The sequence below is a fragment of the Bos indicus x Bos taurus genome, chromosome 26 (genome assembly GCF_003369695.1).
Source record: "Bos indicus x Bos taurus breed Angus x Brahman F1 hybrid chromosome 26, Bos_hybrid_MaternalHap_v2.0, whole genome shotgun sequence".
NCBI lineage: Eukaryota > Metazoa > Chordata > Mammalia > Artiodactyla > Bovidae > Bos > Bos indicus x Bos taurus.
In genome coordinates, this window is record NC_040101.1 from 48,823,745 (window position 1) to 48,895,833 (window position 72,089).

Sequence of the window (72,089 nt, forward strand, 5' to 3'; positions counted from 1 at the left end):
TAGATCCAAATCCTCTGGGGCCCCTAGCTTGAGAAGACAAGGTTCTTCTTGTCTGATAATAAGGTTAAAGCAAAAGCTGTGTTATTCTTTGACCTTTATTAATTTGCACAGTTTTGGCAGGCAATGAGATCAAAACTTTAATTTCCCCAGTATAATCAGAATCTATTACACCAGACACCACCAAAAATCCTTGAAGGGAAAGCAAGCTACGCCCCAGCACAAGTCCTATAATGCCCTCAGGTAGGGGGCCAGCCATGCCCTTTGGAATCGGAGTAACTGGTAAGTCAGGGCTTAATATTATTGCGGTGGTGGAACTGAGGTCCAGTCCTGTGCTACCTGGGGTTGCTCTGAGGAGTTCTGAGATGGAACAAAGGGAATAAAGGGTTTCAACGTGATTGCCCCTATTGTTGTCTGGGGCCAGGGCTGCCCTTGCTGCCCATTTCCCTGAAACTGGGAAAAATTACTTCCTTGTACTTGGGGGGTTAGCGTAGTCCCATCCTTATGGAATTTAGATCTACAGTCTTTTGACCAAAGATACCCCTTCTGGCATGGGGAGCAAGGTGTCTTTGGAGGGTTAGTTTTAGTCTGTATTGGCACGGCTTGTTGTCCCTGCTTGGCAGGACATTGCTGGCAAAAATGCCCCATTTGGCCACACGAGAAACAGTTTTTATTTGTAGAATCGTTTCCATTAGGATTAATCTTTTTTCTCATTCCCTGAATAACTTGGGCAGCAGTTTCTCCCCTCAAAGCTGCAGCTAAGGCAATCCCCTACATAAAGGAAGTTCCTACTTCCTGGCAGGTTTGTACCTAAGTCCAAGGACTTCCTTTACTTCTAACAGGTCTAAGCAATGCCTGACAGGTAGCATTGGCATTCTCATAAGCCAATTGTTTAAGAACTGTCTCTGCTGGCTCAGTACTCTTAATAGTTCTTTCTATAGCAGTTTTCAATCTGGCCACAAAGTCTTCATATCTCTCATCAGGTCCCTGTTTGATATTCCATGCCAAGATAACTTTCCATCTGAAGGGGGCAAAAATTTCCATGCCATAATCCGATTAAGTGCTTCTTTAGACAACCTTGCTTAGGCTATGTTGATTCATATTCTCCATCTCCTTTTAATGCCACAGATCGCACTGTCCTGAGCTGTGCATCATTAGAGGTTTTGTTTTCTGCTGACTGTAGTCTAGCCAACTTACCATACTCTGCCAACCTCAGGAGGAACTCTCCTCCAGGAAGGCAAGCCTTTGCCACCGTTCTCCAATCATATGGTGTCATCCACCTTCCAGCCAAGGCATCTAGCAGGGTGAGTGTATAGGGGGAGGTAGACCCATAATCTGGAGAAGGCAATGGCACCCCACTCCAGTACTCTTGCCTGGAAAATCCCATGGACGGAGGAGCCTGGTAGGCTGCAGTCCACGGGGTCGCGAAGAGTCCGACACGACTGAGCGACTTCACTTCCAGTTTTCACTTTTCATGCATTGGGGAAGGAAATGGCAACCCACTCCAATGTTCTTGCTTGGAGAATCCCAGGGATGGCAGAGCCTGGTGGGCTGCCATCTATGGGGTCGCACAGAGTCAGATATGACTGAAGTGACTTAGCAGCAATAGCAGCAGACCCATAATCATGACAAGCTTGTTTAAAGCTCTTTCAGTAGCTTATATGGGACCAGTTCCCATTTTCCCTCTTCCTCGCTTCCCCCTTCCGTTTTGGTAATTCCAAGTCTCCCTGTTGTTCTGCTTCTCTTCTAGCCTGGGTGAGGCCCCCCTGAGGAGGTTTTCTCCGAGGAGAACGCTCTGTATATTGTGTATGCATCTGCTTCAAAAGCTCCTTTGTTTCAGAAAACTCTTTATTTTCCTCAGCCTCAAGCAATGCTCTGGGAGGTTTTTGGGGGCAACGTGGGGAACTCCTGGGCCCTGGGAGGCGCAAATGGAGGCAGCGGTGATCGCCTTAAATCAGAAAGTGATGGATAAATTTCTAAAGGTTTGCATATAGGAGGCGGGGCTTCGCTAGGGCGCCCAGCCACAGCGTCCTGCAAGTCCTCCCTCTCCTCCAGAGGTAGAGCACAGTCTCCCTCCTGTTTTTGTCAATGGCAGAAAACATGATCTGCTCAGAAGGCCGAGACCCACCATCCACCGCTGTAGCCTCTCCCATAGGCTGTCTGACAGCCTCATGCCGAGGGTCCAGGACATCCCTGATCATATTCCACAGAGCAAAAGCATCCACAGGAAACTTTTCTGGCCCATGCAAAGTATAAAACAAATGTAACTGATCTCCAACCTTAGTCCAGGTTTCTAGATTTACGGTGCCCTCCTCAGGAAACCATGGGCATTGCTCTTGGACAAAAATTAGAAATTTAGACAGTCTTCCTATGCTTACCCTAATACCTCTATGGGCTAGCATGTGAAGTAATATTTCAATAAACATTTGTCTATTCTTGGATGCAGAGAGACCCATTTTCTTAGAGAATATTCTTATTCCTTCTGTACCCTCCTCACCTTGCCTAAACTGCAGAGGGGTGCTGGCCACCCACAAGTACAATCCTAACCACTCTGCATTGCAGTCACGAAGTTACTTACCCTTCAGATAGCCCACGTTGGGCGCCGCTTGCCGGAGTCCAGCTCCAGCAGCCAAGGAATCAGCCTGAAGGGGTGAGCGGTGTTGGCGGATAATGATGTAGCCTCTGACTCAAGGTGCAGGGCTACATGTTTATTTCAAGCTTCAGGTTTTCTTTTATACTTTGACAAAAGCATTAGGTCAGAGGTTTGACACTTTTAGTTTTCACCACCCAGATTTATTGTCTCCAGAAATCATTGTTGCCCTACATACAGAGCTCCTGCTTCAGCGATTCTCTCAGAATAGGCTTTACTATCTATTACCTACTTCCTCTTATGTGTCCTATACTTAGCTTGTGATTACATTGTAACTCATGCTACATTCCTTAGTTTATTTTTATCTTTCTGAATCTTGTTTGCCCCTAGCATCTTAAGATCACTATCTCCTAAAAAGGCTTCTAGCTATTCTTAGTTATTCCTAAACCCTAAGCTCAGCACACTCCTTTTGCCATAAATATTTCCCTCACAAATAGGTCTCAGATAACAATCCTTCCCATGGCCTCAAGCTGCAGCTCATCCTGGGACATTCTTTGTAAAAATCCTTGAACAAATGTCAATGGTTACTTTATAGATTATTTTCTGGGCACAATTGCAGAAGGCTTTGTGCTTTCTCATGCTTCTCTCAAGAACAATAAGCACCTTAACATTCTTTCCAGCCAACTCAACCGAAGAAAGGAAAGAATAAGTCAGAATCACAAAACCTAACTCCTTCATCTGGGGACCGTGCCTGTGGGATGAAAAGAGAAGGTTGAGGTGTGCCTCCATTTTGTCAGTAATGCCTAACACAGCTCCCAACAGTTTGACTCTCTGCGTTTGTTTCTATCTATCATGTAAGATAGCTATTGCCCCCCACTCTCAGAAGATTGGCCTTGTATAGGAGATAAACCTTATTGTTTAATCTTATCCTGACTTGGTTGTCTCTTGAATTGGCTCTCCAGTTGTTTCTGACCTGGCCACCAACATCTGGCATTCAGGGAGTATCCTCTGTATGAACTTCTCATGCCTGTCAATCGTCATGGAGCTACAGGGACTAGAGCACTTGCCTACCACCTCTGGCTGAGGCACAAGCAGAATATTTAAAACAACCAAGACTTTTAATGTTTTAAGAAAATTTTCAAACTGTTAAAATATTTTGTAACAAAATACAATATTGTGTTAGGTCAATTGGCCCATAGAAAGGTAATTAGAAAGTACCCTTTTATAGATAAGAATTCTTCTAATGTAGTAACCATATGACTATTTCAATATCTGAAAGTTAACTTGTAGAGTAGACTTAAGGAGAAGATTTTTAACTATATCCATTTTCATTTTATTGATGCAATAGAATTAAGGAAATAATTAACAATTGTTAATAAAATCCATAATTGGAAAAGTAAAAAAAAAAAAATGTTCTTCTTTTTGAATCAATTCTAAAGGCATTCAAGTTTATCTAAATTACTGGAAGAACAGTAGTAAAAACAGTTCTGTAATCCCCTTTTTCTATCCCTCCTTGGGGATCTGTCAGTCAGAGTTAGTTGCTCAAATGGGTCCAACTCTTTGCAACCCCATGGACTGTAGCCCTCCAGGCTCCTCTGTCCATGGAACTCTCCAGGCAAGAATACTGGAGTGGGTTGCCATTCCCTTCTCCAGGGGATCTTGCTGACCCAGGGATCAAACCTGGGTCTTTCGCAGTGCAGGCAGGTTCTTTACCACTGAGCAACCAAGGAAGCTCTCTCTGGGGATGCCTTTCACAATAATTACTACTTTAAATAAATTAAAACCTTTCCCACACACCCCCTCTCTCCTACGTAAGACAAAAGTAGAATACAGGAAGTCAAAGAACTACTAAGCTACATTTTTATATGGACACACATTTTTAAAATTGTATTGAAAAATTTTAACCATGGCAACAAGGACTTTGTATTGAATATCAGTGAAATCTCCAAGTTGTCAACCTGGAATGTCTCAAAAGTCCAACAAAAATAAAGACAGACAGACACAAAGAAAGACAGATAGACCGAAAGAAAAATACCACCACTCTACAACTACAAAAAAAAAAAAAAATCCACCACTGAATGACTGAAATTAAATGTATTAATCATATTGCATTACTGCAGTAGGATAATATTACCTGGATAGAATCTTAGTAGTATCCTAGAAGGGTAACATCAGAGAAGTATATTTATAAAATTTCAGAGCCAGACCTTAGTGATTTTAAGGAAAGTGTTTCAAGAAAGAGAATTGGTTAAGATTGTGTAATTATAGCATAATAGCTTTGCATTAGTTGGCATAGTGAGCAAACGTTTTGAAGCAATTCTTGATAAGCAACCAATTAGTCCAGATAAGTACGCTATTTCAGTTGCTTCACAGTCTTATCTTTCAGGAGCAAGAATTTTCTGATTTTTCTTATTCTCAGTATTATTTGACATATAAACAGGAAAGCATGTTCAGTCTGAGTGTTGTCCAACATAAAGTCAGGAAATTATGTTGACTTCAGTTTTCAAATTGCACAGTTATTAGGATTAAACTTTTATCTTAAGGTCAGATTTTTCATCCTACAAATTCTCATAATATTAACCATTTTCTGAGAGGAATAAATTGTTTCTATACATTATACATATTTGCTGAATCCTAGGATAATTTTTATTTTTATTATTTCATTGTTTAATTTTTTTATGGTAAATTACTTATTGAAAGTTCAGTCTATTAAAACATCCACTCAGTGTGAGCAAATAAACCAGGATGTAAAGAAGGTGTATGCTATGTTAAAAACATTTGGCCAACAAGCATGCTACTGCTGCTGCGGCTAAGTCACTTCAGTCGTGTCCGACTCTGTGCGACCCCATAGACGGCAGCTCACCAGGCTCCTCTGTCCACAGGATTCTCCAGGCAAGAATACTGGAGTGGGTTGCCATTTCCCTCTCCAATGCATGCATGCATGCTAAGTCGCTTCAGTCTTGTCTGACTCTGTGCGACCCCATAGACGGCAGCCCAGGAGGCTCCTCTATCCACCAGGTCCTCCAAGCAAGAATATTGGAGTGCATTGTCATTTCCTTCTCCAAGAACAAGCATCCACTCAGCGTTTTGGGGGAAAAAATGTCATAAAATGTGATGAACTACTACATTCAAGTAAAAAGAAAGAATAAGAATCACTCGCCACACTTGATAGTTCACTGTTCATTAGATGTTATTTTCACATTTTACTTTTAGTCTGAAGAAGGAAGTTGAAACTGAATTAGGTAAATAAATATCCATTCTTCAAACTTTGCCTTTCTCCAATAGTTAACTTAGTGCTCTGCGATTTTGATCAAACTATTCATGCTTTTGTTGTAACGCTCTCAGCAAAACATTCTTAAATATACATGGCTTTATGAAAAAGGTTTTACCTGATGCTTGGTAAATACTTGATGTTTATGATAGAATAGTAATAGTAAGAATCTGCCTACAGTGCTGAAGAATTAAGAGACTCAGGTTCCATCCCTGAGTAGGGAAGATCCCTTGGAGGAGGGCATGGCAACCCACTCCAGAATTCTTGCCTGGAGAATCCCGTGGACAGAGGAGGTTGACTTGCTGCAGTCCATAGGGTTGCATATAGTCAGGCATGACTGAAGCAACTTAGTATGCATGCATATGGACCCTGGACTTGATTTACTGAATCCAATTTTTCATAGTTGTCTTTGAGAATTCACTTTCATATGAAGCAATTTACTTTTTAAAATTATCACTGTAAGCAGGATATAACAAGTTGTGAAATGATTTAATGAAAAAATATTGACTGATTAATTCAACTAATTAAATCAATTAGCTTTATGTGAGAATGGTTATATCTCAGTCTATGATACTCATTAATCTAAAGAAATAATATATGCACTGAAGTACTTCAGCGACTTAGAAAAGACATCAGTGATTAGGGATGGATATTGCATATGATGCATATGATCAAATTGCCCACAAATATGCTAACAAGTGTATGGTATTTATTATTTGTTTAGGCTTCTCTGTGACCTGAGTCAAGTATCTCTCCAGCTCTCCATTTTGTTCTGTTGTCACTCCAGTCACACCAATTAATTCTTTACTCCCAGCACCACCTGGGAAGCCCAAAACTTTTAGGCATACTTCTAAGTATGCCTAAAAATAAAAAAATATATAGAAGGAAAGTGACAAATTTGATTTAAAGCCCAATTTAAGTTTTTAATTCTAAAATAGACACAGGTAGTGAGAGCCAATGTTTCAGAGGTAAGCCCAAGAGGAAAAAATTTAGAAACTGATTTAAGCCAATAAATAATTAGAAGGAATTATTAAATAGTATTATAGAAATGTGAGGCAGATTTTGTGCTATTTAGCCCCCATTATATATAGTTTAAGCACTTCTCTGCTAGCTCAGCTGGTAAAGAATCTGTCTGCAATGTGGCAGGCCTGGGTTCAATCCCTGGGTTGGGAATATCCCCTGGAGAAGGGCATGGCAACCCACCTCAGTATTCTTGCCTGTAGATTCCCTATGGACAGGAGTCTGGCAGACTACAGTCTATGGGGTTACAAACAGTAGGACCTGACTGAGTGACTAAGCACAGCACAGTATATATAATTTAAAGAGAGAAGAGCCAGCCGGGTGAACAAAACCTTGTTAAAATATGACTTTCAAAAGTTAAAGAACACGATTCCCTTAAAAAATATAAGCCTGTATCAAAGATTTACTTAAATCACTAATGAGGTAGCCAGCTAGAAGGAAATGCTTGTTAGAAGGAGTGTAACTGCTTCGATGGGCGTGAGTCTGAGTGAACTCCGGGAGTTGATGATGGACAGAGAGGCCTGGCTGCTGTGATTCGTGGGGTCGCTAAGAGTTGGACACGACTGAGCGACTGAAATGAACTGAACTGAAGAGAAATAAAGTTATTTATAGACACTGGAACAAGATTGATGCTTAGATTCAAAGCTGGCTACGGTTTGACTGTAATAAAACTAACTTTGGAATTATCTTTTCATTGGGCATAAATCATTTGCATGTCTATGGGACAAAATCCATTTGATGTCTTATTGTATGTAGATCATTTGCATCACTGTAATTTTTATGAAAGTGAAAGTGAGGTCGTTCAGTCGTGTCCGATCCTTTGCAACCCCATGGACAGTAGCCTACCAGGCTCCTCCAACCATGGGATTTTCCATGGCAAGAGTACTGGAGTGGGTTGTCATTTCCTTCTCCAATTTTTATGAAAGTTAATATCAACTTTTAAAGAGTTGTAAAACATCGTATCCAGTAGTAAACAGTAAGTCAAAGAAACGTGCATACTCCTAAAGAGATAAATAATCTTCAAATGAGACTACTAGACCCATGTAGCAAGTGCCAGTTAAACACTGGAAGGGCACAAACTCATCCTTTTGCTTTATTTTCAAATTTTTGAAATTTTTGTTTTCTTAACATGTTGACAATGCCAAGCATGAATAAATAATCACTAAATGTTCAAACACTGCCTAATATAAAATATTCCTTTTCCTCTACACAAGATATGAGGTATTTTCAAGAAGCATCTCTTTTATCTAAATTTTAAGATAGTAACACTTTAGTCATTACATTTGGGTATTTGAAAGTGAAAGTAAAAGTGGCTCATTTGTGTCTGACTGTTTGTGACTCCACGGACTGTCCATGGAATTCTCCAAGACAGAATACTGGGGTGGGTAGCCTTTTGGGTATTTAGGCTCCTCCCCAAAATTCTCATTTTACAGGATAATTTAAAATTGTAACAACAGATAAGTCATTTAAAAGAGATATTTTCATATCTTTAGCATTTACTACTTTCAATTTTCTACTAAGAACATGTATTCTTTTAAATTGTCTCCTTCAGAAGATAAAAAAAAAAAAAAAAAAAAAACTGTAATAGCATTTTAGAAAAAAATACAAAGCAGACTAAAGTCACAGTACAGGATTTATTGCCTTTAATAAAAACATTAACTACAGTAATAGAATTGTATTATCACTGACTTAATGCATCTCTTATGAGTACCACACCAAAATACACTATACTTAGTGGAATGTTTAAATGCTTTAGGCTCAGGCAAGATATTCAAAATTGCAACAGCTCTTGTAAGAGTCAACTTACAATGGTGGAGAAGTGGTATGGTTTTATTTATGCTATAATTTAGAATTTTCAACTTTCCCTAAAAACATGATGATAGAGAAGACATAGTGACTTTTAAACAAATATGTGGAAGACTGACAAAATGTTCTGTAGCCCTAATGATCCAAGAAGCAAGAGAATTAAAATTTAATTGTGACTACCATAACTGTTCATTGAGTCAAAATCCTAGATAAAAGAATGAATACATATTACTGTTGTGTTAAAATTTATTTGCAAAGCAAAATTTAAAACAACAAAGATGACCAAGTATAAAATATTCTTATCCTTCACAGCATCTGAAGAGTCAAGGAATAGTATCAAACTATTGAAAGTGGATCTTTGATCAGAGGAAGAATACAAATAATTGTTTGGAAGCAAAATATTTTTCTTTTCCTCAGACACCTGTATTTTCAAGTATCTTGAAAACAGCATTTCACCTTTAAAATAAAATTATCTCCAGGTCAAGATCAGAGAATAGGCCTTTGAACAAAGGAGTACTGCTTTTTTCCCCTATAATTTAAGTGAGAGAAGCAAAAGGTGTTCCTTTGTCTCCATGACATACTTTTCAGACCACCAAGATTAGGGCTTTTCACACAGAAACTTACAGTCCAGACTTCATAGTAATAAATGTAATTTTAGCACTCTGTTTATATGTAGAAAGGATGGTTCATTCCATCATTAACAATGTTATTATTGACTAAAGGAGTACACACACACACCATGAGTTTAGGAAAATGTGCAAAATTTGTCTTTGTGGTAAGTTTGTGCATATTTTCAAAAACCGTACTAAATTCACATTGGACTGAGGGTTTAGTAGCAGAATATCTATTCCATTCTTCTCCTTCCTCATCCTTTCAGCAAATGAATTGTCAGCCTTTTATTTTTGTTAGGTTTTAGTATGCAGGTTTGATATTATAGTTTTATATATATATATATATATATAAATATATAATATATAAATATATATATATACACATATATAAGACTCTAATGCTAGGAAGGATTGGGGGCAGGAGGAGAAGGGGACGACAGAGGATGAGATGGCTGGATGGCATCACCAACTCGATGGACATGAGTTTGGGTAAACCCCGGGAGTTGGTGATGGACAGGGAGGCCTGGCATGCTGTGATTCATGGGGTCGCAAAGAGTAGGACATGACTGAGTGACTGAACTGGTATATATACACACACACACACATGTATATACACATGTGTGGTTGTGTGTGGGAATGGGGGTGGTTTTGGGGAGAAGATGTGTGAAGAGTATGGGATGTCCTACAGAAGTTCCACTATAGGTTGATACTTCATTTGCTTCTCTTTACTAGAAACATTTAACAGTGAAATAATCAAAAATGTGGATATTAGGATATTCACTAAAATTCTTTGTATGCCATCAAAATCAGCAAATAGCTGCTTTTGTGTTGGAATATATTTATGTATTTCAAGAACTTTGGCTATGTTCCCAATAGTTGGAGCTTATTCTACTATTCCTGTCCTACACAGTCTTTATAATATCTACCTCCAGCTCTCAGAATCTGTACTTATTTCTAACATCTTATGGAAAAACTTGAATGAACATTTTGGCCAACCCAATAGAATCATTTCCACTTTACCCTCAAGTTTTCTTAATAAATATGCTAGTTTGGTCATTTATCAGCAGATCTACAGAGTAAACAAGGAACAGCAAATGTAAGATTTCATGATGATCTCTCTGCAGGGATGGACTTTGACTATGTTTTAAAACTCATCCAAAAAAAAAAAACAAAAAACAACTCATCCAAAAGTACCGCACTAGGTGAACCAATGTTTCCCAGGTGTCTCAATGGTAAAGAATCTGCCTGCCAATGCAGGAGACATGGGTTTGATTCCTGGGTCAGGAAGATCCCATGGAGGAGGGCATGGCAAGCCACCTTAGTATTCTTGCTTGAAGAATCCCATTAAGAGAGGAACCTGGTGTCCTATGATTCATAGAGTCAGACACAACTGAAGTGATTTAGCATGCATGCATGCAAGGAGAATGAATATTTGCATCATAAATAGTGTGACCTTAATGCCATGGAGACCAAAGGAAACTAGTCTGTCTTTCTGAAGTTAACTTACCATTTCTAGATGTATTTGCCATTTCCCTGAAGAAGGAAATGGCAACCCACTCCAGTATTATTGCCTGGGAAATCCCATAGACAGAGAAGCCTGGTGGGCCACAGTCCATGGGATTGCAAAGAGTCAGACACAACTTAGTGACTAAACAACAACAACGAGGTGAACCAGTGTAGCCTGTTATCCTTTCCATGAGTTGGGAGCGGGAGTTGCAGGGGGCAGGAATTGGATTTAGACCACTGATACGAACTTCAGTTCAAGCTGACTGATTTTAAATGATTTTCGAGCTTATGTCCTAAAGATTTGGAAAAAGTGAGCAGAGTGCCTGGTTTAGAAAATGGATCAAATAGAAATTGGAAACAGGAGAAATGTTTCCTGGCTTAGAAAATGGATCAAATAGAAATTGGAAAAAGGAGAAATGTTTCCTCTCCCTCTCCTCAGTTGCTTTTCTCTTTCTAGATGGCTTTGCCTATGAAGACTTTATCTTTCTTTTATCTACCTTTTATGGAGTAAGTCTATATAGTAACATGAACCGAGATGTCAGAAAATCTCAACGTCAAGCATAAAATGAACGGTAGAATTTTGGTGCTTTCATTTATGCTATTTTTGATATTCATACATACATATTTGCTGTGTATGAGATTGCCAACCTATAAGGTTCATTTTAAAAATTATAATATTTGCATCCCTGTGGCATAGGAGGATAAATTATTTTGAATTTATTTTTTATATGAAAAATTTGGAACATCTCAAATAGAATTTTTCTTGGATCTTGTTCAAAAGTCTGTTTGTATTTGAATCTAGCTCCTTCACCTGCCATTTCTGTTACCTTGGGCACAAAGTCATTTAACAGGTTGTTTAAACTTTCTGTTCCTCAGTTTCTTTCAATGCAAAATGAGGATAATAGTAACTCCTATGACATAGAGTTACGAGAATTAAACAGAGATAACATTTGCAAAGAGGTTTAAACAATGCCAAGTACATAGTTAAAGACATACAAAGGGTTGATGGATAAAATTTTCAACTTTGGAGAAGTTAATAAAATTGTCAGAAGCTTTCATTAAATCTTTATCATAAAAATATTAACTTTTTAATTTAAAACTGAAGGAAATTGATTATAACCTGAGAGACAGTCTTTCAGAAAACTCTGAGGACTGTTCCATTCATTAGAGGTCAAGGCACAGTTTTATTGATATAAACTTTTGAGAGAAAGGCTTGTAAGTCAAATAATGTATTGGCAGTTTATAAAATCCAGATCTATATGTACAAAGTGAGCAATAGATCATTGTGACTCCTTGCAAGATTAAGAAAGAAAGTTATCTCTTAAAGAGATGTAGTTAACACAGATGTGCAACATATACTAAAGGGAAAGGAGGAGATCCAAAGATACAGAAAAAAATTATGTTTAAATTTTTCTTATCTTGCCATATGAATTTTATTTCATCAATACAATCATTTGCCTGAGGAAGACTCATATTTCCTAACATATATTCAAGGAAAAGAATTTTGAAATATTTAACTGGAAGAGGGTTTGCAAGATGGAAATAAAAATGGATTGCCGCTTGTATGCCAAAAAGAAAAAAAAAAAGCATTCTGGGATTATAGCATGAAATTAGATTAGTAAGATTTACATTCAAATGAAGGTAGCAGAGTTTTTCTCACATGACCTCATTATTTTCTCACCAGCTTAAGAAATAATATGGAAACAAACTGCTGGGTATTGAGGAGTTGCTGTAGAATCAAATTGCCTGTAATCAACTCAAAGCAGTAGGTACATAAACAGGTGCTTTCAACAAATGGAAATGTAAAACACTACATTATGTATATATAACATAGTATATGAACTGTTTTTAAAAAACATAATTTTTTAAAACTGTTGGTAGGAAAAAAAAAATACAACAAAGGAGCAGAGTTTCAGTTTTATTCAGGGACTTTACTGAGACAAGCTTGGAAAATAGCCTCTTAGTAGCTCCAAGGGGAGTGAGCCAAAGAAATAGAAAAATAACCAGTATACATGTATGAGTTTTTTGGCTGGAGGATACACCTAATCAATCATATATATTGGTCAAGATTACTGCTAGTTACAAAAAACTAGCTATCTCAAGTATTATTTTAATGTTTTCCTATGTATAAGAAGATGCAAGAATCTAGGATCATTGAAATTCTTCTTTAGTTGTGCCTCAATTATGTAGAGATCCATGATTCCCAAACACAGAATGCTTCATCCTCGTTTCCTCCATCCTGAATTCCCCTCAGGGCACACTGTCAGTGGGTGACTGCACTGGGTTGGAATTAATCCTTTGTTTAACTGGATGATGAAGGAGACTTTTCTTGTTTACAATGCAATAAATAAACATATTTTAAGAATATTTATTTATTTTACTGCACTGGATCTTAGTTGTGGCATATGGGATATGGGATCTAGTTCCCTGACCAGGGATTGAACCTGTGGCCCCCCTGCACTGGAAGTGCAGAGCTCCAGCCACTGGACAAACAAGGAAGTCCCAAACAAATGCATTTTTAAAGTATATAATCAAGGCAATGAAAGAACAAAAAAGAAAAATTGTAAGAAATCTACTCTAATTAAATTTCATTAAAATAAGCTAAGTCTAATTTAGGCTTTTAGTCTTTTAATTTCAGATTTCACTGTAGTTAAAAATTGTATGTTTGCTTAAAACATTGCTTTTATCTTTGATACTTTGGTCAAGACATCTTGAGAAAGAATAAGTTGATGTAATACATTTAGGTTAAACAAGAAGATTACAGAGTCAGGCTATCCTTGTTTCAAATTCTGCTTTCAAAACTTACTATAATAGTTCTATGCCCTTGAATAAGTCACTTATCCTATGTTTGTCACAATTTTCTTGTATAAAAATGGGAATATTTTCTAAAATATTAAAAGAGATAATTCAGGCATATGAAGAACCTAGGATATACCAAGTATGTTGTGGCACTCAATAAATATAATACAATTTTTTTATATGCATTACAATTTTGTCATAGAAAAATGCCAGTACTTCTTAGAACATAACCATTCATTTTAAATTGTGCCCTGCTAAGCTGCTAAGTCACTTCAGTCATGTCCGACTCTGTGCGACCCCATAGATGGCAGCCCACCAGGCTCCCCCGTCCCTGCGATTCTCCGGGCAAGAACACTGAAGTGGGTTGCCATTTCCTTCTCCAATGCATGAAAGGAAAAGTGAAAGTGAAGTCACTCAGTCATGTCTGACTCTTAGCGACCCCATGGACTGCAGCCTACCAGGCTCCTTCATCCATGGGATTTTCCAGGCGAGAGTACTGGAGTGGGTTGCCATTGCCATCTCCTAATTGTAACCTAGAATACTATAAATTTTCTCTTCTAAAAGTTTATGAATTTGCTTTTTTTTTTTTTTTAATTAGGTTCAGATATTCATGATTCAGATTCCAAAATCTGATGCATGGCCAGTCTGCTTATAATTACCACTTTGATAGATGAATACAGTATTGAGAGTATTTTTGTTTTCCTATTTAACTCTGGAATGAATTAAATACCTATTCATCATATCTATTCATACACTTTCTGGATTGTAATTTACCTGTCATTCAGGTGTCTATCCTTGGAGCACATACTTCTGACAGTGTCAGGTGCTCTTGGAGATGCAGCCTAGAATTCCTAGTCTTCTAATGATCTAGTGAATGAGGGGGTAAAGGGAAGAAAATCTTTTCAGATGTGAAGTGTTGAGGTCATTGGCTTCACCATCATATGCAGAAACCAATATATCTCATGCTGGTATCAATGGGATTATGAATCAAGTAAATGATTTAAAATAATCATATAATTTTGAAATACCACCTCACTCACAACCATCAGCCTGGGCACTTGTGAATATGCATGTCCATGTGAGCACACATACACACACACTCACGCACTTGATTGTAACTCTGTCATGAAGAATTAAGGGAAATTAAATTTTTCTACCTGAACACACTAAGTCAGGAAAGACTACAACATTTTTAAGATATTAAAGAGTCAAAATATTCTCTTTCACTTCATTATTTTAACTGGAGTGATTAGACTGTAGCCATATTACTTGATACACTGGCAGAGCTAGAATATGACTTTTAAGCAAAGGTCAGTCCTAAATGCAATAGGATAAAAAGCTAGGTACGTGGTGTAACTTGAAAGACACAATGAGAAACTGCTCTCCCAATCTGTTCAACATTGTAACTGAAATTTCATCATCCAAGCTTCATTCTCTGAATTTCTAGGGATAATAAAAATGCATGGAGTTCTTTAACTGTTAAAATAAAACACCATTCATCATGTTTTTGTGTGGTCAAGAACAAGAAAACATTTTACAACAATGAGATCAAACTGTGTAGTGATACTATACAAGATAGAAACTTTTGAAAAATAAATGTACCACCAAACTCAAAGTTAGTCACATTTAGGTTATTTATTTATTATTTGCATAGGAGTTATAGTGAGACCTATTAAGAATCAAGAAGGCATGAAAAGGGAATCATAAGAAGAAGGGAATTTCTGAAAAGGGAGGGAGAATAATATCTGTAGCCCAACTTTGCCATCTATATAATTTTGCCTGTAGGAACCTGGCAAGCTACAGTCCATGGGGTCGCAAAGAGTCAGAAACAACTGAGTGACTAAGCACACACATACATAAGCTACTGCCTTTATATATAAATTTTATATATAAGTAGAGCATATAAGCATGGTGAATATATGGTCCCCATTCTTCCAGCAAACATATGGTCAAAAGTGTGGTGGTGGTGGTTTAGTCATGACCGACTCTTGAGACCCCGTGGACTCTAGCCTGCCAGGCTCCTCTGTCCATGAAATTTCCCAGGCAAGAATGCTGGAGTGGGTTGTCATTTCCTTCTCCAGGGTATCTTCTCAACCCTGGGATCGAACTTGTGTCCCCTGCATTGTAGGCAATCTCCTGCATTGCATGCAGATTCTTTACTGCTGAGCCACCAGGGATTCCTAGTTAAATGTATGCTGCTAAGTCACCTCAGCCGTGTCCGACTTTGTGCGACCCTATAGACGGCAGCCCACCGGGCTCCCCCGTCCCTGGGACTCTCCAGGCAGGAACACTGGAGTGGGTTGCCATTTCCTTCTCCAATGCATGAAAGTGAAAAGTGAAAGTGAAATCGCTCAGTTGTGTCTGACTCTTAGCGACCCCATGGACTGCAGCCCACCAGGCTCCTCTGTCCATGGGATTTTCCAGGCAAGAGTACTGGAGTGGGGTGCCATTGCCTTCTCCAAGTTAAGGCTCTGATAAAACTCTAGTACAAGTGTAGAGTAGAATTACCTTTACCACAACAATAAAATATTATTACTACATTCACCCTGAAAGCAAAACAACTTTAACAGCCTATATCTTCTCAAAGGATTATTTCAAATACTCTTGAAACATTTACAATGTAAATAAAGGCAAAAAATGGCTGTGTTGGGAACTGAGAAGACTTAGAAATCTATTCTTTCTAGAAATGCTAATGTATCCTCTCAATAAGATCCGTGTTTCATTGGTCTTAGACATATCACTGAGACTTTAGAAAACACTGACATGTTCACTAAAAATGTATGGTTTTAGGTAATTGTTTGCAGCTTGTTTTCACTTTCCTAGTGCCACTCCACTCACACTAGTAATTAAAACTTGAGTTCTGAAGGCTTTTTTCCTGAGACCAGGCTGAGAAAAGTAAAAGGGAAATGAAACTGAAAGCTTACAAGCAAGGAAACAGTGTGATCCATAACTAAAGTTGAATTCCTGACTATTTTTCCACATGTGTTTTTGAAGAAAAAACAAGTTTAAAACTTCTCTGATTTATTTTCAAAAAGAAAACGTCCTTTAAATATAGTACACATTTGTTTATTTTATAAAGACCAATCTGATTTTTCAAACTACAAATTTGACTAAATGAAAACTCTGAAAGGAGAGGCTGGGAGTTGGGAGTTCTTCTTGATCAAATGACATTGCCTAGAGTTGGGTTTATGGTGAGAGTGTGTCTCAGCCTTTCTTATGCATTTCAGTGTGGGTATTTTCTTGCATGCCTGATGTGTAGGAATTATACAGCTAGTGTGTGGATTCCTTTCAAAGAAAACTTCTCTGGGTGCAGCTGTAGGTTTAATGTGTACATGGGAGGTGGTGACTTCAGGTTCCTATGTCGCCATCATGGAACAGAACCTCTCACATAGCCTGGAAAAGTTAGGAGGACAACCTCCTGTATAGCAGGAAGACATGCTAACTATTAAGGTCCACTGCCACAGAACAAACTTAAATCATGTCGAGTAGAGGCCTTTGTTTCCCATCTCCTGAGATTATGATTCATCTTGGGGAGCTCATCAGCTCAAGATTCTTAGAAGCTACTATCAAGCCTTGCATCTAAATACTTTCACTGACTTTAACACTTAACTGTAATTGGTAGCCATACCTTGGAAGCCAATCACATCTTTATTGTTTTATTACTGTGACTTCTTGTCAAAATATTTCTGGGTAGCTTGAAATGTATGGCAGCAACCTGTGAGTGACCTTGAATTTGCATACTGTCCCTTCAAAAATTAATCAATAGTCAATCTGAGAAAGAAATGGAAAACATTTTTTGAGATAACTTGATTACAGCTTGGGAAGACAGTCTTTCAGAAAACTCTGAAAACTGTTCTGCCTGTTAGAGGTCAATGCATAATTATATGTTTTTTTTGACACTAAAGATGATACATCACATGAATTATTGACAGTTTACAGAATCCAGATCTGCATATACAAAGCAAGTACTGGGTCATCATGACCTCTTACAACAGTAGCAGTCCCCAACCATTCTGGCATCAGGGCCTGGTTTATGGAAGATGATTTTTCCGTGGACTGGGGTAGAGGGCAGTGGTTCAGGTGGTAATGCAAGTGATGGGGAATGGCAGATGAAACTTGGCTAGCTTGCCCAGCACTCACCTCCTGCTGTTCACCTGGTGTCTAGGGTGGTGCAGGAGTTGGGGACCCCTGACTTACAGAATTAAGATGGAAGGTTATTTCCTTGGGAGATCTGATTAATGCAGATGCACAATATACACTAATGGGGGAGGAGGAAGCTCAAACGGAAAAAGCACTATGTTTAACTTTTCATGTCTTGCTATAAAATATGAATTTTATTTTATCAATAAGTTTGCCAACATTGGGAAGAAATCAAGTAAATTCCACAAGAGAAGCATCCTGTAAAATATCTGACTCAATACTGAAAGAGGAGTCAAATAATGTTAGAAAAGGTAAAGTTGTGACTTACTTGGAATCACAATTGACAGGAACTAATACTGAGGAAGGGATTTGATTATGTCTTTGAAGAGGGAACAAGGAAGTGTGGGGAAAAGAAGAGCTGGAAATAAGAAGATATGGGCAGAAATGAAAGATTGAGACCATCAAAGATGAAACATCGACTAATTTATTGTCTCTCTATCTAGTTTCATCTAGGGTTCCACCTCTCCTTTCTTTACTGTTTTGGTTGAAGAGGCTTTTCCTAGGGACCCAAATGTGTAATGATGATAAAGAGAGGTAGATTATGACCGTCACAAAAGATAAAAAGGAGAACCTCTCTAACACTTATTTTATGAGTGAAGATTTGTATCTGAATTTGTGTTTAACAGAAAAATAATAGTATACATGTGAAATTTTTATGCTACAGACATTTTCAAAGAATATAACTTATATAACCAAATAAATTTTGTTGTTTTAAATAAGTGTACATGGGTGACTCTACACACAAATTACTAACCACTTTATGTGGTTAATAATTTAACCACATAAAGTGGTTAATAATTTAACCATATAAAGTGGTTAAATTTTAAAATTTTATTTTAACACAAAACAAAAAAATCTTAAGAATATTCTTTCTATGTTTCAGAATCTTACTGTCACTTTAAAGTGTAGCTCCTCCATAGATCTATGGAGCATTGATAGAGGTTTCCTCTCTGATTTTCAGTTCTCTCTCTCTCTCTTTCTCTCTCACACACACACACCATGTACATCTGTAGCACCCTCACACTACTTATAATAAAATGAAATGACTCTATGGTAGTGTTAGTCGCTCAGTTGTGTCCAACTCTTTGTGGCTCCATGGACTGTAGCCTGCCAGGCTTCTCTGTTCATGGAATTCTCCAGGCAAGAATACTGTAGTGAGTAATGATTCCCTTCCCCAAGGGATCTTCCTAACCCAGGGACTGAACCTAGGTCTCCTGCATTGCAGGCAGATTCTTTACTGCCTGAGCAACCAGGGTAACCCCCAAATGACACTTTAGTGCACTGTTATCTTGAAACAAGACTGCCTGGGCTAAAATCCTGAATCTACTATGTATTATCTCTGTGGCATTTATCATGTGGCTTCAATTTTTTTGTGCCTCAGGCTATTCCTTTGTAAACTGTGAATTGTAATAGTATAACTTCCATAAAATGTGGTAGTGAAAAATCGAACTAATACATAAAAGTTATTGAAAATAGTATCTAAAATACTATAAACAATAAATGTTAATCATTATTATTACTATATTATTAGGTATAGTACCATTGTTAATATATCTACTTATGTGCACTGAAAAGGATGAAAACTAACACTGACTAAATATTAGTTGAGTATTGAGTAAAAGATTCTGTTTTATGTGCTCTCATGCTTTATTCACATTCTCTTATAAATAGTCACTAAGAAATAAAGTTTGTCTATATTTCAAGTTATATGTGAGGATCACAGATGTACTTCCACATATGTAAATGTTCAAATAATGGAACAGAGATACTATCTAGTAGGAATATGAACAATAAGAAAAATTTGATATATTTAAGAAATTTCACTCTCATATTACACAGAATGCTAAAAGCTACTAATTTTATTTCTCTTAATTTTTATCCATTTCTCTCTCTATATATATCTTAATGATATATAAAAATATATAGTAAGAGAAATGGGAAATATGGTAATATCAGTAATAAGCACTTCCTGCATACTCAGCACTCTAGTTAGTTATTTTCAGCATTGTGTTATTTAATTTAGTAACACTCTCTAGACTATTACCAATGACTTATTGGTGCTTAAAGGCAAGGAAACTGAGGCTTAGAGAGTAAGTCATTTATATAATGATACATAAAAAGTGCCGAAGCCATGATTCGAATCCAGGCTTTTTAATATCAAAGCCCAAATTCGTAAGCATAAGACAAATCTAAATGTTTACATTCTAAGACAGTAAGTAGCACAAACCCTAAATTCTCCACCTCTGAATTGTATTGTGAAATTAGACAATAGCTGTAAGGAGTCAACTGAAAGCTTCATGGAAAAAATGCCCTATTTTGAAAGCAACCTCTCTTCTAAATAATCTCAAAAAGGAAAAGCAGTTGTTCAGTGTATACTTTGTCAGTCCTTTAAAAAAATATGTCATGCCTGGATTCAGTAGTCCTTCAATTGCACTAAAAAGTACAGGATATAGAAACTGTTTTAAAATTCTTATTGCTCTTAAAAAACAAACCATATTTTAATAGGATGGAACTTGTCACTTACAAGGGAAATTTTCCAGCATATATTTCTTCTTGTCATGATGCAGCTCTCTCTTTTGTTCTAGTATTTCAGAAAACTATCTGTAGACAAATGAGAACTGGGGGACCAGGGCAGGGTTGGTATTAAGAGGGAGGCAGTCAAATCCCATTCCAATCTCTTCATTTCAGTCAGCATTTTGCTTCAAAGTATGACTGAGATCATTGAAATATGATTATTGTAATGCTAGACTTATCTGCAGCAAGATCAGCTTTATTAAGGAAACCAAATTCTTTACAGGAAAAGAGACATATTAATGAATATTGAACCCTTGATATCAAAGGAATTAGGTGATAACTCAAATGACTTGAAAATTCAGTGATTTATGTATGTAAGTACTGTAAGTACTATCTTTATCTTTATGGCTTTTGTGAATTATACCACTTCAAAGCCGAGGAGGAAGTGGGCACTTTTTCTCTTTGCCAAAGATTAACCTCATTTTGTCTTCATCTCCTTCATCCAAAAGAGGTATTGCTCATATCACTAATGGCAACTTCTGAATATCAGACACTGTGGAAAATTTTAATCATTACTCAGATAAAGTGTCCCTTTCTACTCTGTTGTGACCATAAATAAATGTTAATGTTAACCCTTAGAAATTTTGTCTGAAATTTAAGAAAAACAGGGAATTTCTAGGATTTGAATGTTCTTCTCAGTGAAATACTCTTTATACCATAGCTTCTGACTCCTAGAGTAAAATGCACATAACCATCTGATCTCAGAACTATATTTCCATGAAGAGCAGTCACAAAGCAGTGTTGTGTGATTAAACCAATGTTTTCAGACCACCAACAACAATTTCAGTTTATAATATGAACATATTTTGTCTCAAACACTGGACATATTGCTGCTTTGTTTATCTCCGTCTCTCCAAAACACTTCCTGCTTCATTAAGGTAGATAATAAAAACAAATATATATATATATTTTTAGCTATTGTCTCCTGACATTTCTCCTTGACCATTTACTTTGCCAATTTCTCAGGGAATAAGATTAAGTCATCTAGATTTCACTGGTTGCATTTATCCCATTATTTGCCTCAGAGACTTCACTACCTCAAACTAGAGCTGGCCCTAAAGCATGAACTTCTGTTGATACCCTACTATCATAAGCTTTACTCCTTTACCACTAAATACAGATATCTGAGTACCTCCATATACATGTGTGGCATCATTAAAATTATGCACTTTAGTTTGAAGCTCATATATGCATAGTGATCCATCATATACAATCAAGTCTGAAAGCCAAGTCCTTACTTCCTATAAGAACAATAGAAATGTTACACAAAACTAAATCAAAATGTTTTTTATTTCATTCCATGGTTTGTGCATATTTTACCAACCTTTTGTTTACTGAGGAATCAGAAAAGACTGGGAAAAAAAAAAAAGAAGTGTAGGTTGGTCTGCCTCTCTCTTTCCTTCTATATTATTAATTTCAACATAAGTTGGTTAATGAAGGAAAGTAACATGAGACAGTGTCATATACTTTTTACCTTTTCAATACTGTTCATGGGTTTTTCAAGGCAAGAATACTGAGGTGGTTTGTCATTCCCTTCCCCAGTGGACCACATTTTGTCAGAACTCTCCACCATGACCCATCCATCTTGGGTGGTCCTACATGGCATGGCTCATAGTTTCATTGAGTTTGACAAGCTTTGGGCCATGTGATCAGTTTGATTAGTTTTCTGTGATTACGGTTTTCATTCTGTCTGCCCTCTGCCAGACAAGAGTAAGAAGCTTATTGAAACTTCCTGGTGGGAGAGAATGACTGGGGGAACTGGGTCTTGTTCTGATGGGTGGGGCCATGCTCAGTTGAGTTCAGTTCAGTTCAGATGCTCAGTCATGTCCGACACTTTGTGACTCCATGGACTGCACCACTCTAGGCCTCCCTGTCAATCATCAACTCCCAGAGTTTACTCTAACTCCTGTCCATTGAGTCAATGATGCCATCCAACCATCTCATCCTCTGTTGTCTCCTTCTCCTCCTGCCTTCAATCTTTCCCAACATCAGGGTCTTTTCAAAAGAGTCAGCTCTTTGCATCAGGTGGCCAAAGTATTGGAATTTCAGCTTCAGGATCAGTCCTTCCAATGAACATTCAGGACTGATTTCCTTTAGGATGGACTGGTTGGATCTCCTTGCAGTCCAAATGACTTTCAAGAGTCTTCTCCAACACCACAGTTCAAAAGCATCAGTTCTTTGGTGCTCAGCTTTCTTTGTTGGGCAAGGCTCAGTAAATCTTGAATCCAATTTTCTGTTGATGGGTAGGGCTGTGTTCCCTCCCTGTTGTTTGACTTGAGACCAAACTATGGTAGAGATAATGAAGAAAATGGCCACCTCCTTGAACAGGTCCTGTGCATGCACTGATGCACTCAGTGCCCTCACCCTGCAGCAGGCCACCACCAAACCAGGCCTCCAACAGAGACTCCTGAACACTCACAGGCAAGTTTGGGTCAGTCTCTTAGGGGGTCAAATAGCTGAAAAAAGAAAAGAAACGTAAGGCAAAGGAGAAAATGAAAGATATGCATTTGAATTAAAGTTGCAAAGAATGGCAGGGAGAGATAAGAAAGCCTTCGTAAGTGATCAAGGAAAAGAAATAGAGGAAAAGAATAGAATGGGAAAGACTAGAGATCTCTTCAAGAAATTTAGAGATACCAAGGGAGCATTTCATGCAAAGATGGGCACAATGAAGGACAGAAATGGTATGGAACTTACAGAAGCAGAAGATATTAAGAAGAGATGGCAAGAAGACATGGAAGAACTACACAAAAAAGATCTTCATGATTCAGATAACCACCATGGTGTTATCACCCACCTAGACCAGACATCCTGGAATGGGAAGTCAAATGGGCCTTAGAAAGCATCACTATGAACAAAGCTAGTGGAGGTGATGGAATTCCAGTTAAAGTATTTCAAATCCTAAAATATGATGCTGTGAAAATGCTGCACTCAATATGCCAGCAAATTTGGAAAACTCAGCAGTGGCCATAGGACTGGAAGAGGTCAGTTTTCATTCCAATCCCAAAGAAAAGCAATGCCAAAGAATGCTCAAACTACTGCACAAGTACATTTATCTCACACTTTAGCAAAGTAATGCTCAAAATTCTGCAAGCTAGGCTTCAGCAGTACATGAACTGTGAGCTTCCAAATGTTCAAGCTGTATTTAGAAAAGGCAGAGGAACCAGAGATGAAATAGCCAACATCCATTGGATTGTCGAAAAAGCGAGAGTTTCAGAAAAACACCTTCTGCTTTATTGACTATGCCAAAGCCTTTGCCTGTGTGGCTCACACAAACTGTGGAAAATTCTGAAAGAGATGGAAATACCAGGCCATCTGACCTGCCTCCTGAGAAATTTGTATGCAGGTCAAGAAAAAACAGAACTGGACATGGAGCAACATACTGGTTCCAAATCGGGAAAGGAGTACATCAAGGCTCTATATTGTCACCCTGCTTATTTAACTTATATGCAGAGTATATCATGTGAAATGCTGGGCTGTAATCAAGATTGCCAGGATAAATATCAATAACCTCAGATATGCAGATGACACCATTCATATGGCAGAAAATGAAGAAGAACTAAAGAGTCTCTTGATGAAAGTGAAAGAGGAAAGTGAAAAAGTTGACTTAAAACTCAACTAAGATCATGGCATCTTGTCCCATCACTTCATGGCAAATAGATGGGAAACATTGGAAACAGTGACAGACTTTATTTTCTGGGGCTCAAAAATCCCTGCAGATGGTGACTGCAGCCATGAAATTTAAAAATGATTGCTCCTTGGAGGAAAAGCTATGACCAATCTAGACAGCATAATAAAAGCAGAGACATTATTTTGCCAACAAAGGCCCATTTAGTAAAAGCTATGGTTTTTCCAATAGTCATGTATGGATGTGAGAGTTGGAGTATAAAGAAGGCTGAGGGCCGAAGAATTGATGCTTTGAACTGTGGCATTGGAGAAGACTCTTGAGTGTCCCTTGGACTGCAAGGAGATCCAACCAGTCAATCCTAAAGGAAATCAGTCCTGAATATTCATTGGAAGGACTGATGCTGAAGCTGAAACTCTAATACTTTTGCCACCTGATGTGAAGAACTGACTCATTGGAAAAGACCCTGGTGCTGGGAAAAAATGAAGGTGGGAGAAGAAAGGGATGACAGAAGATGAGATGATTGGATGGCATCACTGACTCGATGGACATTAGTCTGAGCAAGCTCTGGGAGTTGGTGATGGACAGGGAAGCCTGGCATGCTGTAGTTCATGGGTTGCAAAGAGTCAGATATGATTGAAGAACTGAACTGACTGAACTGAGCATGAGTCAAAAAGACATGATAGTCTTCTTTGGTCATTCATGTTTCTTAGAATATGATGAACTTTTTTGCATTCAAAAGAAGTGAGTGCTGGGTTGAATTGAAAGCAGGACTTATTAGGGCTTTCTGTTGGACCATAAGGAATGCTGAGTGCTAAAGAATTGATGCTTTCAAATTGTGGTGCTAAAGATGACTCTTGAGAGTCCCTTCAATGGTAAGGAGGTCAAATCTATCAATATTAAAGGAAATTAACCCTTTCAAGTGATGGAAGGACTTATGCTAAAGCTGAAGCTCCAATATTTTGGCCACCTTATGTGAAAAGCCAACTCATTAGAAAAGATCCTGATGCTGGGAAAGATTGAAGGCAAAAGGAGAAAGGGGAAGCAGAGAATGAAATTGTTAGATAACATCACTGAAATGGATATGAAGTTGAGCAAACTCTGGAAGACAGTGAAGAACAGTGAAGCCTGGGTGCTGCAGTCAATGGGCTTACAAAGAGTCGGACATGACTTCATGACTGGAACAACAACAATCAGGGTTGTCCACACCCTCATTTAGTCAGTTATATATGAAACATGGGCTTCCCAGGTGGCTCAGTGGTAAAGAATTCTCCTGCCAATGCAGGAGACACAGGAAATTTGAGTTCGATCCCTGGGTCAGGAAGATCCCCTGGAGTAGGAAATTGCAACCCACTCCAGTATTCTTGCCTGAGAAATTCCATGGACAGGGTAGCCTGGCTGTCTGCAGTCCATGGGGTAAGAAAGAGTAGGACATGACTAAGTGGCTGAGCATGCATGAGTACATATGTAACATATTGTATCTTATATAAGCTTTAATCCCCAATAAGATGGTATTTGGAGATGCAGCTTTTGGGGAACAGAGTGAAATGTATCATGAAGATGTGATTCTCATGATGGGACTAGTACCTTTACAAGAACAGGAAAAGGTGAAGCTCTGTGTGTCTTTCTGCTACAGAAGGACACAGCTAGAAGGCAAAAATCTCTAAGTCCGAATCCTCTCTAGAATCTGATCCTGCTGGCTTCCTGATTTCATGACTATAGCCAGCAGAACTGTTAGATAATTTTTTTCTATTGTTTAAGCAGAGTTTCCCTGGTGCCCCCATCCCACCTCAGTCCATAGTATTTTGTTATAATAGTCTTATTGGAAAAAGACACATGCTTACCTTGTACTCAGTTGTTGTTCAATTGTTCAGTAGTGTCCGAATCTTTACAACCACATGGACTGCAGAAGCCAGGCTTCCCTGTCCATCACCATTTCCCGGAGCTTGCTCAAACTCATGTCCATTGAGTCGGTGATGCAATGCAACCATCTCATCCTCTGTTGTCACCTTCTCCTCCTGCCTTCAATCTTTCCCAGCATCAGGATCTTTTCTAATAAATTGGTTTTTCACATAAGGTGGCCAAAGTATTGGAGTTTCAGCTTCAACATCAGTCCTTCCAATGAACACCCAGGACTGATCTCCTTTAGAATGGACTGCTTGGATCTCCTTGCAACCAAGGGACTCTCAAGAGTCTTCTCCAAAACCACAGTTCAAATGCATCAATTCTTTGGTACTCAGCCTTCTTTATGGTCCAACTCTTACACCCATACATGACTAATGGAGAAATCATAGCTTTGACTATAGGGACCTTTGTCAGCAAAGTGATGTCTCTGCTTTTTAATACACTGTCTAGGTTGGGCATAGCTTTTTTTCTGAGGAGCAAGAGTTTTTTAATTTTATAGCTGCAGTCACCATCTGCAGTGATTTTGGAGCCCAAGAAAATAAAATCTGTTTTGTTTTTTTTTTCCATTGTTTTCCGATCTATTTGCCATGAAGTGATGGGACCAGATGCCATGATCCTAGTATTTTGAATGTTGAGTTTTAAGGCAGCCTTTTCAGTTTCCTCTTTCACTTTCATCAAGAGACTTAAGTTCCTCTTCACTTTGCCATAAGGGTGGTCTCATCTCCATATCTGAGGTTAATCAGTTGGGTGCTTCTAAACTCCCAAGTGTTTTGGTACAATGAAGCTGTAAGCTCATGGGACTTTGCAAACACTATGTGCATATGGAACAGTAGGGATCAGGGAGTACACATATTGCATACATCTAATACGTTCACTCAATGATCCCTTGTCCCATCAACTTTGCTTAAAAAACATAAATTTAAATAATTTCAAGGAGCATTAACCAAATTTAAAGCCCTAAGTGTGTGGGGGCTTATGTGACTGCACAGGTTGCACAATCATGAAGTTGGCCCTGAGTGTTATCACTTGTATATGGAACTGGAGAAAATCAAGAACTATTTTGAAGGAAACACTGATATAAACCTAGAATATTAATACTACGTGTCAGGATAAAAACTATCCCAAAATAAATAATGGTAACAATTAGGGTCATTTTAAGAGGAAGTATTTTTGAATCACATTTTAATAAAGTGTGTTAGGTAATTCTACCAAAGGTAGAAACATATATAGTATTTGAGAAAGTCATTTAAAAAATATTTGTGTATTAAAAGTACTTATAGTGAAATACTGTGTATTTATTTCTAACAACTATTCCGATTATACATTTTTCACTCAGGCACCTTCTATAATTCTTTGTCATTAACTGATTTCACCCAACTTTAAGGTGACCTGAAAATGTGTTTTGGGAAGGAAAGTCTCAATTTAATAAACAGATAAATAAGGTATACAATATAAACATATAGGACTTAGTATTTTTCTAAAGCTTTAGTTCAGATAACATGTTTTATGAATCCATGTAATGTATATTATGCATCCATTTAAGCCTCACTTTTATCTTTTTCTGCTCCTCTAACAACAGTCTGTACTCTTTACTCTCAGAAGGTAAATTATTTAGTTCTGTGGTTAGCTCTGCATGCCTTATCATTGTCCTTAGCTTAATCTAGGTTCTAAATAAATGACTGATTCAATTAATTATTTTTTATTTTATATCATTTGAAGCCTAATCATATGACATTTTACCATTATTTTAAGATAATGATCTTATATTCATTAAATTACTTTTCTGCAATTTTATTTGCATTTGTTAATCATTGTACACTCTTTTATTTATGAAGTTATCTTTTCTGTTTATAAAATCATAATGACAATAATGTAAAAAACAATAACCCCATCATTAAGCAGATGACAATTTTTTTTTTTTCTGATCATTTGACATATTTGGGATTGGTTACAGTCAACTTACCTAATTAAAAAACTGAGCAAACTTTAATATAAAATAATAGATGTTTTTGCATGAGCAACAGTTTCTAGGAATTGGTATTTCTCAAAGACCAGATGAAAATTGTAGCTAATCATTGTTACAACAAAACTAAGTATCTTTGCTTTGTCCACAGAAAGTTTCAAAGAAATATTCATCAAAAAAGGGAGAAGGGAGAAAGAGGTTAATAAATCATGTATAGTCCCAAACAAGCTAAAAAAAAAAAAACACACACACACAGAAAAAATAAAAGTCAAAGCTGGAAAGATCAAATAAATGGAGATTGACAATTGAGATATAAATCTGGAGAAAAAAAAATAACTTCACAGCTCTTATGCCTTGATGAGAAGGGAAGCATTTAGATCATAAGCCTGTGGAATTTTAATCAGTCTTTTGAAAATGAGCTTATAAGTGGAAAAGCAATAACAAAAGAAACCTAAAAATGAAATAATATAACTCATGCAAAACTGGTTTTGGAAATACACTCAAAACTCATTTTTCTGTTCATGTTCTGTGATACTAGAAATATTTTAGCTCGCATTTCCCAGTTTCAAAATATTTTTGGTCATTTGTACTTACTACACAGTTAGTAATCATGATTGTTCATTCCATGTCACTTACTATAGGAGTAAGAATATTTGTTTTTAAGGCCTCTCTTCTTTTTTTTTAATTTTTTTATTATTAAAAAAAAATAAAGGGGTAGCATGTAATTTCAGTAATTTCCCAAAGTTTGTGCAAAACTTATTTTTAATCTAAAATTTTGATTTAAATTAAATTTAAAAGAAATAAAATTAACAATGAAAAAACAAAAGTGGGGGGCCTCTCTTCAATACAGTACTGAGTCATTTTTTGAACGGAGCTAATCTACCAGGATGCCAAGGGAATATCTGAAAAGAACCCTTTTGTTACTTCCAAATGGTTTGGTATCAATAATATAATTTAGACATCAATATAACTTAGACATCACTCAAAATGTATTCTTGAACCATCTGAATTTCTGTTATCTGTCTGCTTTAATTCCTATCCCTAGCTTTCCTCCTAGACAGCTTTTGTCTACATTAAAGTCATTACTATTCAATGGTTCTCAGTATTCAATATTCAGCTTGTTTCTTATCTCAACTCATACTTGATTCTGCTGGTCTAGCCTACCTTTTGCTTCCTCATTAGAGCTCTAATGTCATTTGTTAACAATTGATCAACAGGATCCGACAACCAACAGTACCCGAACTCATCCAGTATCTCCCTTGCAGATCAAGCAACTTGACCATTAGAGTGTCATTGATATTTAGTAATGTACTACCATTGCACACAATTTTGATTTCCAAGTAAATCATCCAGTGACAGAAATGTATGTCTTGAGAGTAGTAAGAAACAGAAAATGCTCTGCTTCTACTTTTAGTGTCTAGGAGTTTATTTACAATTGTGGCTAAGGTTATCTCTTAAAACCTAAAGTCACTTTTCTACTCCCATCTCACTTAGAGTTTTATTAAAGCTTAAATCCTTATTATGATCCACAAGATTCTATATTATCTTGTCTTCTATCACCACTCTGAAACTATTTCCCACTGCTCTTCTTCAGTCTAGCCAAAAAAGATTCTTTGATGTCCTTTGTACACATAATACACAATCTTATATTAAGACCTTTATATTTAATATTTTATTTGTCTCAAATGCTTCTCTCACAGTTGACCTACAGATGGCTCCCAGTCTCAAGTCTTTCAGGACTTCCATCAAATACCATCTCTATATGGCGTTCTGTGGTCCTCTAATCTCTGGTCTGCAATAATTTTTATCTCTCCTTCCTTTTTTTGTGTTCATACTATTTATAACCAAGTAATACCCTATATATTTTATTTACCTGTCTTTTCCCCCCATATACACTATGTTTTAAAAATTCAATTATAATTGCTTTACACTGTTGTATTTTTTTTCTGTTGTTTTTTTTTTATTTTATTTTATTTTTAAACTTTACAATATTGTATTAGTTTTGCCAAATATTGAAATGAATCCACCACAGGTATACCTGTGTTCCCCATCCTGAACCCTCCTCCCTCCCCATACCATCCCTCTGGGTCATCCCAGTGCACTAGCCCCAAGCATCCAGTATCGTGCATCGAACCTGGACTGGCAACTCGTTTCATACATGATATTATACATGTTTCAATGCCATTCTCCCAAATCTTCCCACCCTCTCCCTCTCAGGTTCCCACTAGCTGTTTTACACATGGTAGTGTACATACAGCAATCCCTATCTCTGAATTAATTTCAACACTCTTCCTCCCCAACCATGTCCACCAGTCCATTCTTTATATCTGTATCTCTATTCCTGCTTCCAAACAGGTTCATTTGTACCATTTTTCCAAATAGGAAAAGGAGTACGTCAAGGCTGTATATTGTCACCCTGCTTATTTAACTTATATGCAGAGTACATCATGAGAAACGCTGGGCTGGAAGAAGCATGAGCTGGAATCAAGATTGTCGGGTGAAATATCAATAACCTCAGATATGCAGATGATACCACCCTTATGGCAGAAAGTGAAGAGGAACTAAAAAGCCTCTTGATGAAAGTGAAAGAGGAGAGTGAAAAAGTTGGCTTAAAGCTCAACATTCAGAAAATGAAGATCATGGCATCTGGTCCCATCACTTCATGGGAAATAGATGGGGAAACAGTGGAAACAGTGTCAGACTTTATTTTTCTGGGCTCCAAAATCACTGGAGATGGTGACTGCAGCCATGAAATTAAAAGACGCTTACTCCTTGGAAGGAAAGTTATGACCAACCTAGATACCATATTAAAAAGCAGAGACATTACTTTGCCAACAAAAGTCCATCTTGTCAAGGCTATGGTTTTTCCAGTGGTCATGTATGGATGTGAGAGCTGGACTATAAAGAAAGCTGAGCACTGAAGAATTGATGCTTTTGAATTATGATGTTGGAGAAGACTCTTGAGAGTCCCTTGGACTGCAAGGATATCCAACCAGTCCATTCTAAAGGAGATTAGTCCTGGGTGTTCATTGGAAGGCATGATGTTGAAGCTGAAACTCCTATACTTTGGCCACCTGATGCGAAGAGCTGACTTATTTGAAAAGACCCTGATGCTGGGAAAGATTGAGGGCAGGAGGAGAAGGGAGTGACAGAGGATTTGATGGTTTAATGGCATCACTGACTCAATGGACATGAGTTTGGGTAAACTCTGGGAATTGGTGATGGGCAGGGAGGCCTGGCATGCTGTGGTTCATGGGGTCACAAAGAATTGGACAAAACTGAGTGACTGAACTGAACTGAATAGATGAATATCCAATTCAAAAAGTTGGATTTCCATCTACTATTTGTACACAAAGCTTCTGGAAATATTTTAGTAATATACAATGTGGTCTGGCTTATAATTTAGTAATGCCTATTCTGAAGAAATTTCACATGAATAATGTCACAAGCTTTGTCACCAGAGCGTAGTTGAATATATGCAGCATTGTTTCCAATAATAGACTTGCTTGTTTATCAATTTAGCTGAAGTAAAGAAAGATATTAAAGTTCAATTTCCAAAACATTCTTCCTATTATTTTTTTTCCTCCCCATGATGGGTTGAGGAGTCCTATAGAAACCACTAGATTCACTGAGGTTAAAGACTAATCCTTCAGAAACATAATACCTCTAATTCATGAATCAATAAGGGCTGCCATTTACCCTTTATCTCCTGCCCACCCATGAGAAAGGTATAATCAATAAAGCAGGAACTTGCTGGGAGGGAGGATGTGCAGAAGACTATATGTAGAAATTGTGAAAAAGGGCTGAAAAGGAAAAACAATCAAGTACAATCGTGAGTGTGTTCAAGTTGTCTTCTGGCCTAGTTATAGTGACTTATAGCACAGTTTTGGGTGTAAAAAAATAGAGGAAACAGGTATCAAAGAATTGCATCTTTAGCTCTATACATAAAATAGTTAAAAAAAAATCACATGGAGGAACTCACATAGTAGGAGAATATACTTCTCTTTTTAGCAATATTATGTCTAGAATGTTTAGAACTGGGCAAAGAATTGCTCTTCCAAATTCAGAAACAGGAAATTCTCATATTGCTTAATAGTGGAGTCAACATGAGTGATGTGAACATTACCTCAGTAGAAATTTCTTGCCAGAGAGTGAGTGAATAATGATCTGAGTACAGAGAAGAAGTAGTAAACAATAAATGAAGTAAAAAAAAAAAAAAAAGAGTCAAAGCTATTTGCAAGCACACATGAAGTATTTCAGTCACTGTCCTAAATTTGAAAAGATAAATGTGATTCTGATGTTTCTAGCTAATTTTGTTTGGAAATGATGAGCTTGGGACTTACAATATTACAAACTATTATTCTAAGCATCTTGTAAGAAGCAATCCAAGAGACAGAAAAAAGGCATGGAATCACATTGAAATATAATGATGACCAGGAAAGGGTGTAGGAGAAAAACAAAAGCAAAATTCTCTTAGCTTGTTTTCTGAGTAATTTATCTTCTAGGTGGTGTATCAATTCACAAGCTGATTCTGAAGCTCCATAGTTAAAAATGAGGATTTACAACAAGGTTTCAATAAATCTAGCTGCCTTTTTTCAAAAAAGCATCTGCCTTAACTGCTGAATCTGAAAATAAAATGAACTTTGTTCTAAGTTCTTGTCATAGATCTATTTAGTTATACCTTCCAGTCCTCCAAACTGATTATCATCAACCATAAAATTCAACTTTTGTAATGCCTGATGATTTAGCATGTATTAATTTTTGTATTGAGTAAATTATCTCATCCTTTGAGAAGAAACAATTTAGTATCAGAAACAGACTTTTCTCAAGTAACTTTTTAATACCTGTGCCTGGATGATTCTTGTACTTATAATTTCCACTATAATATTCATTCATCTGCAGAAATCTGGTTTATTTTATGCATTTTACATGGAGAGAGATTGAAAAAATAATCACTTTAACATATGTATTTTTATTGGATATTGTGATGGTATCTGTTACTCTTCAAGAGACATATCAGGAAATAGGTGAAGTACCAAATAATAAATATACAGTAACTTTCAATGTGCTACATATGGAGTGAATGTAAGTTGTGAAGTAGAATGATAGGAATGAAAAGGCAAAAGTATTTGTAATCATTTTTTTAAAACAGTGAAAAAACAAGAATTTAGAAAATTGTGGTTATAGATATTTAGGAGTTGTTTGTTTTTTGTCTCCCATATTGATTTCTCACTTAACTTAGGTGAAATAAGAATGTTTTATCTTATACTTGTATTCTTAGGCTCAAAACTAATGGAGAATTATATTTATTGAAATGATAAAAAATATATGCAATAAGTATAATTAAGCATGTAAGGCACTTCAAAGTCTGAAGGAGAAAATGAAATATATATACAATCTTTACAGGAATAGTCAACTGAAGAGAATATCTTCTATTCCTGGCCATAGACTTGCCTTATCATTAGATTAGTCAATAAAGGGAAGAAGAGAATCTTTATATTTGCCCTCTATTACCCTAGTGCCATTAATTTTTAAAAGTCCACCTCAAATGTTTACATGAGTTGAAACTCCCTGATTACTACATTATGATCCCTACCTCTTTCAGTTTACGTTTTATTTTGAAACCACTACACTAGACTTTCTTAAAATTATGAGACTACACACAAACTTTAAGACAGATAACCTGAAGAATGTGTCCTTGAAATTTATAAAAATCCACTGTCCATTCGACTTTATAGAATATTTTTACAAAACTATGAAAAGCAAATTTTACATTCCTGTTACCATAGACTGACTATTGAGCTTCCTGTTTATTTTTTAATGTTTAATCCCACTTGGAAAGGACAATACATAAATCTGAATAATTTGGAGAGACAATAAATAAATTAAAATAATTGCTTAAACATTTGTGAAAAATATGTGCTTTTATTCTTTTTTAGGTTTAACAAGATTGTGTTTTTAAGTAGCCTTCAATTAATAAATAAGTTAGTAATATTTTCAAGTATAGTCATCTTTCCATTATACAGAAACATATATATAACCTCTAACGGTTTTGTTTGTTTGTTTGTTGGTTGGTTTAATTAAAAAAAAAACACAATTTGGCAATGTGGCAAATATACAAGTTAGTAGAAAGCAAGTCTGAATTTCTTACATATCAAGTATTAACTCATGCTAAAAATAAACTTTGAGAAAGGAGAGAAATGGGGCAATTGTTAGACTCCTTCACATCTGAATGCTGTCACTTTGCAACAGTTAGTGCACCGTTTCAGAAGCAGAACTTTCATCTATAGACTTAGAGTTGTCATCACAGTCCAAATTCTGATCAAATTCTGATTTTAAATTTCTCTTGCTCTGACCAACAGCTGCTATTTCTGGTGGTCTCGGTACTTCTGGGTAACAGCACTGTCACTTCGGCATCAATATTTTCTCTTGCAAATTGATGGGAAAGAATTCTTTTAAATATAAGAGATTTTGTTTTTAACTAAGCTTGCTGGGAGAAATATCAATAACCTCAGATATACAGATGACACCACCCTTATGGAAGAAAGTGAAGAAGAACTAAAGAGCCTCTTGATGAAAGTGAAAGAGGAGAGTGAAAAAGTTGGCTTAAAGCTCAACATTCAGAAAATGAAGATCATGGCATCTGGTCCCATCACTTCATAGGAAATAGATGGGGAAACAGTGGAAACAGTGTCAGACTTTATTTTTCTGGACTCCAAAATCAGTGCAGATGATGATTGCAGCCATGAAATTAAAAGATGCTTACTCCTTGGAAGGTAAGCTATGACCAACCTCGACAGCATATTAAAAAGCAGAGACATTACTTTGTCAACAAAGGTTCATCTAGTCAAGGCTATGGTTTTTCCAGTGGTCATGTATGGATGTAAGAGTTGGACTGTAAAGAAAGCTGAGTGCCGAAGAATTGATGCTTTTGAACTATGGTGTTGGAGAAGACTCTTGAGAGTCCCTTGGACTTCAAGGAGATCCAACCAGTCCATCCTAAAGGAGATCAGTCCTGGGTGTTCATTGGAAGGCATGATGTTGAAGCTGCAACCCCAATAATTTGGCCACCTGATGCGAAGAAATGACTTATTTGAAAAGACCCTGATGCTGGGAAAGATTGAGGGCAGGAGGAGAAGGGGACTACAGAGGATGAGATGGTTAGATGGCATCACCGACTCGATGGACATGGGTTTGGGTGGACTCTGGGAGTTGGTAATGGACAGGGAGGCCTGGCATGCTGGGGTTCATGGGGTCGCAAAGAGTCAGAGACAACTGAGTGACTGAACTGAACTACACCATCTCTGTCCCTGCTGAGATTTACAGTGGCTGGCAGACAGTTCTTGTGATTCTTTAGCACACGTTAAATTTCATTTGTATCCAAGATTCCATTATGCTGTCTCCTTAAGAACTTGGCCCCATATTCTTTAATTTAATGAACTAATTTTTCTGTTAATGCATATTTCAAGATAATAAATAAGTATGTATAATGGGCAATTATTACTGCTGTGTCTAGCTCCTTTCTGTAGCAGAATTTTATTCTATAGTTTCCTAGGAATGTGATACAAAGTCAAAAGAGGGGGGGGGAATCCTACTTCTTTGAATGTTCATCTGCAAAGTTCTAGCTTTACTGTCTGAAGCTGGAGAAAACAGGCCAATTCTCTTTGAGCTCATTGGCCAAAAGCCAATTTTTCATGTGGCTAGATTATAAAAAAGAAAATTTTCTGAATGAACTTCCATAGTTTTTCCCCAGATGAAATTCTCTCCTTCCTCCCTTCCTCCCTGTCCTTCCAGCTCTCACTGGATTTAGCTGTAAGGACATGGTGAAGGAAAATATTGGAAAAAGCTTTCAAACTACTTACAAGCCAACCTGAAAGTTATACAACAAAAATATTACAGAAATCTCAAAAGCTGATAAAACCACATGATCTGATTTGAATTGTTGTAAATTTGGTATTTTGAAAAATTTGTCAAATCAGCGAAGTGGATTTTATTGGAATGAATTAGGTGAATACAACTATATAAAATCTGAGTTGCAAGGGATAATGAGAGAAAGTTGAAGGACTGGAGAAGGGAGGTGATAGTGGGCTGGCAACTGGGTAAATTGGAAAGCTTCAGGAGTGGTAAAAGTGGAGACAAAGTTAAATTAAGTGGGATAATGGTCACATATCTCCCAGATTTCCTGGTACACAAACTCAAACTCTTCTTTGCCTCTGGAGAAGTTCTCCTTTGTGATCCAGTGAAGTGAGATAGAAGCAGAGTCCTCAGTTGTGAAGCAGAAAACCTTAAAATCAATTGCTCAACTTAGCTCCTTTACCCTCATCTCTGAGCTTCCTCTTAACTACACTTTATGTTTATTCCCCAATTCCCATTTTCACACTTCCCTTTTATGTATCCTACTGTAAGAATATTATCTAAAGCATTTGTATATTAATCAACAATGTTATTTACATGGCTTCTGTGCCCAGTTGCTCAGTTGTGTCTGACTCTTTGCCACCCTATGGACTGTAACCCTCCAGGCTCCTCTGTCCATGAAATTTTCCAGGCAAGAATATTGGAATGGGTTGCTGTTTCCTTCTTTAGGGGCTTTTCCAACTCAGGGATTGAACCCAGTTCTCTTATATCCCGTGCTTTTGGCAGACAGATTCTTTACTGTTGAGCCTCCTGGGAATATATGGCCTCTACTACTAAGAAGCTTGCCCATATCTTGCCCTTGGTTTCACATAACTCGCCACGACTTCCCAGCCTGAGGTCTTCCCATGCTTTCAGTTTGGGACATCTGGGAGCACATGACTAATATTTTTATGCCATGATTCCAAGATTATTAATTCATAACATAAGATAAAACAGGGATAAAAAGAGCAATTACTATGATGCATTAGATAAGAAGAGGTGGCAATATAAATATATCTGATTATCTCATGGGAACATATGACTCATAGGAATGTGCAACTTCCGTGCCCTCTCCTTATGGAATTAGAATTGTCACCCTCCCAGCACAGTAATGTGTTCATCAAGCAGGAAGCTACACTAAACTTTGATATTCAGAATTTTTAAATGGGATTTCATTATGTAGGTGTGATGCATTGATTAAATCATTGGCCACAATATTTAACTCAATCTTCAGTTCCTTAGGGCTTCCTTGGTGGCTCAGAGGTTAAAGCATCTGCCTGCAATGTGGGAGACCTGGGTTCAACCCCTGGGTTGGGAAGATCCCCTGGAGAAGGAAATGGCAACCCACTCCAGTATTCTTGCCTGGAGAATCCCATGGACGGAGGAGCCTGGTAGGCTGCAGTCCATGGGGTCGCTAAGAGTCGGACATGACTGAGCGACTTCACTTTCACTTTTCACTTTCATGCATTGGAGAAGGAAATGGCAACTCACTCCAGTGTTCTTGCCTGGAGAATCCCAGGGGTGGGGGAGCCTTGTGGGCTGCCATCTATGGGGTTGCACAGAATCGGACAGGACTGAAGTAACTTAGCAGCAGCAGCAGTTCTGGTTTCAATATGAACTCTGTCCCTTCCTCAGTGTATGACCTCAGCGAGTTAACTACACTTCCAATGGTTTAATTTTCTCCCCTGAAAAATAAGGATAAAATGCCTATCTCACTATAATGAAAACTGCTAGCTAATATATGTAAATTGCCCCGTACTTCTGTTATTCCTATATTTCTATCAAATTATCCAGGAGAAATAGAAAAAGGATGTGAATAGGTGATCTGGCTGGGAAAGCAAAAATATTTAACTAAAAACAACAAATATAAGCTATTGTGCATGCGTGCTCAGTCGCTCAGTTTTGTCTGAGTCTTAGCAACCCCATAGACTGTAGCCGTAAGTCTCCTTTGTCCAGGGATTATCCCAGCAAGAATACTGGAGTGGGTTGCCACTTTCTTCTCCAGGGGATCTTCCTAACTTAGGGATCAAACCTATGTCTCCTGTGGCTCCTGCATCCATGAGATTTTCCAGGCAAGAGTACTGGAGGGGTCGCCATTGCCTTCTCCGGAAACCAGAACTAGCTGAGCTCAAATCATACATAGAGTAAGGGTTAGACTTAGGTGGTCCATTTCTCCCAGGGCTCTTAAAGGGAGGCTGCTTTAGTGATTACATCAAAACCCAAAACAAAGAGTTTTCAAAATGCCAGGCCTGTCTATCCGTGGGATTCTCCAGGCAAGAATACTGGACTGGCTAGCCATTCCCTTCTCCAGGGGATCTTCCACACCCAAGGATCAAACTAGAGTCTCCTGAATTGTAGGCAGATTCTTTAGCATCTGAGCCACCAGGGAAACCCTATGTTTCACAGACATCTACCTCCAGCTGAAGGTCAATTATCCAGTGTATGCTGCCACGTAGATACACATGCTGTGGTTAAAGATGAGTTGCACGAAGCACTTTAGTTTCTTGGGGAACAAAAGTAAATACTTAGTGCTGCAACTCTGCTTATAATAGAGACACTGTTTTGACACTCAGAAAATGTCCATTAGCTTCTTTTTGGCTATAAAACAATGAAGCACAATGTGGAGCACAATGACCCAGAAAGAAAAAGAATGTATTTGACTTAAATCTACCTTGATAAGGTGGCAGATTTAGACATGTTTCTGAGTCAGAGATAGTGCATTTGAAACATATATTATTTTTTGATACTTTTCCAGGCACTTCTTAAATGGACCTCCATTAAAACTTTCAAAATCCTCCATGTCTACATGTTACAAAACTGCTATATACTTTCTGAAACAATAATCTGAAAAGTTTGAGTGTGCTTTGTTTTGAGCCATTAAAACACATTCAAATCTCAGATTCCCAGTTTCAGGTTATTACTGAGAGAATTCTGATTTTAATAACATGTGCCCTTGAAAGGACAATAGTGTATGATTTGTGTTATTTCTTCTCTCCTCAAACAGCGATGATGTTAATTGGAGTTAATAAATGTTATTTCAGTTCAGTTCAGTTGTTTAGTTGTGTCTGACTCTTTGCGACCCCATGAATTGCAGAGCGCAAGGCCTCCCTGTCCATCACCAACTCCCGGAGTTCACTCAAACTCATATCCATCGAGTCGGTGATGCCGTCCAGCCGTCTCGTCCTCTGTCGTCCACTTCTCCTCCTGCCCCCAATCCCTCCAAGCATCAGAGTCTTTTCCAATGAGTCAACTCTTCACACGAGGTGGCCAAAGTACTGGCATTTCAGCTTTAGCATCATTCCTTCCAAAGAACACCCAGGACCGATCACCATTAGAATGGACTGGTTGAATCTCCTTGCAGTCCAAGGGACTCTGAAGAGTCTTCTCCAACACCATAGTTCAAAAGCATCAATTCTTCGGTGCTCAGCCTTCTTCACAGTCCAACTCTCACATCCATACATGACCACTGGAAAAACCATAGCCTTGACAAGACAGACCTTTGTTGGCAAAGTAATGTCTCTGCTTTTGAATATGCTATCTAGGTTGGTCATAACTTTCCTTCCAAGGAGTAAGTGTCTTTTAACTTCATGGCTGCAATCACCATCTGCAGTGATTTTGGAGCTGCAAAAAACAAAGTCTGACACTGTTTCCACTGTTTCCCCATCTATTTCCCATGAAGTGAAGGGACCAGATGCCATGATCTTCATTTTCTGAATGTTGAGTTTTAAGCCAACTTTTTCACTCTCCTCTTTCACTTTCATCACGAGGCTTTTTGGTTCCTTTTCACTTTCTGCCATAAGGGTGGTGTCATCTGCATGTCTGAAGTTATTGATATTTCCTGCAATCTTGATTCCAGCTTGTGCTTCTTCCAGCCCAGGGTTTCTCATGGTGTACTCTGCATATAAGTTAAATAAGCAGGGTGGCAATATACAGCCTTGACGTACGCCTTTTCCTATTTGAAATCAGTCTGTTGTTCCATGTCCAGTTCTAGCTGTTGCTTCCTGAGGTTGCATATAGGTTCCTCAAGAGGCAGGTCAGGTGGTCTGGTATGCCCATCTCTTTCAGAATTTTCCACAGTTTATTGTGATCCACACAGTCAAAGGCGTTGGCATAGTCAATAAAGCAGAAATAGATGTTTTTCTGGAACTCTCTTGCTTTTTCCATGATCCAGCAGTTGTTGGCAATTTGGTCTCTGGTTCCTCTGCCTTTTCTAAAACGAGCTTAAATGTCTGGAAGTTCACGTTTCAGATATCTCTGAAGCCTGGCTTGGAGAATTTTCAGCATTACTTTACTAGCATGTGAAATGAGTGCAGTTGTTCAGTAGTTTGAGCATTCTTTGGCATTGCCTTTCTTTGGGATTGGAATGAAAATTGACCTCCTCCAGTCCTGTGGCCACTGCTGAGTTTTCCAAATTTGCTGGCATGTTGAGTGCAGCACTTTCACAGCATCATCTTTCAGGATTTGAAATAGGTCAACTGGAATTCCATCACCTCCACTAGCTTTGTTCATAGTGATGCTTTCTAAGGCCCACTTGCCTTCCCATTCCAGGATGTCTGGCTCTAGATGAGTGATCACACCATCATGATTATCCGGGTCATGAAGATCTTTTTTGTACAGTTCTTCTGTATATTCTTTCCACCTCTTTTTAATATCTTCTGCTTCTGTTAGGTCCATACCGTATCTGTCCTTTATCAAGCCCATCTTTGCATGAAATGTTCCCTTGGTCTCTAATTTTCTTGAAGAGATCTCTAGTCTTTCCCATTCTGTTGTTTTCCTCTATTTCTTTGCATTGATCACTGAGGAAGGCTTTCTTATCTCTTCTTGCTATTCTTTGGAACTCTGCATTCAGATGCTTATATCTTTCCTTTTCTCCTTTGCTTTTCACTTCTCTTCTTTTCACAGCTATTTGTAAGGCTTCCCCAGACAGCCATTTTGCTTTTTTTGTATTTCTTTTCCATGGGGATAGTCTTGATCCCTGTCTCCTGTACAATGTCACGAACCACCGTCCATAGTTCATCAGGCACTCTATCCAACAGATCTAGTCCCTTAAGTATATTTCTCTCTTCCACTGTATAATCATAAGGGATTTGAATTAGGTCATACCTGAATGGTCTAGTGGTTTTCCCTACTTTCTTCAATTTTTGTCTGAATTTGGCAATAAGGAATTCATGATCTGAGCCACAGTCAGCTCCCAGTCTTGTTTTTGCTAACTGTATAGAGCTTCTCCCAGAGAAGGCAATGACACCCCACTCCAGTATTTTTGCCTAGAAAACCCCATGGATGGAGGAGCCTGGTATGCTGCAGTCCATGGCATCACTAGAGTCGGACATGACTGAGCGACTTCACTTTCACTTTTAACTTTCATGCATTGGAGAAGGAAATGGCAACCCACTCCAGTGTTCTTGCCTGGAGAATCCCAGGGACAGGGAAGCCTGGTGGGCTACCATCTATGGGGTCGCACAGAGTCGGACACAACTGAAGCGACTTAGCAGCAATAGCAGCAGCTTAGAGCTTCTCTATCTTTGGCTACAAAGAATATAATCAATCTGATTTTGGTGTTGACCATCCGGTGAAGTCCATGTGTAGAGTATTCTCTTCTGTTGTTGAAAGAGGGTGTTTGCTATGACCAGTGTGTTCTCTTGGCAAAATTTTATTAGCCTTTGCCCTGCTCCATTCCATACTCTAAGGCCAAATTTGCCTGTTACTCCAGGTGTTTCTTGACTTCCTACTTTTGCATTCCAGTCCCCTATAATGAAAAGGACATCTTTCTTGGGTGTTAGTTCTAAAAGGTCTTGTAGGTCTTCATATAACTGTTCAACTTCAGCTTCTTCAGCGTTACTGGTTGGGGCATAGACTTGGATTACTGTTACATTGGATGGTTTGCCTTGGAAATGAACAGAGATCATTTTGTCGTTTTTGAGACTGCATCCAAGTACTGCATTTTGGACTCTTGTTGACCATGATGGTTACTCCATTTCTTGTAAGGGATTCCTGCCTGCAGTAGTAGATATAATGGTCATCTGATTTAAATTCACTCATTCCAGTCCATTTTAGTTTGCTGATTACTTAACAAGTATCAAAATGTCATATACTTTTATATTTACTCCATCCAACTTGGAATGTGATTATCCTTGTTAGTGATGTTCACTGACTGTGAGGTTGGCAAGCAGCAGTATTAGCACTACCTAGAAATGTGCTAGAAATGCAAATACCTGAGGTTCACCCCAGACTGAATCAGAATCTCTAGGGTTGGAACCCAGAAAGCAGTGTTTTCTATGAATAATTCTGATGGAAGCTAAAGTTTGAGCATGAGCATGTCACCTTAGTTTAGTCTTTGAGATTAAACACTCAATACACAATCTAATCCATAAACTTATCTGAGTTAAATATCAGTAACATTGTCAGTCCTGAACACAGTCATAGCAACAATATTGCACTAGCAGAAATATCTTTCTCATAGTCATGTCATCTTGTAAATACCTACAATAGCAAAGCAGGAAATTAGTAAATTTTATACTAAAAATAGACCAAAAAAATTAGAGAATAAAGACAAACTTTACTTATCAGACGTGGAAGGTAAGCAGCTGAATAGAAATACTGAAAGAAAAAGAAGATGGAAAATACATGATAAGAGAGTGAATGATCTTGTTTCAGAAGTTTTTTTTTTTTTTTCTTTCTTGTAGGCTCTTTATATATGGAAAAATAAAAGGAATGTGCCAGAAGCATTTTGAGGCAGAGGAGATCTTTCTTACTTCTACTTTCCTTCACAACACTGGTTACATCTCTGATAAAAGAGCAAACTAAGTTTGATGTTATTGATTAAAGCAAACCTGTTTTATAAATTTATCTTCTCACTACCTTCCTATCTTAGCTGATCTGTGTGTGCATGCTCAGTCCTGTCTGACTCTTTGTGACCCCATGGCAATAGCCCACCAGGCTCCTATGTCTATGGAATTTTCTAGGCAAGAATACTTGAGTGGGTTGTCATTTCCTACTCCAGGGGTTCTTCCCATTCCAGGGATTGAACCCACATTTTGGCTTCCCCTGCAATGCAGGCAGATTGCCCCTAGGGCCACCTAGGAAACTCTATCTTAGTTGCTGCTGCTGCTCAGTCGCTTCAGTCGTGTCCAACTCTGTGTGAACCCACAGATGACAGCCCACCAGGCTAGTTGATAGACTTATTTAAATGTTTCTTTTAAAAAATAAATGCAAATAAATAAAATCACTTTCTTCTACTGTGACATCTCTTCCAGTTACTAGCTCTCTGACCTTTCCATCAACTAAACATCTTGAAAAGTATAAGATTGTTTGCACATTCCTGGATCCTCTCCTCCTGGTCCTAGATGCTGCAATCTGTTTCCTTTCCATTGTATTCTACTGACCGTGCACTTTCCAAGGAGATTTTATTTACCAAATCCCATGGCAATGTTTGACCATTGTCTTTTTTACCTTCTCCAAGGAGTTTCACATTTTTGAATACTTCTTCCTTCTTTAAACTTTATTCCTTTAGTTTCTCCTTAATTTACCTTTATTATGGATTTGTGATGGCTTTTTAATAATTTTTCATAAATATATTTTCCTCTACTCACTTCTTAATATTTTAGATTTCTTGGATTTTTTGCTTCCATGACTTGTTATGTTCTTGTTGATTGAGTGAACTCTCGTTTTTCAATTACCATCATGTATTCAGAATTTCTCAGTCACTGTAACTGGCCCAGAACTGCCTTTTTACAGATTGTTGTCTCCAGCTGCTTACTGTAGAAATTCTGATTCTCAGATATTATAATTCATTGTATTCTAAAATTATGTTATACCCCCTACCCAATGAATCCCCTTCTCCTCACGTATAGTTGTCTTGTCTTGTCTACTTTTACAATTATGAAATCTGAGACACTTACTAGATTATCCTCTTTTCATCATCACTTAATTCCAATGAGTAATTCAGTCATCCATCTTCTGTGTAACACATATTTCTTTTTTTTTTTTTCTTAGTACTGCATTATACCCCATCTCACTACCTTTGTGTATTTCTGGGTTCCCATCACAGACAGCTTAGACTATTACTTTAGCTTCCTCACCGGCTATTTCACAAGGGTATTTGACACAGCCTTAATATATTTATTTTTTGCTTAAGATGCTTGAAATAGTTTGATATTGTTCAAAGTATTAAGACTTTTAACTAGACATACATATATATTCATAACACAATATGTAGCTATTTTCTATCCTAAACTCTGCCATTATCCTTCAAATACTATTATTTGGCTATAGAAAAATGCGCTTTACCATTTATACAATGCCTTCCTTCTGTGATTTTACCAATGGCATCTTTCTTTCAAATTTCTTATCTTTCCTTCCTTTTTTTCCTGATTAATTTTAACATCTTCAACACACAGTTCAAAAATCATTCTTATTAAGGTCTTTTTCAATCTTCTTAGATAAGGGAAATATTCTTAAAAACACATTTTATATACTTTCACTTGAAATGCGTCCTTGAGTTCAAACTTCTTATTTACATGTCTTCCTCCTTCAGACTGCAAATTGTTCTGCATCTGAAACCCTGTCTTATCCACCATTGTATCTATAGTACAGTAAATGATTCCTAACATAAAACAAGCACTCACAGTCTAGTAGATGAGGTATACATATACATAAGAAATCACTACAAAAAGTACAAGTTTTGCAGTACAGGTGTATACAAGGTTCATTAGTAGCAAGAAGAAGAAAATAATCCACTATTCTTGAGAAGGTCAAGTTCAGTCCTATAGAGAATAAATGCCTTGAAATTGTATTGAGGGATGCCTAGGATTTAAGTTGGAGAAAGAAAATGGAAAAGCTTTCCAAGAAGAAATAGCAGATACAGAGACATAGAGTAATGAAACCATATCCCAAAAAAGAAACATTTGTAAATTTTGTATAGTTGGAACAAAAGCTATAAGCATAAGAGGAGCAAGAGAAAAATCTGGAGAGGTAAACAATACCTAGATTTCTGATGTCCAATTAGACTGATGAGAGATTCATCCAAGAGGCAGTGAGAAGCTACTGAGGGGTTTAAGAAGGATAGAAACATTTGCTGAGATTTGGGGTTTGGAAGGATCATTCTGGTAGCAGTATGGGGAATGAAGCTGAGATGGGTAAGACTAGAGGTAGAAAAATCAGAAGATTATACCCTGATGGAGGCTTGAGCCAAGTCACTAGAAGGTAAGCAATAGTAATGAAAAGAAAAAAATAGATATAATTCTAGATATTTTACATATATAATCTCAATGAACAGTTTAACCCACCAAGGGAGGTGGCAGCGTTATCCTCACTTAACAAGTTGGGAATCAGGAAGCAAAAATAAGTTTAAGTAAGTTTTCTAACATCAGACAATAAATCACTTAATCTAGAGTCAAATCTAGTTCATTTTCAGAACTAGATATTGCTAAAATGAAAGATTGTTATTGCTTATTAGATTCAGAGAATAATCACTGTAAAAAGTCCAAGATGCCTCCCAAGTTCCTGATTTGTGTAAATGGTGGTGACATTAACTCAGATAGAAAACATAGGATAAAAGATAGCTGTGTATGCATGTGTGTGTGCATGTCCATGAACTTAGTCTTAGTGGTAGTAGGGGTCATGTAGTTGTAAAACACCTTTGGTTTTAATTAGATAAAGCTTGAAATATGTGTGTGCTATCCTGATGGAGATTTCAACCCAAACAGTTGGATATATGATTCCATACTGAGGAGAAAGAAATGGATCAAACAGATATATTTGGGATGGAAGTTATCAGGTACATAATTGAAAGCTATGCATATGGATGCTATGAATTTAATTTGGGCTCTCATATCTCTGAACTTTCTCAAGGACAGTAATAGCCTCATAATTGCCAAATTAAATTATCTTTTCCCATTCATTATGTTGTTTGACTTATTTATAAACTATATTGTCTGACTAATCAAATTCATTCAGATTCAAACAACTCTCCGGAAAAAATGAGATATGGATTAAGGTAATAATAACCAGTTACAGCATTATACAAAGCTACCTATCTTGGAATAATCTTCCCTGTCTGGGCATCTTCACAGGTAAAGACCTATGAAGGCATTGAAACAGGAGTTTGCTATCTCTTCTATGGCAAGCCTGGAAACTAGTCTATAAGAAGTCATGTAAGGATTACATGTAGAAAACACAGATTTAAGTGACAGCTGGGACTGAGGAGGAAAAAGAGACTGGAAAAACTTAACTAGGTATAGCTTTGAACCTTCAATTACAATCATCCAATGTGATGATAAATACAGATTTGGTGCAAATAAATATAGGTATCTGAAGTGACATAGTCCAGGAAATGGAGGGGTCTGGGTGGCAAAACTTCATTAAACCATTCATTCACTCCTCAGTTTTATTTACTGCCAATTGTGTTTCAGATACAGTGCTAACTTTAGCAATAAAATACACATGAGAGACTTTTCCAGACTCCATCTAATTTATTATCTCTTGAAGGAGATGAAATTAATCAAATAATTATCAAAATTATTTAATAACATCTTGATTCATTCTATAGAGGAAAAAAGAGGGTACTGTGAGACATTATAATAGAATAGTCTAATTTGTGTGTGTGTGTGTGTGTGTGTGTGTGTGTGTGTGTGTTATGTGTTCAAGAGAGAAAGATTGAAATTCAGTGTACTTGAGAATGAGATGTTGCATAAAAGCTTCACCAAGTAAGAGACATAATCTAGAATTTGAAGAATGATATGTTAAATAGATAAAGGTTAGGAAAGGTGAATTCAAGGGAAAATAAATAAAAGTCAAATACTGCACTAAATTAATGTGGTTTTTGTATTAAATCTATCTAGGTCCTCTGTACAGTCTTTTTAAATCATGATTGCTGCTAGATCAGTTTTCTGACGCCGCCATTGCAGGTTGGTAGGACGTAAATACAATAAACCATCATGGGAATGAATGCTTTCAGGAACTAGGATGCCAGGCTCCCATCACAATAGAAAATGCTAAGGTCTGAATTAAGACAAAGGCTCAGATTTTTGGAGTGGTAGTAATAAGCATCCTAAAATAATCCTTGTCTTGATAAGAACATCTGTGTTTGGTGTATCTGAGCTAAAGCTTAGAGGCATCAGTGACTCTTGCTAAAAGGCTTTAGAGACTCAGGAATTGACCACTGAGTTGTAATCTAAAATTATTTTGAGGAACTAGCTTAGGAAGCAGAAAAAGTTTGTTTCATATACTTACATAAAGAAGAAAAAACTTAATTAAAGTTTATAAATCTTTCATCTCCTTCTAATATTTAGGAAACCAGTCCTAAATATTCTTTGGAAGGACTGATGCTGAAGCTGAAACTCTAATACTTTGGCCACCTCATGCAAAGAACTGAATCATTTGAAAAGACCCTGATGCTGGGAAAGATTGAAGGTGGGAGGAGAAGGGGATGACAGAGGATGAGATGGTTGGATGGCATCGCTGACTCAATGGACACGAGTTTGAGTAAACTCTTGGAGTTGGTGGTGGACAGGAGGCCTGGTGTGCTGCAGTCCAAGGGGTCACAAAGAGTCGGACACACCTGAGAGACTGAACTGAACTGAACTGTCGTAACCAGAGAATCTAATCTGTTTTAATATTTGGAAATTTATGAGTAGACATTTCCTAATTTTTCATTATTTGTAGGCTAAATTTTTCTGCTCTGTACATTTTGTTTTGATTCTATATTCTTCCACAGTAGATCTCTGATATGAAATTTGAATACTTGAAAATGTCCTCTGAACCAAAAGAAAAATGCCCTGTAAAGCTGTTTGTAAAGGAATACATTTAGATAAATCTCATATTACTTATTAATTGGTGACCATTCTGTGTTTTTATTGCTTTTTGAATTTGGAAGCTAAATTTTGTCTTACTGAATTATCAGAAGTGGAAAATAGTATAGCTTTGAAAGAAGGAATGAGGAATGGGTTCCACAAACCTTTTATGTTAGGACACCTAGGCTCATCTTCTTGTTCAATTAAACTTTTTTTAACATAAATTTATTTATTTTAATTGGAGGTTAATTATTTACAATAGTGTTTTGGCTTTGCCATACATCAACATAAATCTGCCACAGGTATACACGTGTTCCCCATCCTGAACCTCCCCTCTCTTCTCCCTCCCTGTACCATCCCTCTGGGTGGCCCCAGTGCCCCAGCCCCAAGCATCCAGTATTATGCATCAAACCTGGACTGGAGCTCATTTCACATATGATATTATACATATTTCAATGCCATTCTCCCAAGTCATCCCACCCTCGCCCTCTCCCACAGAGTCCAAAAGACTGTTCTATACATCTGTGTCTCTTTTGCAGTCTCACATACAGGGTTATCGTTACCATCTTTCTAAATTCCATATATATGCATTAGTGTACTGTATTGGTGTTTTACTTTCTGGCTTACTTCACTCTGTATAATAGGCTCCAGTGTCATTCACCTCATTAGAACTGATTCAAATGTATTCTTTTTAATGGCTGAGTAATACTCCATTGTGTACCACAGCTTTCTTTTTTATTATTATTTTTTTTAATTTTATTTTATTTTTAAACTTTACAATATTGTATTAGTTTTGCCAAATATCGAAATGAATCCACCACAGGTATACCCGCGTTCCCCATCCTGAACCCTCCACCCTCCTCCCTCCCCTACCCTCCCTCTGGGTCGTCCCAGTGCACCAGCCCCAAGCATCCAGTACCGTGCATCGAACCTGGACTTGCAACTCGTTTCATACATGATATTATACATGTTTCAATGTTATTCTCCCAAATCTCCCCACCCTCTCCCTCTCCCACAGAGTCCATAAGACTGTTCTATACATCAGTGTCTCTTTTGCTGTCTCATACACAGGGTTATTGTTACCATCTTTCTAAATTCCATATATATGCGTTAGTATACTTTATTGGTGTTTTTCTTTCTGGCTTACATCACTCTGTATAATAGGCTCCAGTTTCATCCACCTCATTAGAACTGATTCAAATGTATTCTTTTTAATGGCTGAGTAATACTCCATTGTGTATATGTACCACAGCTTTCTTATCCATTCATCTGCTGATGGGCATCTAGGTTGCTTCCATGTCGTGGCTATTATAATCTCTTTAACAAGTGGTGCTGGGAAAACTGGTCAACCACTTGTAAAAGAATGAAACTAGAACACTTTCTAACACCATACACAAAAATAAACTCAAAATGGATTAAAGATCTCAATGTAAGACCAGAAACTATAAAACTCCTAGAGGAGAACATAGGCAAAACACTCTCCGACATACATCACAGCAGGATCCTCTATGACCCACCTCCCAGAATATTGGACATAAAAGCAAAAATAAACAAATGGGACTTAATTAAACTTAAAAGCTTCTGCATAACAAAGGAAACTATTAGCAAGGTGAAAAGGCAGCCTTCAGAATGGGAGAAAATAATAGCAAATGAAGCAACTGACAAACAACTAATCTCAAAAATATACAAGCAACTCCTACAGCTCAACTCCAGAAAAATAAATGACCCAATCAAAAAATGGGCCAAAGAACTAAATAGACATTTCTCCAAAGAAGACATACAGATGGCTAACAAACACATGAAAAGATGCTCAACATCACTCATTATCAGAGAAATGCAAATCAAAACCACTATGAGGTACCATTTCAAGCCGGTCAGAATGGCTGCAATCCATAAGTCTACAAGCAATAAATGCTGGAGAGGGTGTGGAGAAAAGGGAACCCTCTTACACTGTTGGTGGGAATGCAAACTAGTACAGCCACTATGGAGAACAGTGTGGAGATTCCTTAAAAAACTGGAAATAGAACTGCCTTATGATCCAGCAATCGCACTGCTGGGCATACACACTGAGGAAACCAGAAGGGAAAGAGACACGTGTACCCCAATGTTCATTGCAGCACTGTTTATAATAGCCAGGACATGGAAGCAACCTAGATGCCCACAGCTTTCTTATTCTTTCATCTGCTGATGGACAACTAGGTTGCTTCCATGACCTGGCTATTATAAACAGTGCTGCGATGAACATTGGGGGTACACATGTCTCTTTCAATTCTGGTTTCCTCAGTGTGTATACCTAGCAGTGGGATTGCTGGGTCATATGGCAGTTCTATTTCCAGTTTTTTAAGGAATCTCCACACTGTTCTCCATAGTGGCTGTACTAGTTTGCATTCCCACCAACAGTGTAAGAGGGTTCCCTTTTTCCCATGCCCTCTCCAGCATTTATTGCTTGTAGACTTTTGGACTGCAGCCTTTCTGACTGGCCTGGAATGGTACCTCATAGTGGTTTTGATTTGCATTTCTCTGATAATGAGTGATATTGAGCATCTTTTCATGTGTTTGTCAGCCATCTGTATGTCTTCTTTGGAGAAATGTCTATTTAGTTCTTTGGACCATTTTTTGATTGGGTCATTTATTTTTCTGGAATTGAGCTGCAGGAGTTGCTTGTATATTTTTGAGATTAGTTGTTTGTCAGTTGCTTCATTTGCTAATATTTTCTTCCATTCTGAAGGCTGTCTTTTCACCTTACTTATAGATTCCTTTGTTGTGCAGAAGCTTTTAAGTTTAATTAGGTGCCATTTGTTTATTTTTGCTTTTATGTCCAATATTCTGGGAGGTGGGTCATAGAGGATCCTGCTGTGATGTATGTCGGAGAGTGTTTTGCCTATGTTTTCCTCTAGCAGTTTTATAATTTCTGGTCTTACGTTTAGATCTTTAATCCATTTTGAGTTTATTTTTGTGTATGGTGTTAGAAAGTGTTCTAGTTTCATTTTTTACAAGTGGTTGACCAGTCTTCTCAGCACCACTTGTTAAAGAGATTGTCTTTAATCCATTGTATATTCTTGCCTCCTTTGTTAAAGATAAGGTGTCCATAAGTGTGTGGATTTGTCTCTGCACTTTCTATGTTGCTCCACTGATCTATATTTCTGTCTTTGTGCCAGTACCATACGGTCTTAATGACTGTGGCTTTGTAGTAGAGCATGAAGTCAGATAGGTTGATTCCTCCAGTTCCATTCTTCTTTCTCAAGATTGCTTTGGCTATTCGAGGTTTTTTTGTATTTCCATACAAATGGTGAAATTATTTGTTCTAGCTCTGTGAAAAATACCGTTAGTAGTTTGATAGGGATTGCACTGAACCCATAAATTGCCTTGGATAGTATACTTATTTTCACTATATTGATTCTTCCAATCCATGAACATGATATATTTCTCCATCTATTCGTGTCCTCTTTGATTTCTTTCACCAGTGTTTTATAGTTTTCTATACATACGTCTTTAGTTTCTTTAGGTAGATATAGTCCTAAGTATTTTATTCTTTTCGTTGCAATGGTGAATGGAATTGTTTCCTTAATTTCTCTTTCTATTTTTTCATTATTAGTGTATAGGAATACAAGGGATTTCTGTGTGTTGATTTTATATCCTGCAACTTTACTGTATTCATTGATTAGCTCTAGTAATTTTCTGGTGGAGTCTTTAGGGTCTTCTATGTAGAGGATCATGTCATCTGCAAATAGTGAGAGTTTTACTTCTTTTTTTCCAATTTGAATTCCTTTTATTTCTTTTTCTGCTCTGATTGCTATGGCCAAAACTTCCAAAATTATGTTGAATAGTAGTGGTGAAAGTGGGCACCCTTGTCTTGTTCCTGACTTTAGGGGAAATGCTTTCAATTTTTCATGATAGAGGATAATGTTTGCTGTGGGTTTTTCATATATAGCTTTTATTATGTTGAGGTATGATCCTTCTATTCCTGCTTTCTGGAGAGTTTTTATCATAAATGGATGTTGAATTTTGTCAAAGACTTTCTCTGCAGCCATTGAGATAATCATATGGCTTTTATTTTTCAATTTGTTAATGTGATGTTTTACATTGATTGATTTGCAGATATTGACGAATCCTTGCATCCCTGGGATAAAGCCCACTTGGTCATGGTGTATGATCTTTTTAATGTGTTGTTGGATTCTGATTGCTAGAATTTTGTTAAGGATTTTTGCATCTATGTTCGTCAGTGATATTGGCCTGTAGTTTTCTTTTTTTTGTGGCATCTTTGTTAGGTTTTGGTATTAGGGTGATGGTGGCCTCATAGAATGCGTTTGGAAGTTTACCTTCTTCTGCAATTTTCTGGAAGAGTTTGAGTAGGATAAGTGTTAGCTCTTCTCTAAATTTTTGGTAGAATTCAGCTGTGAAGCCATCTGGACCTGGGCTTTAGTTTGCTGGAAGATTTCTGATTACAGTTTGGATTTCCGTGCTTGTGATGGGTCTGTTAAGATTTTCTATTTCTTCCTGGTCCAGTTTTGGAAAGTTTTACTTTTCTAATAATTTGTCCATTTCTTCCACGTTGTCCATTTTATTGACATATAATTGCTGATAGTAGTCTCTTATAATCCTTTGTATTTCTGTGTTGTCTGTTGTGATCTCTCCATTTTCATTTCTAATTTTATTGATTTGATTTTTCTCCCTTTGTTTCTTGATGAGTCTGGCTAATGGTTTGTCAATTTTATTTATCCTTTCAAAGAACCAGCTTTTGGCTTTGTTGATTTTTGCTATGGTCTCTTTTGTTTCTTTTGCATTTGTTTATGCCCTATTTTTCAAGATTTCTTTCCTTCTTCTAACCCTGGGATCCTTCATTTCTTCCTTTTCTAGTTGCTTTAGTTGTAGAGTTAGGTTATTTATTTGACTTTTTTCTTGTTTCTTGAGGTATGCCTATATTGCTATGAACTTTCCCCCAAGGACTGCTTTTACAGTGTCCCACAGGTTTTGGGTTGTGTGTTTTCATTTTCATTCGTTTCTATGCAAATTTTGATTTCTTTTTTGATTTCTTCTGTGATTTGTTGGTTATTCAGCAACGTGTTGTTCAGCCTCCATATGTTGGCATTTTTAATAGTTTTTCACCTGTAATTGAGATCTAATCTTACTGCATTGTGGTCAGAAAAGATGCTTGGAATGATGTCAATTTTTTTGAATATACCAAGGCTAGATTTATGGGCCAGGATGTGATCTATCATGGAGAAGGTTCCATGTGCGCTTGAGAAAAAGGTGAAATTCATTGTTTTGGGATGAAATGTCCTATAGATATCAACTAGATCTAACTGGCCTATTGTATCATTTAAAGTTTGTGTTTCCTTGTTAATTTTCTGTTTAGTTGATCTATCCATAGGTGTGAGTGGGGTATTAAAGTCTCCCACTATTATTGTGTTATTGTTAATTTCCACTTTCATAGTTGTTAGCATTTGTCTTACATATTGCAATACTCCTATGTTGGGTGCATATATATTTATAATTGTTATATCTTCTTCTTGGATTGATCCTTTGATCATTATGTAGTGACCTTTTTTGTCTCTTTTCACTGCCTTTGTTTTAAAGTACATTTTATCTGATATGAGTATTGCTACTCGTGCTTTCTTTTGGTCTCTATTTGCATGGAAAATCTTTTTCCAGCCCTTCAGTTTCAGTCTGAATGTGTCCCCTGTTTTGAGATGGGTCTCTTGTAGACAAAATATATAGGGGTCTTGTTTTTATATCCTTTCAGCCAGTCTTTGTCTTTTGATTGGGGCATTCAACCCATTTACATTTAAGGTAATTATTGATAAGTATGATCCCGTTGCCATTTACTTTATTGTTTTGGGTTCGAGTTTATACACGCTTTTTGTGTTTCCTGTCTAGAGAATATCCTTTAGCATTTGTTAGAGAGCTGGTTAGGTGATGCTGAATTCCCTCAGATTTTGCTTGTCTGTGAAGCTTTTGATTTCCCCTTCATATTTGAATGAGATCCTTGCTGGGTACAGTAATCTGGGCTGTAGGTTATTTTCTTTCATCACTTTAAGTATGTCTTGCCATTCCCTCTTGGCTTGAAGAGTTTCTATTGAAAGATCAGCTGTTATCCTTATGGGAATTCCCTTGTGTGTTAGTTGTTGTTTTTCCCTTGCTGCTTTTAATATTTGTTCTTTGTGTTTGATCTTTGTTAATTTGATTAATATGTGTCTTGGGGTGTTTCGCCTTGGGTTTATCCTGTTTGGGACTCTTTGGGTTTCTTGGACTTGGGTGATTATTTCCTTCCCCATTTTAGGGAAGTTTTCAACTATTATTTCCTCAAGTATTTTCTCATGGTCTTTCTTTTTGTCTTCTTCTTCTGGGACCGCTCTGATTAGAATGTTGAAACGTTTAACACTGTCCTGGAGGTCTCTGAGATTGTCTTCATTTCTTTTAATTCGTTTTTCTTTTTCCTCTCTGATTCATTTATTTCTACCATTCTATCTTCTAATTCACTAATCCTATCTTCTGCCTCTGTTATTCTACTATTTGTTGCCTCCAGAGTGTTTTTGATCTTATTTATTGCATTATTCATTATATATTGACTCTTTTTTATTTATTCTAGGTCCTTGTTAAACCTTTCTTGCATCTTCTCAATCCTTGTCTCCAGGTTATTTATCTGTGATTCCATTTTGATTTCAAGATTTTGGGTCATTTTCACTATCATTATTCAGAATTCTTTATCAGGTAGATTCCCTATCTCTTCCTCTTTTGTTTGGTTTGGTGGGCATTTATCCTGTTCCTTTACCTGCTGGGTATTCCTCTGTCTATTCATCTTGTTTATATTGCTGAGTTTGGGGTGTCCTTTTTGTATTCTGGCAGTTCGTGGAGTTATGTTTATTGTGGAGTTTCCTTGCTGTGGATGGGGTTGTACAGGTGGCTTGTCGAGGTTTTTGGTTAGGGAAGCTTGTGTCGGTGTTCTGGAGGTGGAGCTGGATTTCTTCCCTCTGGAGTACAATGAAGTGCCCAGTAATGAGCTATGAGATGTCAGTGGTTTTGTAGTAACTTTGGGAAGCCTGAATATTGGAGCTCAGGGCTGTGTTCCTGTGTTGCTGGAGAATTTGTGTGGTATGTCTTGCTCTGTAACTTATTGGCCCTTGTGTGGTGCTTGGTTTCAGTGTACGTATGGAGGCGTTTGATGAGCTACTGTCAATTAATGTTCCCTGGAGTCAGGAGTTCTCTCATGTTCTCAGGGTTTGGACTTAAGCCTCCTGCTTCTGGTTTTCAGTCTTATTTTTACAGTAGTCTCAAGATTTCTCCTTCTATACAGCACTGTTAATAAAACATCTAGTTTAAAGATGAAAAGTTTCTCCACAGTGAGGGACACCCAGAGAGGTTCACAGAGTTACATGAAGAAGAGAAAAGAGAGGAGGGAGTTAGAGGTGACCCGAATGAGATGAGGTGGAATCAATAGAGGTGAGAGCAAACTAGTCAGTAATCACTGCTTTATGTGCACTCCACAACTGGACTGCTCAGAGATGTTCACAGAGTTATACAGAGAAGAGAAGAAGGAGGAAGGAGACAGAGGTGGCCAGGAGGATAAAAGTGGGGACTGAAAAGGAGAGAGACAGATCCAGCCAGTAATCAGTTCCCTAAGTGTTCTCCACTGTCTGGAACACACAGAAATTCACAGAGTTGGGTAGAGATAGAGAGGGTAAGGAGGAGACACTGGCGACCTGGTGGAGAAAAAGGGAGAGAGAGCAGTCAAGCCAGTAATCTCACTCCCAAGTAAAAATGGGTACTGAAGATTGGGTTCTTAAAGGTACAAAATTGATAATACCAAAAAGCAGAGATTAAAAATCTAGAGTAGAATTTGGAATTTCAAAAATACAATATTCTAGAAAAGAAGGGAAAAAAAAGTAAGTTGCAAAACTATATATATATATATATATATATATATATATATATATATATAAAGTTTGCTTTTAAAAAATAGGGTCTTTTTTTTTTTTGCAAAGTAATAATAGGTTGTAAAAGTGAAAATTAAAGGAGTAATAGAGGACTTAAATTTTTATTTTAATTAAAAAAAAGAATGATCATAAAAATATTAAAAATATATCTAGGACTTTCTCTGGTGTTGTTGTGGGTATCATGGGGTCAGTTCATTTTCGGATATTTCCTTGGTCCAGCTTATATTTCTCAATATCTATAGGCCCCTTCCTATGTATTCGGTACTAACGACAGGGTTTTAATTTATTGCACCTGTCACTTCCAAGGTGGTTCCCTCTGTTTTAGCTTCTTCTGTTGGCTGGTCTTTTCAGTGTCTGATTTCCACCCTGACGCAAAGGGGACGGTGGTGGACACTTTTTTTTAGGCTTACTTGTTCAGTCACGCTGTGGGGAGGGAGGGACACTGCAAACAAATAACATTGGTGTGTGCTCACAGTGCCTCAGCCACACTGGCCCTGCCCCCACTCATGGCACATGTACCCTCCCTGCCCACACTGCTCAGGCTCTAGGTTGCTCTGCCAGGAACCATCCGAGGCTGGCCCTGGGCTGCATGCACCTCCCAGGTCTAAGCCACTCAGGTTCAGGCACTCGGGTAGTCCTCAGAGGCGCAGATTCGGTTGGGCCTGCGTTTTGTGCCCTTCCCAGGTCCAAGCAGCTCAGGTGATGAGGTGTTTGGCAAGCATGGTCGCTGCAACTTATCGCCTCCCCCATTCCTGCTGCTCGGTTTTCTGGGTGTACAACCAGTGCACCTTCTCAGGCGGATGTTGACCGTCCTGAACCCTAAGAAGTCTTAGTTAGCAAAGAAGCCTGCTTACAGTTTTGTAGATAATGTCTCTCTGGGGCTGCGATTGCCCCCTTCCGGCTCTGGCTGTCTGTCACCAGAGGGGGATGGTCTGCAGCTGGCTATCTCTGTTCAGTCCTTTGTTCTGTGTGCTGGCCTGGTGGTGTCTTAGCTTAGGGCTGGCTTTTCGCGTGGTAGTTATCCCACAGTCTGGTTTGCTAGCCCAAGTTAGTTCGCTCAGATTGCACTTGGGGCATTCAGGCCAGATCCTTACTCTAAGCAATGCAGCCCGAGCCTCCCTGCCCAGGCCCCGCTTGCTAGTGGTGGGTGCAGGCGTCTGCGCTGCTTCTACGCTGGGGTAGTTACCGTTGGGCTTGTAATCTGTGGGTTTTAATTGTTTATGTATTTTTCCGCCCTGTTATGTTGCCCTCTGTGCTTCCAAAGCTTACCACAGACTTGGCAGTGAGAGTGTTTCCTGGTGTTTGGAAACTTCTCTCTTTTTAAGACTCCCTTCCTGGGACAGAGCTCTGACCCTACCTCTTTTGTCTCTTTTTTTATTCTTTTATATTTTTTCCGACCTCCTTTTGAAGACAATGTGCTGCTTTTCTGGGTGCCTGATGTCCTCTGCTGGCATTCAGAAGTTGTTTTGTGGAATTTGCTCAGCATTTAAATGTTCTTTTGATGAATTTGTGGGGGAGAAAGTGGTCTCCCTGTCCTATTCCTCTGCCATCTTAGGACCACCAGCCCAATTAAACTTTTTTAATGGTGCATTTTAGTGGTGCAATTATCTCCAAAAGTATTTCAAAATACCTAAATGACTATGCACGACTCCCACTATAGAGCCATTATTGTTATTGGTCCTATTTAATGTGTAAGTTGGGTTTAGGCAAGAAGTCTTGGTCTTAAGCAACTTATGTAGAAAAGAACAGACAGATTCTGATGATTCTGTGTGAAATAGGACAATACATCATTTTAACAGATTTTTAATTTTAGGTAGACCTAGATTTTGTTCCCTGCATTCCCTCTTTTTGGGTATGTGACCTAGAAGTTCCCTAAGTTCTTTAAACTTCAGTTTTCTTTTTCTTTTAATAGTAAAATGAGAATAGCTAAATTATATATGACAAAAGTTGTAGTAAGAATTAATGAAATAATGCACATAAATTCATTCATATTACCTGGTAATTAGCATTTATTCAGAGAAGGTGATGGTACCCCACTCCAGTACTCTTGCCTGGAAAATCCCATGGATGGAGGAGCCTGGTAGGCTGCAGTCCATGGGGTTGCCAAGAGTTGGACACTGAGCAGCTTCACTTTCACTTTTCACTTTCATGCATTGGAGAAGGAAATGGCAACCCACTCCAGTGTTCTTGCCTGGAGAATTCCAGGAACAGGGAAGCCTGGTGAGCTGCTATGAGGTTGCACAGAGTTGGACATGACTGAAGCGACTTAGCAGCAGCAGCAGCAAGAATATATTCACTTGTTTTAATATGGTTCATTTTTAGAAAACATCAAATTATCTAAGGCAATAGAAGTTTTTAGACTCTGTTGTGATCAGTAATTCCTCCTAGGTCCAATATATTAAACTCATTATTAAAGTCTTGATCTGCATAGGGTACTATTAATGAAATTCAAATTTCTATCCTGCAGTCAGATTCTTCATACTGTGAGGCTGAAGTTGACTAAAATCAATGAAAGTTAGGTATGTGTAAAGGGTAGAAGCCTTTGGTTTCTGATTAGCTTCCTTATATTACCTTTGTACCAAATGTAGTTTCTTCCCTGCTTTCATCTTAAGGTGGAGACATTGAATATTTATGAGCACATCTGCAACCAACACTGGTGATTAAATTTTGGACAACTTATTTGGATATCAAGCACATGGTCTTGAATTTCCTACTGGGTCAAATAATCTGCCCAGAAATAACTGCTTATTTCCACAGATAAAGTTAGTCTACTAATGACCCCAACTCCCCACAATTTGCCTCATTGTAATGTGATGTGCATTTTTTTGTTGTGGTCCAAGGAATACCTTTAAATATTGTTGAAGAAGGCAGAGGAATTAAAAAATAAAACCATTGCCAAATTCTGAAATTTAAATTTAGATGCAAGCTTTTGTTAGTATATCCTACTCATCATTCAGGACATGAAGAAGGTCACATATACAATCTCTTCCTGATGCTGTGTCAACAACAGTTATTAGTCTGTGGTTTTCTTCACCTACATATTTAAATGAAACATTGAGACATAGTCGTATTGCTCTGAATGAAACACAACTCTTAAAATAACCAAAAGACACAACTAATGAATAGTAGACAGGCATTTAGATTTCATATGTAAGGTGAATAAACTTGTTTGCAAGAAATAAAAAATGGACAGGATATATAAATATATAACTGCATTAGTGAGATATATGCTCTTTACTAACATCAAAATGGGAGTCAAAATATAAAATATGTATACATATGTGATTTTAACACAAATTAGATTCCATAGAAATTACCTCTGTCAAAATTTTTTATCCCTCCATAGATTAGGCAATAAAACTCAGATGCTTCATTAGTTGAACCATATAAAGCTTCCATTATTCCACACAGTCCAGCATACACACACACACACACACACACACACACTCCACCAGCCACCACCACCACCAACAACAACAAAACTCATTTTATAATATTACATTACTCTTTTAGAAATAAAAAATGAAGTGGCTACATTAAAAAAAAAAGAAACTGAAAAAGCTTAAATCTACCATTAAAGACTGATAAAGTGGTATCTTGGGGGAATAACACCTTCTAATTCTAATATGCACGTGAGTTAATAAAATCATTACTCACTGCTATTTCTGCTAATGCACATTTTAACCTCCAATGCTCAGTTTAAATCTACCCCTCTTTCCCCATTGATTATTCTATGATTTTGCCAAAATTGATATGATCTTGCCTTTATCTCAATGCCACACTTCCTAAATTGTGCTTTTTTTTTTTTTTTGGAGCACTTATTATATCTTGAAAACTAATTATGTTTATATGTGCCTTTATCTTATTCTGAAGCTAGACTATTTTTTCCCCTAATTTTTCAGTTCCCTATATCAACATTAAGATCTTGGTGGCCATAACTACCCAACACTCTTTTGAAATGAAAAGAGAAGTGAATGAACTAAATATAATATGTTGAGTTCCAATTCTTATCATTTAGCTCTGAGGTAACTACCCTTACCTATGAAAAATATCATCTAATTTTTAAATCCATGTAGCAGAGCTCTTATTATAACTTTCTCTTCAAAGTAAAGCTTTGAACAATATTAATATTTAAGATTTTTCCTTCTTTCTCCTCTGTTTCCCTTAATTAACTTATAACCATCTTCATAGCTCTGAGCATATAGTTTGATTTATAATGTATAAAATATTCACAATTGAAAAGTACTTCTTACCCTCACCTTCAAAACTAAGTCAAATGTTGTATCTCCAAAAATATTGGCAACCTAAACTATTACCATTTCTATCCTAAGCTGCCTAAACTAAATAAGTATTGGTGCTAGTAACCTGAGTGGAAAGGTTTTGCAGGATAAAAATATCATCAGTTCAGTTCAGTTCAGTTGCTCAGTCATGTCTGACTCTTTGTGACCCCATGGACTGCAGCATGCCAGGCCTCTTGTCCATAACCAATGCCTGGAGCTTGCTTAAAATCATGTTCATCATAGGCATGTTAAAAAGTTTTCAGAGGAAAGTAGTAGAAAAACCCATCTCAAATTGAGCTAATAAAAGGAGTCTATTGACTTATGAGACTGAGAAAAATTTGTAGACTGACTGAAGTGATTCAACAGTTATTAAAGACCATATTCCCTTTTTTCCCCTTAATCTTGGTCTTGGCCTCCAAGCAATTCAAAATAATTTATTCCAATGAGGAGATGTACAGCTATTATCACAGAGAGGTGAATAAGGCACTTGTAAAGACACAAAATTTAAGGTGACACCAAAAAAACTCTTCAATCAAGATAAATAATATTGCAGTTCAATATTTTAAATATTAATATTAATGCAAAAGTATATAATGCAACAAAATACCACATTTTTAAATAGAGGATCCCTCATAAAACATCCTACTTACCCTAGAATGCTTCATGCTTTTGTCTTGCTCAGGACCACTGTTCTTCCTTTGGTAGATAAGGAATAATTATCAAGAGGTGCTTGAGGTGGGCACGGAGATTTCTCTTTGGTCCCAATCTTGTTTTTACTAAATCCTTCATCTCCTCATCTCTCTTTTAGACTTCAGCTTAGTTTGTAAGTTTAGCTTTCCTGACTATGCCCTAGCAGGCTTGACATTTACAGAAATTTCAAATATTAAAGGATTCAGACTTTAGGCAAACTAAACCCCTCTTAGCAAATCATGCTTTAAGCTTTTTCTATTTTCAAATAGCCACTTTTGGACTAAGCTTGCTTGTTTCTTAGACAACATGCTCTAATTTCTGGATTATTTATTACCTAGATTTTAATGCAGCAATTTCTTGGACACGTGGCCTGAGATTAAATCCATGCTCCAAAACTTAACTTTAACTGTTTTACTGCCATGAAATGAAGGCTGACAAATTCCATGTATTGTGGATAAAAGTTTTTTTTTTTTTTCTATTTTCTTTTATTGCCTTTACTCAATCCATTTCAAATTTCTAATGGAATTAGATAATTTCTGAAATTATCTCACTCACTGTTCCAAGTTCTATAAGAATTTAGACTGTTCTTGGTTAAGAAAAAGAACAAAATCAAACTTGCTTACCGATAAAGAGGAGTTATTTTTTCATATAAATACTAAGTCCATAAATATGGAGACCTTCAGACTCAAGGTAGGGTGATCTAGCTATTTAATAATAGCAGGAAAAATTCATTTTTTATTCCCATGTTTTTCATCTACCAACTACATTTTGGCTTCTTGCTAAGGATAACTTCCTTTATAGTCATAGAGAGTTTCCCAGTCACAACTGAGAATAATTTATTACTAGTTCATATTTAGAGGAGGCATAGTCAGTTCTGATTCAGCATTCTAAGCATAATAAGTCAGTCTCAATCCTACTGTACTAATTTAGGTCACATGACCATTTCAATAACTGTGAAAATAAACCAATAACTATGAAAAATAAAGTAGAAGTAAATGTTGGATTAGGCTATTAGAGCACACCTACGGAGCTGCTATATTTTACTTTTTCTTGAAATATTGGGACTGTATGAGGGAGAAACAGATATTATAAAGAAAATCTGGCTATGTTTATAGTGGTGGAAGGATTCTAGATATCTAACTGTAAATTACCAATGGCATAGCCTAAATTTATTAGAAAAATACATTTTAAATAATCAATTGAGGAAGTGATATAGATCTGTATTGTTCAGAGTAAAGAGAAGAGCAACAAAAAAGAGGATAGACAAAGTTTGATAAGCAATTTGGGCTCAGAGGACAATCATTCATATATTAATGGTGCTTCCACTAATCTTTGGGCATGTATGTTATTTTGCCCTTAGAGAAAGGTCAGGGTAATGATTTCTTTTTTTTTTTAATTTTATTTTTTAAAATTACAATATTGTATTGGTTTTGCCATATATCAAAATGAATCTGCCACAGGTATACATGTGTTCCCCATCCTGAACCCTCCTCCCTCCTCCCTCCCCACACCATCCCTCTGGGTCATCCCAGTGCACCAGCCCCAAGCATCCAGTATTGTGCATATGAAACGACTGGCGACTCGTTTCATATATGATATTATACATGTTTCAATGCCATTCTCACAAGTCATCCCACCATCTCCCTCTCCCACAGAGTCCAAAAGACTGTTCTATACATCTGTGTCTCTTTTGCTGTCTCGCATACAGGGTAATTGTTACCATCTTTCTAAATTCCATATATATGCGTTAATATACTGCATTGGTGATTTTCTTTCTGGCTTACATCACTCTGTATAATAGGCTCCAGTTTCATCCACCTCATTAGAACTGATTCAAATGTATTCTTTTAATGGCTGAGTAATACTCCCTTGTGTATATGTACCATAGCTTTCTTATCCATTCATCTGCTGATGGACATCTAGGTTGTTTCCATGTCCTGGCTATTATAAACACTGCTGCGATGAACATTGGGGTACACATGTCTCTTTCAATTCTGATTTCCTCAGTGTGTATGCCCAGCAGTAGGATTGCTGGATCATAAGTCAGTTCTATTTCCAGTTTTTAAGGAATCTCCACACTGTTCTCCATAGTGGCTGTACTAGTTTGCATTCCCACCAACAGTGTAAGAGGGTTCCCTTTTCTCCACACCCTCTCCAGCATTTATTGCTTGTAGACTTTTGGACTGCAGCCTTTCTGACTGGCCTGGAATGGTACCTCATAGTGGTTTTGATTTGCATTTCTCTGATAATGAGTGATGTTGAGCATCTTTTCATGTGTTTGTCAGCCATCTGTATGTCTTCTTTGGAGAAATGTCTATTTAGTTCTTTGGCCCATTTTTTGATTGGGACGTTTATTTTTCTGGAGTTGAGCTGCAGGAGTTGCTTGTATATTTTTGAGATTAGTTGTTTGTCAGTTGCTTCATTTGCTATTATTTTCTCCCATTCTGAAGGCTGCCTTTTCACCTTGCTTTAGATTCCTTTGTTGTGCAGAAGCTTTTAAGTTTAATTAGGTGCCATTTGTTTATTTTTGCTTTTATGTCCAATATTCTGGGAGGTGGGTCATAGAGGATCCTGCTGTGATGTATGTCGGAGAGTGTTTTGCCTATGTTCTCCACTAGCAGTTTTATAGTTTCTGGTCTTACGTTTAGATCTTTAATCCATTTTGAGTTTATTTTTGTGTATGGTGTTAGAAAGTGTTCTAGTTTCATTCTTTTACAAGTGGTTGACCAGTCTTCTCAGCACCACTTGTTAAAGAGATTGTCTTTAATCCACCATATATTCTTGCCTCCTTTGTCAAAGATAAGGTGTCCATAAGTGCGTGGATTTATCGCTGCACTTTCTATTTTGTTCCATTGATCTATATTTCTGTCTTTGTGCCAGTACCATACTGTCTTGATGACTGTGGCTTTGTAATAGACCCTGAACTCAGGCAGGTTGATTCCTCCAGTTCCATTCTTCTTTCTCAAGATTGCTTTGGCTATTCGAGGTTTTTTGTATTTCCATACATATGGTGAAAGTATTTGTTCCTGCTCTGTGAAGAATACCATTGGGAGCTTGATAGGGATTGCATTGAATCTATAAATTGCTTTGGGTAGTATACTCATTTTCACTATATTGATTCTTCCAATCCATGAACATGGCATATTTCTCCATCTATTAGTGTCCTCTTTGACTTCTTTCACCAGTGTTTTATAATTTTCTATATATAGGTCTTTAGTTTCTTTAGGTAGGTATATTCCTAAGTATTTTATTCTTTTCATTGCAATGGTGAATGGAATTGTTCCTTAATTTCTCTTTCTTTTTTCTCATTATTAGTGTATAGGAATGCAAGGGATTTCTGTGTGTTGATTTTATATCCTGCAACTTTACTATATTCATTGATTAGCTCTAGTAATTTTCTGATGGAGTCTTTAGGGTTTTCTATGTAGAGGATCATGTCGTCTGAAAACAGTGAGAGTTTTGCTCCTTCTTTTCCAATTTGAATCCCTTTTATTTCTTTTTCTGCTCTGATTGCTGTGGCCAAAACTTCCAAAACTGTTGAATAGTAATGGTGAAAGTGGGCACCCTTGTCTTGTTCCTGACTTTAGAGGAAATGCTTTCAATTTTTCACCATTGAGGATAATGTTTGCTGTGGGTTTGTCATATATAACTTTTATTATGTTGATGTATGTTCCGTCTATTCCTGCTTTCTGGAGAGTTTTTTTTTTTTTTTTTTTTTTTATCATAAATGGATGTTGAATTTTGTCAAAGGCTTTCTCTGCATCTATTGAGATAATCATATGGTTTTTATTTTTCAAGTTTTTAGTTTGGTGTATTACATTGCTTGATTTGCAGATATTGAAGAATCCTTGCATCCCTGGGATAAAGCACACTTGGTCATGGTGTATTATCTTTTTAATGTGTTGTTGGATTTTGATTGCTAGAATTTTGTTAAGGATTTTTGCATCTATGTTCATCAGTGATATTGGCCTGCAGTTTTCTTTTTTTGTGGCATCTTTGTTAGGTTTTGGTATTAGGGTGATGGTGGCCTCATAGAATGCGTTTGGAAGTTTACCTTCCTCTGCAATTTTCTGGAAGAGTTTGAGTAGGATAGGTGTTAGCTCTTCTCTAAATTTTTGGTAGAATTCAGCTGTGAAGCCATCTGGACCTGGGCTATTGTTTGCTGGAAGATTTCTGATTACAGTTTCAATTTCCGTGCTTGTGATGGGTCTGTTAAGATTTTCTATTTCTTCCTGGTCCAGTTTTGGAAAGTTTTACTTTTCTAAGAATTTGTCCATTTCTTCCACGTTGTCCATTTCATTGGCATATAATTGCTGATAGTAGTCTCTTATGATCCTTTGTATTTCTGTGTTGTCTGTTGTGATCTCTCCATTTTCATTTCTAATTTTATTGATTTGATTTTTCTCCCTTTGTTTCTTGATGAGTCTGGCTAATGGTTTGTCAATTTTATTTATCCTTTCAAAGAACCAGCTTTTGTCTTTGTTGATTTTTGCTATGGTCTCTTTTGTTTCTTTTGCATTTATTTCTGCCCTAATTTTTAAGATATTTCCTTCTACTAACCCTGGATTTCTTCATTACTTCCTTTTCTAATTGCTTTAGGTATAGAGTTAGGTTATTTATTTGACTTTTCTCTTGTTTCTTGAGGTATGCCTGTATTGCTATGAACTTTCCCCTTAGCACTTCTTTTACAGTGTCCCACAGGTTTTGGGTTGTTGTGTTTTCATTTTCATACGTTTCTATGCAAATTTTGGTTTCTTTTTTGATTTCTTCTGTGATTTGTTGGTTACTCAGCAGCGTGTTGTTGAGTCTCCATATCCTGGAATTTTTAATAGTTTTTCTCTTGTAATTGAGATCTAATCTTACTGCATTGTGGTCAGAAAAGATGCTTGGAATGATTTCATTTTTTTTGAATATACCAAGGCTAGATTTATGGCCCAGGATGTGATCTATCGCGGAGAAGGTTACGTGTGCGCTTGAGAAAAAGGTGAAATTCATTGTTTTGGGATGAAATGTCCTATAGATATCAACTAGGTCTAACTGGTCTATTGTATCTATTGTACCTTAAGGTTTGTGTTTCCTTGTTAATTTTCTGTTTAGTTGATCTATCCATAGGTGTGAGTGGGGTATTAAAGTCTCCCACTATTATTGTGTTATTGTTGATTTCTCCTTTCATACGTGTTAGCATTTGTCTTACATATCATGATGCTCCTATATTGGGTGCATATATATTTATAATTGTTATATCTTCTTCTTGGATTAATCCTTTGATCATTATGTAGTGACCTTCTTTGTCTCTTTTCACAGCCTTTGTTTTAAAGTCTATTTTAATCTGATATGAGTATTGCTACTCGTGCTTTCTTTTGGTCTCTGTTTGCATGGAAAATCTTTTTCCAGCCCTTCAGTTTCAGTCTGAATATGTCCCCTGTTTTGAGGTGGGTCTCTTGTAGACAACATATGTAGGGTTCTTGTTTTTGTATCCATTCAGCCAGTCTTTGTCTTTTGGTTGGGGAGTTCAACCCATTTACATTTAAGGTAATTATTGATAAGTATGATCCTGTTGCCATTTACTTTATTGTTTTGGGTTCGAGTTTATATATCCTTTTTGTGTTTCCTGTCTAGAGAATATCCTTTAGTGTTTGTTGGAGAGCTGGTTTGGTGGTGCTAAATTCTCTCAGCTTTTGTTTGTCTGTAAAGTTTTTGATTTCCCCTTCATATTTGAATGAGATCCTTGCTGGGTACAGTAATCTGGGCTGTAGGTTATTTTCTTTCATCACTTTAAGTATGTCTTGCCATTCCCTCTTGGCTTGAAGAGTTTCTATTGAAAGATCAGCTGTTATCCTTATGGGAATCTCCTTGTGTGTTATTTGTTGTTTTTCCCTTGCTGCTTTTAATATTTGTTCTTTGTGTTTGATCTTTGTTAATTTGATTAATATGTGTCTTGGGGTGTTTCGCCTTGGGTTTATCCTGTTTGGGACTCTCTGGTTTTCTTGGACTTGGGTGATTATTTCCTTCCCCATTTTAGGGAAGTTTTCAACTATTATCTCCTCAAGTATTTTCTCATGGTCTTTCTTTTTGTCTTCTTCTTCTGGGACTCCTGTGATTCGAATGTTGTACCATTTAATATTGTCCTGGAGGTCTCTGAAATTGTCCGCATTTCTTTTAATTCGTTTTTCTTTTTTCCTCTCTGATTTATTTATTTCTACCATTCTATCTTCTAATTCACTAATCCTATCTTCTGCCTCTGTTATTCTACTATTTGTTGCCTCCAGAGTGTTTTTGATCTTATTTATTGCATTATTCATTATATATTGACTCTTTTTTATTTATTCTAGGTCCTTGTTAAACCTTTCTTGCATCTTCTCAATCCTTGTCTCCAGGCTATTAATCTGTGATTCCATTTTGATTTCAAGATTTTGGATCAATTTCACTATCATTATTTGGAATTCTTTATCAGGCAGATTCCCTATCTCTTCCTCTTTTCTTTGGTTTGGTGGGCATTTATCCTGTTCCTTTACCTGCTGGGTATTCCTCTGTCTCTTCATCTTGTTTATATTGCTGAGTTTGGGGTGTCCTTTCTGTATTCTGGCAGTTTGTGAAGTTATCTGTATTGTGGAGTTTCCTCACTGTGTGTGGGTTTGTACAGGTGGCTTGTCAAAGTTTCTTGGTTAGGGAAGCTAGTGTTGGTGTTCTGGTGGGTGGAGCTGGATTTCTTCTGTCTGGAGTGCAATGAAGTTTCCAGTAATGAGTTATGAGATGTCTATGGTTTTGTAGTAACTTTGGGCAGTCTGTATATTGGAGCTCAGGGCTGTGTTCTTGTGTTGCTGGAGAATTTGCTTTGTATGTCTTGTCCTGGAACTTGTTGGCCCTTGTGTGGTGCTTGGTTTCAGTGTAGGTATGGAGGCGTTTGATGAGCTCCTATCAATTAATGTTCCCTGGAGTCAGGGTTTGGACTTCAGCCTCCTGCTTCCAGTTATCGGTCTTATTTTTACAGTAGTCTTAAAACTTCTTCTTCTAAACAGCACCATTGATAAAACATCTGGGTTAAAGAATAAAAGTTTCTCCACCGTGAGTGTCACCCAGAGAGGTTCACAGCATTACATGGAGAAGAGAAGAGGGAGGAGGCAGTTAGAGGTGACCTGAATGAGATGAGGTGGAATCAATAGAGGAAAGAGTGGGCTAGCCAGTAATCACTTCCTTATATCACTCCACAACTGGACTGGTCAGAGATGTTCACAGAGTTATACAGAGAAGAGAAAAGGGAGGAAGGAGACAGAGATGGCCAGGAGGATAAAAGTGGGGACTGAAAAGGAGAGAGACAGATCCAGCCAGTAATCAGTTCCCTAAGTGTTCTCCACCGTCTGGAACACACAGAAATTCACAGAGTTGGGTAGAGTAGAGAGGGGTTAAGGAGGAGACACAGGTGACCTGGTGGAGAAAAAGGAGAGTCCAAAGGGGGAGAGAGCAGCCAAGCCAGTAATCTCGCTCCCGAGTAAGAAATGGGTACTGAAGATTGGGTTCTTAAAGGTACAAAATTGGTAACAAATACCTAAAAGCAAAAATTAAAAATCTAGAGTAGATTTTTGAATTTCAAAAATACAATGTTAAAGAAAAGAAGGAAAAGAAAGAGAGAAAAAGAAAGGAAAAAAAAAAGTCACAAAAATTATAAAGAAAATATAGGTACAAAATTGACAACAAATACCAAAAAGCAAAAGTTAAAAATCTAGAGTAGAGTTTGGAATTTCAAAAATACAATGTTAAAGAAAAGAAGAAGAAAAAGAAAGAGGGGAAAAAAAAAGAAACAAACAAACCACCAAAGTCACAAAAAATTATAAAGAAAATATAGGTACAAAATTGATAACAAATACCAAAAAGCATAAATTAAAAATCTAGAGTAGAGTTTGGAATTTCAGAAATACAATGTTAAAGAAAAGAAGAAGAGAAAGAGAGAAAAGAAAGTCACAAAAATTATATTAAAAAATATAGGTACAAAATTTATGATAAATACCAAAAAGCTAAAATCTAGAGTAGAGTTTGGAATTTCAAAGAATACAATGTTGAAGAAAAGAAGAAAAAAAGAAAAAGAAAGAGAAAAAGAAAAAAAACAAGGTCACCAAAATTTTAAAATATATATATATGAAGTTTGCTTTTAAAAAAACAAGGTCACCAAAATTTTAAAATATATATATATGAAGTTAGCTTTAAAAAAAAAAGAGAAAAAGAAAAAAAACAAGGTCACCAAAATTTTAAAATATATATATATGAAGTTTGCTTTAAAAAAAAAATTGGGTCTTTTTTTGTTGTTGTTTTGTTTTGCAAAGTAATAGTAGGTTATAAAAGTGAAAATTAAAGGTATAATAGAGGACTTAAAATTTTTTTAAAAAATTAAAAAATAAAAAGAAAGAAAGAATGATCATAAAAATAGTAAAAATGTATCTAGGACTTTCTCTGGTGTTGTTGTGGGTATTGTGGGGTCAGTTCATTTTTGGCTAGTTCCTTGGTTCGGCTTATATTTCTCAAGATCTATAGGCCCCTTCCTATGTAGTTGGTACTAACGACAGGGTTTTAATCTATTGCCTGTCGCTTCCAAGGTGGTTCCCTCTGTTATAGCTTCTTCTGTTGGCTGGTCTCTTCAGTGTCTGATTTCCACTCTAATACAAAGAGGGCGGTGGTGGACACTTTTTCTTCTTCTTCTTTTTTTTTTTTTAGGCTCACTTGTTCACTCGCGCTGTGGGGAGGGAGGAACTCTGCAAACAAATAACACTGGCATGTGCTCCCAGTGCCTCAGCCACACTGGGCCTGCCCCCGCTCACAGCACGTGTACCCTCCCTGCCCACACTGCTCAGGCTCTAGGTTGCTCTGCTGGGAACCATCCGAGGCCAGCCCTAGGCTGCATGCACCTCCCAGGTCCAAGCCACTCAGGTTCAGGCACTCGGGTAGTCCTCAGAGGCGCAGACTCGGTTGGGCCTGCATTTTGTGCCCTTCCCAGGTCCGAGCAGCTCAGGTGATGAGGTGTTTGGCGAACATGGTTGCTGTGACTTATCGCCTCCCCACCACTCGGTTTTCTGGGTGTACAATCGGTGCACCTTCTCAGGCGGATGTTGACCATCCAAAACCCCAAGAAGTCTTACTTAGCAAAGAAACCTGCTTACAGTTTTGTAGATAATGTCTCTCTGGGGCTGCGATTACCCCCTTCCGGCTCTGGCTGCCTGTCACCAGAGGGGGATGGTCTGCAGCCGGCTATCTCTGTTCAGTCCTTTGTTCTGTGTGCATGGGCCTGGCGGTGTCTTAGCTTAGGGCTGGCTTTTCACGTGGTAGTTATCCCACAGTCTGGTTTGCTAGCCCAAATTAGTTCGCGCAGATAGCACTTGGGGCATTCAGGCAAGATCCTTACCCTAAGGGATGCAGCCCGCACCTCCCTGCCCAGCCCCCGCTTGCTAGTGGCGGGTGCAGGCATCTGCGCTGCTTTCCACTGGGGTAGTTACCATTAGGCTTGTAATCTGTGGGTTTTAATTGTTTATTTATTTTTCCTCCCTGTTATGTTGCCCACTGTGCTTCCAAGGCTCACCACAGACTCAGCAGTGAGAAGGGTTCCTGGTGTTTGGAAACTTCTCTCTTTTTAAGACGCCCTTCCCAGGACAGAGCTCCATCCCTCCTTCTTTTGTCTCTTTTTTTTGTCTTTTATATTTTTTCCTACCTCCTTTCGAAGACAATGGGTTGCTCTTCTGGGTGCCTGATGTCCTCTGCCGGCATTCAGAAGTTGTTTATGGAATTTACTTGACGTTTAAATGTTCTTTTGATGAATTTGTGGGGGAGAAAGTGGTCTCCCCGTCCTATTCCTCCACCATCTTAGCTCCTCCTCCCAGGGTAATGATTTCTACATCCTTAAAATTTTGGGGTCATGGACTCTGGTAGATGTTATAAATTGCTTATTGTTTGTTTGTTTAGCCACTAAGTTGTGTCTGATTGTTTGTGACCCCCTGGACTCTAGTCCATTAGGCTTCTGTGTCCATGGGAATTCCCAGCCAAGAATGCTAGAGTGGGTTGTTGCTTCCTTCACCAAGTGATCTTCCCAAGCCAAGGATACAACCTGAGTGTCCTGCACTGGCAGGCATTTAAAATATGAGGGATCTGTGGAATCTATGTTAAGAACCCCTAGTGAAGCTGCAATTCTCATTTTTGCTTAGAACTAGAATCATCTAGGAAGGATTAAAAAAGCAAACAAACAAACAAAACAAAATGAAAGAATCACTCTAGGTAGGTTAGTCAGAATCTCTAGATAAGATATCAATATAAGCAGTTTTTTTTTTTTTTAAGACTATCAGATGATTCTAAAGTACATTTATAGCTGAGAAACACTAAGCTACAGAAGCATTTTTCAAACTTCATATGCTTACAAACTACCTAAGTAGTATGATAAAACACATAATCTGATAAAATGGTTTGGGATGGAGCCTAGACTTCTGTATTCTAACTCTCAGCTATTGATAATACTAGTGTTTCTGGTCCATGATGAACAGTTGTTCTAAGAACAAGCAAGCAAACAAACAAAAAATGGTCAAGTATCATTGACTTCATTGCAGTGAATATTTTTCATTAGTTTATCTGTATCCAAAGGCAGAGTCTCTTAAACTGGTCATATATAGGAAAGGCTTCTTCTTCTTCTTCTTTTTTTTAACTTTTATTTTACTCTTTTTTCTAGCATCCTTATGCACATAAAGTTCAGTAAAATAAAATTTTTACTCGCTGAGTTTCTCTTCTGATGATTAGTTTTGTTGATTTCATTTATTTATGGTGATTGCTAAGAATTTGTATGGGTAGAGGAACTGATTGTTAAAAGATGATCCCCTGTAGGATCCTCTTGTTAAACAGACAACTCAATCAATGTTATCAGCCAACCAGAGGTAACAGATTCAAGTAAATACTCAACTAAAAATCAAAATATACATTTTTCTCAAGTGAATATGGTAGAACAGATGTTAGTCTACAAAGCAAGTCTCAACAAATGTGAAAAGATTGAAATCATACAAAATATCTTCTCCAACCATAATTGAATGAACCTAGAAATAGCAAAATGAAAACAGACATTTTTCACAAATATGTAGAAATTAAACAACACACTCCAAAATAACTTATCAACAAGAGTCTAAAAGGAAATTATAAAAAAATCAGAAAATGCTTTAAGATGAATTAAATGAAATCACAGCATATCACTATCATGGAATGTAATGAAAGCAGTGCTATAAGACTCTCAAGAACTACAATAAAGGAAAAGAAAGATCTCAACTCAATAAAATAGCTTTATACTTTAGGAACTAGCAAAAGGAGTGCAAACACAACCCAAAGTCAGGAGAAGAAAGGGGATAACAAATATTAGAGTGCAAATAAGTTAAATACCAAATCGAAAAAGAATTATTGAAACCCACAGCTGGTTGAATTGATTGATAGAATAGACAAACTGTAGTTAGACTAACTTAGAAAAATCAAGAAAATATACAGCCAAAAATCAGGGGGAAAAAGTGGAAATAAAACTATAATGTGACAGAAATTGCAAAGACCATAAAAGAACATTGTGTATAATCATTTGTCAACAAATTATATAGCCTAGATGCAGTGGACAAACCCCTGCTGCTGCTGCTGCT